Source organism: Balaenoptera musculus, chromosome 3, assembly GCF_009873245.2.
Source record: "Balaenoptera musculus isolate JJ_BM4_2016_0621 chromosome 3, mBalMus1.pri.v3, whole genome shotgun sequence".
In the NCBI taxonomy this organism is placed as follows: Eukaryota; Metazoa; Chordata; class Mammalia; order Artiodactyla; family Balaenopteridae; genus Balaenoptera; species Balaenoptera musculus.
Genome location: NC_045787.1, coordinates 150,311,844 through 150,362,477, shown reverse-complemented (window position 1 = coordinate 150,362,477; position 50,634 = coordinate 150,311,844). Strand labels below are relative to the sequence as shown.

The following is a 50,634-nucleotide window of genomic DNA, read 5'->3' as shown; positions in this document are numbered from 1 at the left end:
ATGCATGCGACTCAAACAGGGCCAGTAAGAGCTAGTCTGGGCCTTTTATTGGAACTAATGGGAAACTAACACTCTCAGAGGTTACTGAAGTATGAATATGGAAGCCTAGAGCTGCTTGAGTAAGCCTGCCTGTGAGTGAAGCCAACACAGGAAACAAGAGGGCCAAAAGATGAAGTGTACCTGGATCCAGCCATGCCTGAAGCCATTACCTCTTTGAACATTTCATTTATGTGAGCCAAATACTTTTTTTCTTAAGTTAATTTGATTTTTTAAAAAAATTTATTTACTTTTATTTATTTATTTTTGGCTGCGTTGGGTCTTCGTTACTGTACACAGGCTTTCTCTAGTTGTGGCGAGCAGGGGCTACTCTTCATTGTGGTGCGCGTGCTTCTCATTGTGGTGGCTTCTCTTGTTGCAGAGCATGGGCTCTAGGCACGTGGGCTTCAGTAGTTGTGGCACGTGGACTCACTAGTTGGGGTGCATGGGCTTTGTTGCTCCGCCGCATGCAGGATCTTCCAAGGCCAGGGATCAAACACATGTCCCCTGCATTGGCAGGTGATTCTTAACCACTGTGCCACCAGGGAAGTCCCTAATTTGACTTCTTTTTCCTCAAAACTCTTTATAAATAAGAGGCTCCTAATAAATATCCTCCCCAGTAGAAATTTCTCCTCTCTCTTTTGTGTCTCCACCATCCTCTGTTGGCTCTTAGGCCATACTACTCATCTGTTTACATGTCAGCAAATTCATGTCACTGCTCCAATTTCTTTAAAACCTTTCAATGGTTTCCCATTACTTTTAGAATAAAGACCTGTATTAGTTATCTGTGACTGCATAACAAATTACCTCCAAACTTAATGGCTTAAAATAACAAACATTTGGCTGACTATTGGCAGGAGCCCTTCACTTCTCTCCATGTGAGCCTTTCCACAGGGCTGCTTGAGTGTCCTCAGGACATGTCAGCTGGTTTTCTTCAGGGCTGATGATCCAAGAAAGACTGACTGCATGTCTTTTATGATTTACTCTCAGAGTCATACTCTTGTCATTCCTACGTTATTCTAATTGTCAGGAGTTAGTCACTAATTACAGCCCACTTGGGGTGGGGAGTGGGGTGGGGGAGAGGAAATTGAACTTGACTTCCTGAAGAGAGGACTATTTTTAAAAAAGCATGGACATATTTTAGAACCACCATAAGATCAGATCTTACTCTGGTGTTTGTCATCTGAACCCTTTTCTAAGGTTTGGGCAATACCCCCATTTTCTGTGGCAGAGTTCACCTCTTAGAACAGGAGCTGAAAATGCTAGCTATTCCCCCAGTTTCTCTCCCAGCTAAGGCCCAGGTTCTGCCAATTTGCGCCATCCACTCCAGAGAGCCAGTGATACCCACAAGTGGGGCTTGGGAGGCCCAGGAGGAATGTTCTCTGGTGGGGGCTGTGGTGACAAGACTGAGCTCCTGGGCACAGGGCAGTGAAATCTTGTCCTATGTCTGAGCTAGCTGGACTAGGGACACAGGCAGCAGTGTCCAGTGCTTAGTATTGGTGGGGACAACGCTGTCCTTTCTGTACCTGTTCTGTGACGTGATACGGGCAGGATGCTGTTTATATAGCTCGAGCCCAGTTCTTTAGTGCTCTTGGTAGTTCCTTGAACTTAAACTAGCTAGAGTTTATTTTTGCTGCTTTCTGCTGAAAATCTTGATACATCCTCAGGGACGTGGCTCCTGCTAGTCTCTCCCCTTACCTGGTGACACACTCTCCCTCCTTCAAGGTGACAAGCATCTTCTTGCCTCAGTGCCTTGGCACATGCTGTTCCCTCTGCCTGGAACATCACGTCCCCCTCCCCGGCACCTCTCCTCTGTCACCCACAGCCTAATTCCTATTCAAACCTTCCAGTCTCAGTGTGAATGTCACTTCCTCAGGGAGATCTCCCTTGCCCCACCCCCAGTCCAGACTCAGTCCCCCTATATATGCTCTGGCTGTATGGGCATTTTCCTTCCCAGCATTTTATCACAATTGTAATTAGTCACTTGAACCCATTAGGTCCTCTAGGACAGAGATTGTGTCTCATTCCAGGATCCTGGCATACAGTAGGCCCTGAGGAAAAATAAATTCCCTTTCCCATACACTCCAGAGACCTCTCTCCTACCCTAACAGCCCTCTGCCAGGAACTGCTCAGCTCCTATCCAACTTCCTGGCCCTCAGGTGCAAGTTACAGATATCCCAACTCTAATGCGTTTAAGCAAAATAGTGAATTGATTGGCTTTTGCATTTTAAAGTCCAGGGGTGGACAGTCTTCAGGAACAGCTGGATCATGACTCATTCTCTCTTCTCTTTTCTTCCTGAGGGCTCCTTTCTCCAGCAGATGCTCCCCAAGAGGTGACAAAGAAGGTTACCAACAGCTCTGGGCTCAAGACCCTCCTATTTGGCAACTCTTTCCCAAAGCTTCTAGCAGAAGCCAGGAGTGTAGAGGTCATCCCCACCCAGACCACAGAAGCTGAGGGTGAGGCTCCTCCAGGAAAATCCTATTATAGGAAGACAGATAAATAGATACGAGGAGGCCAAAACAAGGTATGGATACTTGGTGATTCTGTGATCCTTTACTGTGCAATAAACCATCCCAAAACTTAGTGATTTAAAACATTATTATTCCTCATGATTCTGTGGATTAGCTGCGCTCAGCTTGGCAGTTCTGCTGGTACCTCCTGAGATCGCCTATGCTGGTGGCTCCACTTAGACTGGACAGTCTAAGATGGTCTCCTTCATATATGTGGAACAAACTGCTGGCTTCTCTCTCCACGTGGTCTCTCACTTCCACGCAGTCTAGCCCAGACTTCTTTGCACGGTGGCAGGAGTGGAAGCTGCAAGGCCTAAGTCCTAGTCTTGAAAGTTGCACAATGTCACATTACTGCATTCTCTGAGCAAAGCAAGTCTCGAGACCAGCCTAGATTCAAGGGGTTGGGAAATGGACTCCCTATGTTGATGCCTAGAGTGACAAAGTCACATTGCAAAAGGGCACAGACCCAGGGAGGCAAAGAATCATGAGAGACCATTATTGAAACAATCTACTATAACCCATAACTTCTATGTCCTTTCACTCTCTTCCCACCCAGCAACCTGGTTCCTTTGACCCTGATAATCACTAGAGGCTCAGCTCTTTCAAGAAGTCTTTGTGTAGGGACTTGCCTGGTGTCCAGTGGCTAAGTCTCTGTGCTCCCAATGCAGGGGGCCCAGGTTCGATCCCTGGTCAGGGAACTGGATACCACATGCCGCAACCAAGACCCAGTGCAGCCAAAAAAAAAAAAAAAATCTTTGTGGAAAATTCCAGCAATGGTCCACACCAGCCCATATCCACTTTTATTCACTTATCCGTTAATTTACTCAATCACCAAGCAGTTATTAAGATAATCACAGTCCTATGCTGAGCACCAGGGACCCAGGGTAATGCATAAGACCCAGTTCCTGACCTCAGAGAGTTTCTGGTTTAAAAGAGGAGACAGGGAGGGCTTCCCTGGTGGCGCAGTGGTTGAGAATCTGCCTGCCAATGCAGGGGACACGGGTTCGAGCCCTGGTCCAGGAAGATCCCACATGCCGTGGAGCAACTGGGCCCGTGAGCCACAATTACTGAGCCTGCGCGTCTGGAGCCTATGCTCCGCAACAAGAGAGGCTGCGATAGTGAGAGGCCCGCGCACCGCGATGAGGAGTGGCCCCCGCTTGCCACAACTAGAGAAAGCCCTCGCACAGAAACGAAGACCCAACACAGCCATAAATAAATAAATCAATTAATTTAAAAAAAAAAAAAAGAGAAGACAGGGAATTAAACAGATCATAACACAGAATATTAAAAGTAATGCTAGAGGGGGCACAGGGCATCTGGGAGCACAGAAGGGCAGCCAACAGCCTTGGGGTGAGTTGAAAAATCTTCTCAGGATGAGTAGAAATCTTTAGGTTGATAAGGGGAGCTGGAGCGTGTATTAGGCAGAACTCTCGGTTGTATTGATAGAAAGTCAATTTAAACTGACTGACCCATAACTAAAAAGTCCCAAGAGTATTAGCTTCAGGCATGGTTGGATCCAGGTGCTCATTAGAAATCAGTCTCTTCTCATCTCTCAGCTCTGTTTTCCTCCGTGCTTACTTAATTATCAGGCAGACTATCCTTATGTGTTGGCAACTAACAGCTCCAGACTTATGATTCTGATTGCCCAGGTCTGGGCCACAGGTTCACCCCTGCAAACAGGAAGTAGGTTTAGTCTCTCAGAACCACAGGGTCTAAGAATGGAGCAGAGATATTACCCAAGTGAAAAGAGTAAAAGAAATGCTGATAAGCTGGCTAGACATCAGGTGTACTCCCAGGCAGGTGACTAAATTACAGTCCTCAGAGGTGTCTTCCAGAGGGACACCTGGTAAGTTATGCTAAGACTTGGGAGCATGGGGGGTCATTATCTCGCCATGCTATGTCTTAGTTGTGTAAGCTTTGCAAGACTTTGCCTCTGAGTTTCTCCTGTTAAAGTGAACCTTTTCAAGTAGTCTTGAGAGCTCAATGAAATATCAAATACAGGGGCTCAGGAAAAGTCATCCTATGCTCTTTGGCATTAATTTAAACAGTAGGTCCTGGGGCTTCCCTGGTGGTGCAGTGGTTAAGAATCCACCTGCCAATGCAGGGGACACGGTTTTGGGCCCTAGCCCGGGAAGATCCCACATGCTGAGGAGCAACTAAGCCTGTGCGCCACAACTACTGAGCCTGAGCTCTAGAGCCCGCAAGCCACAACTACTAAGCCCACATGCCACAACTACTGAAGCCTGCATGCCTAGAGCCCGTGCTCCACAACAAGAGAAGCCACGATAATGAGAAGCCCGCGCACCGCAACAAAGAGTAGCCCCCGCTCGCCGCAACTAGAGAAAGCCCGCGCGCAGCAACAAAGACCCAATGCAGCCAAAATTAAACAAACAAATAAACAGTAGGGTCCTGAGGCTGGTTTACTTTGTCCCACCAAAAAAAAGGAGCTTTCTCCACCTAGTGGCTGGTGGGGTCATTGCACTATAGAGTTGACCCATTTACAGACCCATAAGGTTTCTTCAGGGTTTTGAAGCTCCTGGATGGACGAAGTGGCATTAATGGAGAACAACGAGACTGGGAGTGTCAGAGCAGGGCTGTGTCTGCCCTCTCTGTAATATGGGCTTGGCACAGGGCAGAGTAGGTGAGGTTGTTAGATGGACAGATGGTGAGAGGGAGAAATTGTTTTTCCTATTCTTTTGACACTATTGACTGCCCATCAGAAGGCCTGGTTAGGGGTTGGAATAGCTCATCTGACAGGGGCTGCTATGAGGGAAGGTCTTTCTTCTTTACCATCTCTGGGAAGAACCCCTGCCCATCACCACCTCTTTAGGACTTTGGCTGAGAACTGTGATTTCTTCCACTTTCTAGTTCACAAGAAAATACCTAGGCCTCAGGTCACATAAAGCTGGTGACAGGGCTCAGACCAATGCCCAGGGATCCAGAATCCCAGACCAGTGTCCTCCATGACATTCCTCCTGGCAGCTATATGGGTACATACACAGTTCTGTATCTGCATTGAGGGGCAGTTGCATGCCAGCACTTGCTGTGCATCCAGCTCTGAGCTAAGAGCTTTAACTGCATGATTCCATTTCATCTTCTCCTCAGGTGTCATTGGCTGCAGCACCTGGGGTGCCTGAGATAAGTCGAAGTTCCGTATCAGTGGAAGATGACTTCTTGCTGGAGCCCAGGGAAGAACCGCCTTTGGTCAACATGTTGACCAAAAAGGCAACCGCCTTTGCCTTTTTTCCTCCCTCAATCAGACTGAATTAGGTTCTGGTATTTCATAAATCACTGAGTCTTAATACAGGGGGCTGAGCCAGATGACATCTGCCTAGAGACTTACCTCCCCAGGCCAATGATAGAAACAGTAGTCATCATTTACATAGCATCTCTCATGTGTCACTGTAATTGTTTCATATGTATCTGTTCTTTTAATTCTCTCAATAACCTTATAAGGTAGGTAAGTACTAATGTTTTACCCTGAGGCACAGATCAGCTAACCAAGATCACACAGCCCTGCAGTGGCAGAGCTGGGGTCTGATCCTTGGCTGCCCCATTCCAGAGCCTGAGTTCTTTGCCACTGCACTGGGCTGCCTCTCCAGGGCTGATGCCTTTCCCTCTGTGAGAACTCCCTTGGCCACAGAACCATGGGCAGGAGCTTCCTCTGATGTTTACCTTCTGGATTGTGTATTGTGGGTCCTGGGCCACACTGGAGAACATTCCAGCCGACAGAAATTCAAACCTGATCTCAGGGGTGCTCAGAGTAAGAGGAGTCCTGATATGAAGACAAGACCCTTGGATTCAAATTCCTGGGTGCCACCAGAATGGTCAAAATTAGAAAGATCAACAATACGGATTGCTGACAAGGATGTGGAGCACAAACTCTCCTACACTGCAGGTGGAAATGTAAGTTGGTAGAACCACTTTGGAAAAGTATTCAGCATTATCTAGTTCGGCTAAACACATACCTACCCTATGATGCAGCAATTCCACTCCTGGGTATATGCGTGCACATACACACCAAATGACGCATACAAAATTTTTTACAATAGCTTTATTTATAATAGTTCAAAACTAGAAACAATCTAATTGTCCATTAACAGTAGAGTGGATAAATTGTGGTATATTCATATAATGGCACACTATACAGCATGAAAGAAATGAACTTTTTTTTTGGCCGTGCTGGGTCTTCATTGCCATGCGCAGCCTTTCTCTAGTTGCGGCGAGCGGGGGCTACTCTTCATTGTGGTGTGCGGGCTTCTCGTTGTGGTGGCTTCTCTTGTTGCGGAGCATGGGCTCTAGGGTGCGCAGGCTTCAGTAGTTGTGGCACGTGGGCTCAGTAGTTGTGGCTCGCGGGTTCTAGAGCGCAGGCTCAGTAGTTGGTTCTGTGGCCAAGGGAGTTCTCACAGAGGGAAAGGGATCTTCCCGGACCGGGGACCGAACCCGTGTCCCTTCATTGGCAGGCAGATTCTTAACCACTGCGCCACCAGGGAAGTCCCTGAAATGAACTTTTTTTAAAAAAATGAACTTCTGATACACACAACACGGAAGAATCTCACAGACATAATATTGAGCAAAAGTGGATGTACGTATGAGTCCCTTTTTATAAATTCAAGAGCAAGCAAAACTAATCTATGGTGATAGAGGTCAAGACAGTGTTTATTTCTGTGGGATACTGACTAGGAAGGGAAACAAGGCAAACTTCTGGGGAACTGACAATGTTTTATATCTTGATCTGGAGGGCGACTGCCCAGGTGTATACACCATACTCATCAAACTGTACTCTAAAAATTGGCTCACATTACTGAATGTATGCTGTATCTCAAAAAATTAAAGAAATGGTCAAGTAAAGATAATCACTGAGTACGGCTGACAACAGTTATTTTTGCCCACCCACATCCACTCTTCTCCCTTAGTACAGAAGGAGCTCCACACTTTCTTCTTTTAGGGATGCACATCTCTCCCTCTTTCAGTCAATGTGTTTTAGGTGGAGGATACTCCTTCCCAGGCCCCAAATCAGAGCACCATTTCCCCTAGCTGCAGCGATTGGTTTAGGGATGGGAACAGATCCAAACCAGCTAATGAGTCAATTCCAGAATTTTTTGTTGGAACCAAGAGAAAGATGTTCTTTCCACTGCAGTTACCAATCTATCAGGATATAAACCTGAAGCTGCCAGTGGCCATCTCCACCTTCTGGAGAAAGTCTGCCCAGGAAAGAGGCCACACAGAGGAAAGCAGAGTGAGATTAAATTCTTCCTGATGACAGTGTCAGAACCTGAATCTAAGCCGTCCCTGTACAAGGATTTTTCATTAGGTGAATCAATAAATTTCCTTTTTTAGATAACTGCTTTAAGTTTTTTTTTTTTTTTTAAGTTAAAAAAATTTTTTGGCTGCGTTGGGTCTTCGTTGCTATGCGCGGGCTTTCTCTAGTTGCGGCCAGTGGGGGCTACTTGGTGTGGGACATTCTAATTCTGAAGGTGATTTTGTCTGTGCTTTAAGTTTTTCATCTCTTTTTCTTATTTATCATGGAGTCTCTTAAGCCTTCCCTTTCTCTGTTCTGTGTACTCACAGACTTGCAGCAGCAGTGGGAGCTCTGTTAGAATTGGTTGTTTATTTCTCTGCTCGCTGGTTATTTGAAGTTTGTGGTATGTTTTGTCTCCTAATAATGCTGAAGGCATTGGTCATAGATGGTGTTATTTCTGGTCCTTGTTGGTCTTGTGGTTTTTTCTGGGATGATACGTGGAGAGATTCAGATTTAGGTGATTACCATTATCTTCTAGACCTTTTATTTTCAGCCATTCTGGATCACTTTATTATAACACAGTCTCTTGTATATAGCTTTGAGTTGAATTTTCTTAGATTCTGTTATATTCACTATATTTCTTTTTCTATATTCTTTGATTTTTGGTGCTCTGCTTTTGGCCTATTTTTTGGTATATGTTTTTTGTTTTAGAGTTTATCTTTTTTTTCTTTGAATTTATGTATTTTATTTATTTATTTTTGGCTGTGTTGGGTCTTTGTTGCTACGCGCGGGCTTTCTCTAGTTGCAGCGAGCGGGAGCTACTCTTCATTGCAGTGCGTGGGCTTCTCATTGCAGTGGCTTCTCTTGCTGTGGAGCACGGGTTCTAGGCATGCAGGCTTCAGTAGTTGTGGTGCGTGGACTCAGTAGTTGTGGCTCCTGGGCTCTAGAGCACAGGCTCAGTAGTTGTGGCGCACGGGCTTAGCTGCTCTGTGGCATGTGGGATCTTCCCGGACCAGGGCTCGAACCAGTGTCCCCTGCATTGGCAAGCAGATTCTTAACCACTGCGCCACCAGTATAGTCCTAAGTTTCTTACAGTTATAACTAGAGTCTAATATACCAGGAATCTTGGGTAAAATTATGAGAGGTGTGTGTGGGGCTTGGAATATAGAATAACCATTGAGCCCTGTCCAGTCTGTTTTGTGGGTTCTGCTGCTGCCCCTGCCAAGTGGCTACTTGCTCTGTGAGACCATGGCCATGCTAGATGAGTGAGGCAGGCCCAGAGGTCATGTGGGAAGTACTCTGTCCTTGTCTGTAAAGGGTTCTTGACTAGGAATCTAGAGAACCAGATTCCACTCTCTATGTTGTTGCTTCTTAGCGGCAAGACCTTGGGCAAATCAGTATACCTCTTTGAGCTTTGTTCCTTTCCTATAAAATGGAATATCATCACCTAGCTCAAAAGGTTGTTATACAGATCAAATGCTAGTTTCCCAACTTCTTCAATTTTTTCATACCCTTGGCTAAGTTAGTGCCTGCATCTTACGCATTCCCACAGCACCCCGTATAACCCTCTAATTATTGCCATAATGATCTTTAACAGTGTATGAGCTCCCCAAGGGCAAGAGAGTGTTCATTTCTGCATCCCCAGGCCAACAGGGCTGGGCACACAGCTGGCAGGGACTCCTGAATCCAGACTAAGAGGTCCTGGGACTTCCCTGGCTGTCCAGTGGTTATGACTACGCCCTTCCAATGCGGGGGGCACAGGTTCGATCCCTGTCGGGGAACTAAGATCCCACATGCCATGGGCAGCATGGCCAAAAAAAAAGAAAAAAAAAATTAGACTAAGAGGTCCTGCAGGTCAAGGGCTCATAGTATGGCAGTTCACTCACCTCTCTGCCCTTCACTTCCTTGCCTGGTAGACGGGGCTGACTGTGACATCTTGGGTGGGGTAGAAGGACTCTGGGGAAATTGCTAAGGCAGTCTAGGCTTTAGAAGCTGAGAGCTGCGTAGGGTCTCTCCCAGCTGGCGAAGAGCAGGTGCCCAAGAACGGTTTGCTGAGTGAAGGATGGGAGCTGAGGCTGCCTGGGCACCCTCCTCAAATTTGGCTGTCTGGAACAAACATTGTACAAAGGGCTTCTGATTCCATCACATGCACTCCTTTCCCAGCTCATTTCTGGGTCATGGAAAAGGTTCTTCCAAGAATCACCAGGGCTATGATAAGTCCCATGGAACAAACCTACTGTTGTGTATTAGCTGAGCGGGAAAAGGCCATCTCTTCTTATGCATCCTCATTCATTCTTTCATTCAACAAACTGTGTGACACACCACTCTGTACATTAGGGGAATGGAGATGAATGAGGCTAGGTCTCTGTCCTGAAGGAGTTAGCCTGGAAAGAGCCATACTGGATATGCTGCCATTCTGGCCTCCCTGTGTGTCTGTCTCCTTTCCTGCTCCCCTGCATTCCTTCTCCACACAGCAGCCACATGAGCATCTCGAACAAAGTAGACTCCCAGCTTAAACCTTCTAAAGACCTCTATGAGGCCCTCCAGGACAGGGGGGAGGTGGATGAGCAGGTGAGCTTGTATTGAATTTAGGGCATCTGGAAGTTTTCTACAGAGCTGCCAGGCAACTGGGATGCCTGTCTCTGTCCCAAGTCTTAAAATCAGTATTTAGGGTGCTGGAAGTCTGAGCAGGGTGAGGGTGAAGGTAAAGACACACAAACTAGATCCAAATCCCAGGTCTGTTAAGTTGCAGTCTGGCTCATTGGAGAAATTGTTTATTTAGATGCTTCAGTGACCAAGAGATAGAGCATAAGCACACACACACACCACCCCCCCCCCACACGATACATAAAGGCATTTACAGGCGAAGGGGCAGGAAGTGTGGGGAGGAGATCACGAGAGCAGCTGCAGGCTTCTTTGACCCAGTGAAGAGGGACCTCAGATGGTAACTCTCCCTGGAATTCCTGTCTGAAAGCTACAAGGTAAAGTCCACTCCCAGTGAAGTCCCAGGCCATAAAACACAGCAGTGTTAGAGAAATCTAGGTGTGGGGTCAGGGAAACGTATGTTTCCTCACTGCAGAAACTTACACCAGCTCTTTTCTTCCCTTAGGGGCCCATCCTGCTCCTTGGTCCCCAGAATCTCCTGGTGGATGATGGGGGAGGACTAGCACCACAGCAACCTGGGCAGGTGGTCTGCTGCACAAGGGGAAGGAGAGGGCTAGCAGGGCTGAAGGGCAGCAATTAACCTCTGAGCTGGCTGGCACAAGGCAGTTTCCTTTTAAGGGTATAGAACCATCAAGGAATTTGCATGTGGGGACCTTCCCACATGACCCTGTGTCAGAGCACCTCTGATGGAGGAGGGGAAAGGCCTCTATTGGAGGTTTCCATGATCCCACTGGGTACTGAGGCCTCCTTCGGCTCTAGCTTGTCCCTACTTGCTGCAGATTCTTAGCACCATTCAGGAACTGTGGAGAATGGGTGGTAAGAGGAATAGCAATGCTCTGCCAGGATTGTGTCATTGCTCTAGAAGGAGACTTCACAGTCGGCAGAAATCTGTACAACTGGCCAGCATCTGATCCCAGGCTCAGGAAAGCTTGCACTCTTTTGGGGGAGAGGGAGTGTCATATTAACTTCAAGTTTCCATGCGGCAGCCACTTCCATCTGCCCTCTCCTGCCTAGGCCAAGGCCTGGCGTGAAAGCTCCAGGTTTCCCTGGAGATACCTAGAGCCCAGGGAGAGCTCAGTTCTTCAGCTGCAGGGACTGGTCCAAAACTGACCTGCAAAGGAAAGACAGGCCTGGGGCCTCATGACATATAGCCCAGAGGAGCTGGGGAAGGGGAAAGGTCATCCTCCAAACTACCATTCTGGGAGACCCCAAGTCCTGTCAAGATCTCTGCTTCCCTTATCCTGACCTACAGGGCCCATTCCAAAGGGGAGGAGCAGGGGTGGATTTGCCTGGACCAATCAGAGGCTCTCTGTGGTCCACTCCTGCCTCAGGCCTGTGTATTCTCCAGGCGTAAGAAGGGAGGAAGAAGGAGCCAAGGGCTGACCACAGTCACAGAAAGTTGGCTCATGGCTGGTTCAACCTGGGGTGCTGGACAGAAACACCTCTAGTTTTCCAAGGTGGTTGAGTCTTTATGAATGGGTTGCCTTTGCATGGGAATCTGGCCCAGAGGTGATGCCACTGTTTTTGGTGACCTGTAATTTGAGAAGGAACAAAGGCACAGGGTTAGTTTGTAGTGGCTGTGATGGTATTCCAGGTAGCTTATTCCAATGATAGTACCGCTCTTCCAGGGCATGGAGTAATAAGCAGGGCAGCTCTCCTTGACTGAGGGCCACTGCATGCTAGGCACAAGGCTGGGTGTCTTGCTTCCAGTATCCTATTTCATTCTCATGCTAATTCTGCAAGGGGAGACCAGCACCCCCATTTTACATATGAGGAAACTAAAGTTCAGAAAGTGTAAGTGACCTGCCCACAGTAAGCTTTTTTTTTTTTTTTTTAGTAAGCTTTTTTTAAGTGTGGTAGATTCAGGACTGCAGCCCATGTGTTTCCTCTATACCAAATCATTTATTCTGCCTACAGGGCCCTACATGACCTAGACGGTACAGAATGACCATTCTCCCCATCACATGGAATGAAATGTGAAGTGGCTCTTCTATCCCTATCCCACTAGCACCACCTGATATTGTCTTATATGTTTATGGACTTGTTTAGGATCTGCTTCTACCACCAGAGGGGGATCCAAAGGATCAGGCAACAGCATTGGGCTTGGTTCCTACTGTAACCCCAGTGCTCAAAACAGGAAAGCTTATCTCTAACAGCTCCCCATATCGGGACTAGAACTTCACATATATTATCTCTAACCCTTATATCATCCCATAAGGTGAGGATAATGAGCTCCATTTGGAAATGGCAGAGCAAAATGAATGGGCTTTGAAGTCAGAGGTTTGAATCCTGGGTCTGACTCCAAGTAACTATGAGATTTTGGGCAAAGTTACTTAATCTACCTGACATTCGGTTTCCTTGGGTTGTAAAGTGTGTGTGTGGGGTCCTAATTTGGAGCTGCTGGTGCAAATTAATGAGCTTGAATTAGGTGTTCAACAAATTGTACTATAATCTTACAGAAAAGGAATTGGAGACTCAAAGAGGTTTACTGACTCACCTAAAGTCACACAGCTGGGAAGTGTAGGAAGAATACAGTAAACAACACTAGCATTTTCAAGTCTGGGTAGCCCCAGGGTAGGGCTCAGACTGGTTCCACGTTGTCTGACAAAATTGCCACCAGCCAAGCTGCAAGGGAGGTATGCTGAAACAGGAGTGAGACACAGGCCAGGTTGCTAGGGCTTGTCTCAAGTCCATATCTAAGAGGACCCTCAAGAGTCTTCCCAGTTAAAGACATATCTATCAATAAAGCCGCAGTGTGGGAGAGGAGACTTCAGGCAGAGCAGAGAGGACCAAGGATATTTTGACCCCAACACTCTGTGCTTCTACCAATTTTATTCATTCGGCTCTGTAAGCAATGCAGAACCAATCACCAAAGTCAAAGCAATCATTTCGGCAGACTTGCCTGCCTGAAACTGTTTCCTCATCTGTAAAACGGGGATAATTCCTATCTCAGAAGATTATGCTGTGGCACACTGTCCACACTACACAGTTCCCTTCTGAGAGGCAGGGACAGAACCATGTGGACCCTCCCCGGCAGGACCTCGCCTGTTTACATCATATGGCGCCACAACCCCCTTGTCAGCATGATGCCCTGGAGGAGCATGCTGTGAGCGAGACAAGCCTCAGTGTGAATTATGGCTCTGCCTCATAATACCACTCTGAACGGTGGTTGCCTCTATCTGTAAAATCAGAGTAATAACCCCTTCTTCCCAGGATTGTTGTGAGGATTACCTGAGAGAATTTGCTTGGCATGTGGCCTGCAACAGACCAGGAGCTCAAACAAAGAATGTTAGTCATTTTCAAGATTATCATGAACAGATGACTCTGCTAATCTCTTCCCTTCAAAGAACTTATCACAATTTGTAATTATTGGTTGTTTACATGCTTATTGTTTGTCTCCTCCCATCAGAATGTTAGGTTACAAGAGTAGGGACTGGGTCTGTCTTGGCTACCGCTCAGAGGGTGTTCAATATTTGATGAAAGAACCTGGTCATATTTGGTAATAACCGGTAGAGGGAGCTCTTGTCACATAATTGATGGCAGTGAAGACTAAGGTCTTCAGGCCAGTGGTGAGTGGGGGTGGGGGAGCTTCCCTAGTCAGACTGCTAACAGCCAAAAAATCTAGGAGACCACCAAGGGAATTGTTTATGTTTCTCTACTAAAACCTTCAGCCCAACAGGTCTAAAGGCTGGGGAGAAGCTGATGGGAGAAGAACTTTCTGTTAACTGATTGAGCTTCTGTTGACTGGCAGAAAAGACTGCCAGGATTCCCTTTTAGCCAAGGAGTACCATGGCTTTGTTCTGCTTCCGAAGCCCTGAGCTCCTGCTGCAGGCCCTTGAATTTCAAAGTATGATTACTCACTGGTTCTTGTGTTTGAAGCCGCTGACATGAGCTTGGTACTGTTCTATGGAGTTCAGCACTATCTTACATGTCTTGCAGGCGTAGCCCTTCCCGGCTGAAACACACATAAAAGTCAAGATGCTTAGTTATCCAATAAGAAGGGACCTGGGGACTGCTGCTTTCGACAGCATGTGCAAATGCCCTTCTGAGGATGGATGGGTGGGGTGAGGTTAGGTGATTGGCCCTGATAAGAATCCCAGTGGCCTCAATGCTCAGGGGGCACATGTATGCCTGGGGCTGGGAACCTCCTCGTTCCCCTCTGTGCCCTCAGTCCCAGCACTGAGCCTGGTCCAGAGTAGCTGTCTGTTGAGTAAATAAAAGATTGCTAGAACAAAGAGGTGACATTTGATGTAACTGTCTTTTCCACCTTGACTGTGCTAAGTAGCCTCATTAAGGATGCCTTTAGCTAAGAGATCTCTGGGAAGGTGCCACTCTCTTTGGGCTTGCAGTAACAGTAATTAATGAGGCCTGTTAGCAAAATCAATCTGTCTCTCTACCATGGGGCTCACAGACACCCTGTCTCACTACCAGGGTTGCTCCAATGACAAAGTGGCCTTTCTTCACATGGTCTAGCAGAGAGAGCATGGGCCAGGAACCAAGATATGGGGCTGGACTCCTGGCTCTGCATTCACGTGACCTTGGCTAAATCCCTTCCCCTTTCTGATCCTCAGCTTTACTCAACAATAAACCAATTATACCACAACCATCATACTTACAATAAAAAGCAGCTATTGTTTACCAAGTGCCTGATATAGGCCATGCACTTCATATAATTTTGATTGGTGCTCATGATTATTCTGTGAAAACCATTATCATTATTCTCTTATAGATGAGGAAAATAAGGCATGGTTACATGTCCAAGAACACAGAGTTAGTAAATGGCAAGCAGGCTTGGCTGACTGCCAAGGCTGTACTTATTCAGCATGCCAGGTCTAGCTGCGCAAGACAGGCGACTGTACACGTGACTTCAAGAGTCCTCTGACACCTTTTTTTAAAAAAAAAAAAAGTATTTATTTTTGGCTGCATTGGGTCTTTGTTGCTGCACGTGGGCTTTCTCTAGTTGCGGCGAGCAGGGTCTAGAGCGCAGGCTCAGTAGCTGTGGCGCATGGGTTTAGTTGCTCTGCGGCATGTAGGATCCTCCCCGGCCAGGGCTTGAACCCATGTCCCCTGCATTAGCAGGCAGATTCTTAACCACTGCACCACCAGGGAAGCCCCCCTCTAACACCTTCTGAATCATCTGCCATCCTCAAGTCTCACAGCTCTGGAGTGAGATCACCTAGGTTCAAATCCCAGCTCTATCATTTCTTACTTGTAGGACCACAGGCCAGTTACTTAATCTCTCTGGGATTTGGTTTCCTCATTTGTAAAAGTGGGGCTTCTCTGAGACTTAGGTTCCTTACCTATACAATGAGGTTAATACTAGTATCAACCTCATAAGGTTATTGTAATGATTCAAATAAAAGCAACTGGCACATAGCAAGTATGCAATAAATGTGAACTTTTGGCTTATCATCACTCTTACGAGTTCCATGAGTGATGCTGGCAAAGAGGTGGAGAGTATCTTTTAACCAGCCTTCCATGGCAGCTGCAGCTACTGAGAACACCAACGATCTCCTCTAATCCAATAAGCTAGCAGACATTCCCAGCTACATCTGTTTCTCTTGTATCTTCAGGTATTTCCTGGAAGACACATCCCTTTAAAGCATTTAAGGGGAAAATTACTGCAATCAGAATTCATGTCTTTTTTAGACACTGAAGGCCAGAATTAATGGTTCAATACTAACAGGGAAAAGATGCATAACGGACTAGCAGGATCACCCTCCCCACAAGGTCCGGAGTTGAACCTGAAGTTGGTGTGGGGGTGACAACCACCAATGGTTAAGGGTCACTGATGCCCAGATTACAACAGCCCACTCTTATCATCTATTAAGCACCAAGCACCATGCCAAAATTCTGGATACTTATGCCCTTGGATTCTTACAACAGTGCTGCAAGATAGGTGATTAGCTCCATTTTTCAGAGCAGGAAACAGGCTCAGGGAGGTTAAGTGGTTGACCTGGGGTCAGAGCTGGGATTTGCCCTCTGGTCTGTGAAGCCCCCATTTTTCCCTCTGCACCACAGGTCTCCGGACTCTCCTATGCGAGGTACATCTCAGCACCCAGTTTACTGATCTGTAAGCTAGATTCAAATCATCATTTGGGGCAAGTGAATAATTCATTGTTGCTTCTAAAAAACCAGCTTTGTCCAGTACCCACACTCATCCATTTTCATTTTACATGTTTGATATTCTGGTTTACCCCTGTGATTTTATGAAGTATAAGTCACTAGAGTTGATTTTTAAACATCTGGTTTATTTGGAAAAGCACCTGTATCTCCTCCCTTTTACTGCCAAGACTTTTGAAAGCCCTGTCTACAACTGCTTCTCCATCTCCTTGTCTCTCAATTACTTTGCAACCTATCCCCCTACACACACAAACACACACACACACGCCCTCTTTCCGAGGCCAGTGGAGGCTTCCCTGTATCTAAATTTAATGGACAAAATGAATGCTTATGTGGCCTCTTCATATTTGACCTCTCAACAGCACCTGACAGAACTGGTGACTCCTTCCTTCTTCAAAGTCTCCCCGTCCTTGGCTTTCAGCATGCCGCACTCTTGATTTTTCTTCTCTGGTGGCTCCTTCTCAGTTTCTTTTGCTGTCTCATGTTTGACCTCCACCATTTAATACTGGCAGTTCCAGAGGGCTCAATCTTGGTTTTCTTTCTTTCTCTCTTTAAATTTCTTTTTATTATTTTAAATTGTGGTAAAATACAAATAACAGAAAATTTACCATCTAATCCATTTTAAGTGTACAATTCAGTAATTGTAAAGGGCAGTTCTGGGTTAGAGAAATTTGTGTTTTCATCATGTTAAGTATCTTCACATTGTCGTGTAACCAATCTCCAGAACTTTGTCATTTTGCAAAACTAAAAACCTACACCCATTATACTCCCCATTTCTCCCTCCCCCTAATCCCTGGCAACCACATTCTTTCTGTTTCTATGAGTCTGATTACTCTTGATATCTCATACAAATGAAATCATACAGGATTTGTCTTTTTGTGACTGGCTTATTTCACTGTGCGTAATGTCCTCAAGGTTCATCCATGTTTGTAGCATGTGCCAGAATTTTCAGGGGGCTCAATCTTAGATCCTTTGCTCCTTTCTCTCTAAACTCTCTAAGGGATCTCTTTTATTTCTCTGACTTCAATGACCACTTATTAGCTTAAAACATACGAAACTACCAATATTTAACAGTTTCTGACCTACCAACATGGCAATATCTCTAACCCAGACCTCTCTTTTAGGCCTAGACCTATATATCCAACTGCCTCTTGAACATCTCTACTTTGATATCTCGTGGGCATCTTAAACTCAAGCTGCCAAAACCTGGTTATCCACCTAATGGCTTCAGACTAAACCTGGGCACCATCCTTGACTGTTCCCTTTCCTTCATCTCTCACATTGGATGGCCAATTCTACTTCCTACCTACCTCTTGAATCCATCTACTCCTGTCTACCTCTACCACTGCTTAGTCCAGCCTCCCATATTCTCCAGTATGAATTATTGCAATAGTCTCACTGCTGGTCTCTCTCCACTACCCTTCCTCCCTAATTGCAAGCCATTCTCCACTTTGTATCTAGAATGATCTAATAACGCAGAAGCTGTGAATAGCTTCCCAATGCTCTTAGGATAAAGGTCCAAATCTCTAACATGACCCACAATGCCATGACTAGATACTTGCTCATCTCCCCAGCATCATGTTGCCCCACACTATCTCTCTTGTCCCTGGTCCCCCATCTTAAGTTATCTTCATAGCATCCTGTTTGTTTCCTTTTCTAAAGCTTGCCACACTTGTAGTTCATTGCTCAATGCCTGTTTTCTCTTCTAGACTCTAAGCTCCACAAGAATATGGACAATACCTGCCTTGTTTATGTAACCCAGAGGGGATGCTGAGAGCTCTGGTGGCTGGAAGGATTTGGCGACCTGAATGATATGCAGGTTTTACTTTTGACATTCTTGAGTAAATGAGAGAAATGTGAGCCTGGAGTATAAAGCAAACTCCAAGTCCTGTTTAATCTGCTTGGTAGATGCTGCATCCACCCCTGGTGGGAGAGATCTGGATACTCTAGGTCATCTCACATTTGACCCATACTTGTCATGAGACACTTGCCAGAAGCCCCATGGAAACTATTCTCTGGACCTAACACAGAACCTGACTTCGGTTTCAATGCTGGCTGCCACAGCCTAGTGTGGGACCCAGAACAAATCAATTTCATCTTTCTGATCCTAATGTCCTCATTTGTGAAATGGGGATAATCAAATGTGCACAACAGAGTTGTTGTGTGGATTAAGTCAGGTAATTAAATGTGAGAGCATCTAGCCTAAGGCCTGGACTACAGCAGCCATTGGTAAGTGCAGGATGACTGACTGTCTGAAAGAACGAATGAACAAGGGTCGACTGAAGCCAGCAGGGAAAAGCCAAGCTGCTAACAACCTAAATTCTTTGCTAGGGCAGAACCCCTGTCAGCAGAAGTCACTGCTTGCACACCCTAGGTCAACATTCCACCTCTGTGAGTAAGAAGCGGGTCAGAGAGAGCTCAGTGTCTCTGCTGACATCCTGGACTCGGGAGAGCCTACAGCCAAGTACACTCAGAGCTGAAGGCAGGGAGAAGAAGTGTAAGTTTTGGAACCAGACAGAGCTACAGACCCCTACTGATGCTGTCACTTATTAACATCAGGTCATATCAGCTGTATGACCTGAGCAAGTCACTCTGAGTCTCATCTTCTTTATTGTAAAGTGGGAAAATCACAAGTATTTTATAGGAATGCTGTGGGGATCAAATTATAATGTATATATTAATATCAAAGTGGGATGTGATACCCCTTCCCCCCACCTAGATTTTCATGAAAGAATTTAGTTGATCTGTGATGAAGTCAAATGATTTAAGCCGGAAAAAAGGATCCAGGATACAGTTCTAGGATTAAATATGGTAATTTAGCTTAGATAAATGGAGGAGGGTAAATACAAGAAGGAGGCTTTGGCTTGAGATAAAAGAAAAGAATGGACACAAGTTAAGATAAGCAGCCTGAAACACTGCAGTGCCTCAGTCCTGCCAGTGGAAAAGAGATAATGAGGGAACGACCAGGGCAGGATCGAGTAAAGCTGGGGCAGGAACTGGAGCAAAAGAGGGTTAGCTGCAAGAGAACACTGGGTTGTGCTAGCTGGATGCTATATCGTGAAGCAGGGCTCTGAAGAGCTTGGTTCTGAAGTTTCCAGATGCCTCAGCATATGGGATTGATCCTGTTAAAGGGAAAGGCACTGCCTATATGTAGGACGAGTAAATAAATATTAGTCATTCCTTTCTGATTTTGAAGAGGTTTCTAAAAGAGGGTCTTTCAAAGGCATTGGAAAGGCAATCCTTGGCACCCTGCTAAAGGAATCTCCCCCTTGCTGCATAGCCACCACTTTGCACCTTTCTCATCAGTCAGTATTGCCCAAGGGCGGCCTGTGCTGTACGGTGCTTTGGGGTTTGGGGGGTTGTTAGAGAGGCATGATCGTTCCCCTTGCCCATATGTGGTCTGGAACATCTATGGCATCTGGGTGTTCACCTCTCCAGGATTGTGGGAAGAGCACAGATGGCTCTGAGCAAGAGCTTCCTTGCACCTGGATGCCATGGTGCTGTCTGTCTGGTGCTGCATCTTCATGGCCTGGGGAAGAAGCCCTGGGGACCCACACCAATGCTTAAGTAGGCTCCACAAGGCAGAGACTGTATCAGATTTGGTCACTACTATACCCCAATGAGAGAATGCAGCAGGTTTTCAATAAATATTTGCTGACTGAAAGAGAAAATAATAACCTCCCCCTCCCCACCCTTACTATAGGCTGTGAGTAGCTACTGTGATGGGAAGGGCTCCTAACTTTTTGTGAATGCTCACTCCTGTGATGCTGACTGGTATCTGGAGGTCAGGGCAGTAGCTAATGTTCTGAGTCAGAGTGGTCTCCTTCACCACGCTATCCCAGGGACACAGGTGGGCCTTAGCTGCTGGGAGATGAGGGATTCTGAGGACATTATAAAATCTGGCAGAGGCTGCTGAGGCCTTCACACAGGAAATGTGGATGACAGGGAGTTTAAATCAGAGGTTGCAAATTGGTGGCCCTTGCCCCAAATCTGGCTTGCAGGCAGGTTTGACTCACATAGGGTTTAAACTTTTAAAAATTTAGTTGCACATTTAAAAATCAGGAGAATTCTTATTCAAATCTGGCTTCTAGATTCTTTTGAAAAACTGAAAGATATGGTAACAACTGGCTGGAGCTGTCTAGGAGAGGCACATACCCTCAGCTGATCATATCCCCTCCTCGCTCTTTCACATATTGAAATTTCCTGTCCAGCCTCTGCAGGCATTTGAGTTTGCAATGCCTGCTTCAGAAGACCTAAGGAGGAAAAGCATAGCCTTGGTGGTCCAGGGAACCCCAGCAGTCAAGCCCCGATCCAGCTCTGGGTGTGAGCTGGGCCCCTTACCTGATGAGTCAGTGACAGCAGGGTCGGCCAGCCGCCCGTAGTGTGCCATAAGTTTGAGCTTTGTCTCCTGTTTCCTGTGTTTCTTGCCCATATAATGTTGCTGAGCCATGACAGGGTCATTGAAAGTCGCGTGGCAGAGGCTGCAGAACTTGTCTGGGTCTATCATCTCTCTATTCTGGTGCAAGGCTAAGGTGGAGGCCACAAGGAAAGGGTTTGTAAGGCGTTTCGACAGAGCTGCGGTGAGAGAGTTCAAACAGAAACAATGAAAAAACCCAGAAGGTGCCAGGCTTTCGCGTATGCTGAATGCAAAGAAAGGCTGGGTCACTAGCTAATCACACCTGCAAGTGTGGCACTGCCTGTGTGAATCACACAGTGAAAATCTTCTCTAATTGAGAAGATATGGGGAGCCCAAAGACCACCTACTTTGTTCGGCAGCTTTAACTACTTCAGGCACATGAATCCTGATTTTCTTATATTCCGAGGGCTCTGCACTTCTGCTATCAAGTTGCCAAATTACAACAGATTAGAGATGTACATGCTTGCAATCTTCTCATCCCTCAGAATTCCCCAGAACTTCACAGCAAATGGGACAAGAAGTTTGGGTGTTTTATTCCCATCCTCAAAGTAGCCCAGTTATAGATCTGGAAGTCAATGCACAGATGTAGAAACTGAGGGCCTGAGGGCCTGGAGGGTCATTTAGAAAAGGCACTATACTAGGGGGGCCTTTTAGGCTACACTGCCTTCTAGGCTGAGTGGGGGAGCAGAGGATGACATTGACATTAAGTTATGAGATTTGTATATATATTTTCTCTTTTGGTCCTCAGAACTATACCATGAGGTAGGTGTCATTTTGCCACAATACAGAGAAAAACCGAGGCTCAGATGGGTGAAATGACTTACCCAAGATCACCCAGCTAATGAGTGAATACAGGTCTGTGTGACCCTAAAGACCATGTCCTCTCCTCCATGCCAGGCTGCCAGAGTGTGGCAGGGAGACCTGAAGGCTACAGTCCATGTGTTCACCTTCAGAAAACATCCCTGGCTGTGGTCCATGAATTCAGTTAATCAGAGCCTGGTATGGGCATATATGTAAGCCTCCCGTGGGCCAACAAATGTCCTGATGCTGACTGCAGGCTGCACTGCTGCTTTATAAAGTGGATGTCATGACTCACTAATGAGTCCACGTGGCTGGAATGGTGTCAATCTAGTAACCACTGCTTTAAAAATGTGGTCTAGAACCCCCACCAAAGGTGGAGGAGAGGTGGAGCTCAGCAGCACTCACAGACAGATGTTCTTTCATCTCTGTACCACTTCAATGGGAGAAGTTTTGAGGATTTTCAGCAAGCCAGAAGAAACTTGCTGGCTTTTCCCACAATGGTTTTCCAGTATAGGAAATCTCAATTTCCCTGGCTATTGATTTTCCTTAGTCATTGTTTCAGCAAGTCACTGGAAAAGTAAGGTACATGTTGTAGAATATTCAATAATATGAGAAAATATTCAGTATGTGGTGTTGAGTTTAAAAAAAAAAAAAAAAAGCAGGCTATACAGCAAACTGGTTCTTATGTCCTTGGTTCTGTAAAACAACAAAAACCATACTGGTGATGTGTGGAAAAAAGACCAAAAGCATTGAGTAAAAGTGTGCTTTTCAGTCTTTTCCAACTTTTCTACAATGAATGTAGATTCTTGATATCAGAAAAGAAATAATCATGATCACTGAAACATAAGGGTCTTTCTTTAAAAGATACTGAAGAGAAGCATCAGAGGTGAATGGTTAAGTAAAGTTGGAGGAACCACTTAATGGACATCCAGTAAAAATGAGAGCTACAGGAGTCTTCTCTCAGGAAACAACTTGAAATATGGAAAGAGAATTCTACAGGAATGTTTGCTGTAGTGTTATTTACAAACATTAATAAAGGAGAGGGGGAAAACGTAAATGTTCACCATTAGCGGACTGGTTAAATAAATGTGCTGTGATGGGATATTGTCATTAAAAATGTTTATGAAAAAGTTTTTAATAACATGGGGAAATACAAATGTTATATTAAGTGAAAAGAGCATAAAAGAAAATTATACACGATACGATCATGTCATTATTAAAAGACGTAACGTGCAATCTATATGTGTATACTGGTATTTTGAAATGTTACCAACATATTAACAGTGTTTCTCTCTTGATGGCAGGATTTGGGTGGTATTTTACTTTCCTCTTTGTACCTTTCTGCATTGTTTGAACTAGAAATAACAATAATGAGTATGCGTTGTTTTTATAAAAACAATAAGGTTAAACTATTTTATGTTTATACACATAATCTAGACATACATAAAACACATATACGCACAGATATACACACATACACATAACAAAAGATTATAGGAGAAACAGTACTCCAAAATGTTAACAGTGGTTACCTTTGAATGGTAAAATTATGAGTATATTTCTTTCCATTTATCTATATTTTCCATATTTTCTACAACATGCTTGTATTACTTTTACATTAGAAAAATGTTTAATTTCAGAAATATAGTTATAAACTCATGTAATAACATGGAAATGTGCTTAAACTACAAAATTAAAAGTTAAAGCAGGATACAAATGGTACATGCACTATGATTATAACTATATAAAAACATACCTGTTATGTGGCAAGGGCCAAAAGTAAATATAAAACATAAACCCTTGAATATGGAATCTTTGGACCGGGCATATTCCAGGGAATTTTCCCATTTATAGAAAGTTAAGCTCATATAAACCTAAAGATAAGTGACCATATAAAGTTCTGTTCTTAAGCTAATTTCCCTTGGTCTAATGTTTAATCTTTTTGGTACCATAAATGGTACCAACACTGACTTTAAACAAAAGCAATTAGTACTAGTATAACTTAATGATGAACAAACCATAAGCAAGGCCAGTGACATGCTCCAGATGGTGGATGCCTGATCAACTACTGCATTTTATGTGGGGATTCCATTCACTGGCTATCTTGATGATGGTGATAATACTAACAATAAGAACTGTCGGAAATTCCCTGGCGGTCCAGTGATTAGGACTTGGCATTTTCACTACCGGGCCGGGTTCAATCCCTGGTCGGGGAACTAAGATCCTGCAGGCCACTTGGCCAAAAAAAAAGAGAACTGTCATTTACTGAGCGTTTATTACATCCTAGGTTCCTTGTATACCTTATTTCATCCTCAAAACCTATGAAGTAGTATTATCAACATTTTATAGGTGAGAAAACTCAGGCATGAAGAAGTTCAGTCGTACAGATGGTAAATAGCAGTGCCAGGATTTAAACTTGGGCATCCATGACTTAATCTCTTGTTTCATAGCAGGAATACTAGATTTGGGTGTGATAAGAGAGTATAATTATGAGTGATTTTTTTTCCCCTATCTTCAAAGTCTTCCAAAACATCACTGTCTTGTTTTTATAATACAGCAATTCAAAAAAGGACAAGTGTTATAGATAGTATAGTCTACTTCTTGGTCCAAAATAAAGACAGAAGCAAAAATTACCAAGAAAAAAATAAAGATCAAAGAACTTTCAGTTTTGACTAACTGCAGTTAGCAGAGGTTTAAAATCCCAGAAAGTCAGGAGTTAATGAGATGAAAGTGAAGGCTGAGCCCCAGTGGTGACAAGATAAAGGGGGCTATTTTAGAAGTCACTGCACTGGGAATGAATTCATGGCAGTTGCAAATACAGTTTGCTGGGCAGTAGTGGCAGCACTGAAGTATTCAGCTTCGAAAGGCAAGTCCCTGTCTTGGGGAGAACAGGCAGCTTTGAGGATTAAAGTGAGCAGGGCATAACCTGAGCACACGAAAAAGACAAGGATTTAGCTTTTAACTTGGAATGCATGGCAATAGGGCAGGTGGATGCTAGGAGGGAAAAATCTAAGTGAGAGAGGCAGGAGATAGAATGCTCTCCTGGTGTGCATAGCCTGGAGGACTTTGGCACTCCTGACTTATAATTATTTGTAAGGACAAAAGCTCAGGGCTAAGAAGCTTCTATAGAGAAAAACTGATGTAACCAAAGAAAGGGAGGTTAGGTGAGTACAACTCCGAGGATGCATTTCAATGAAGCTGGGTCTACTTTGATATTTTTAAGGGCTCTCAAAAGCAGTTCAACCTCTTCAAGTCTGTGGCCCCAGTGAGCATTTCTGGGAGCACCTGGCATTGGTGCCTTGAGGACGGGAGGGGTCCCGATACATAGCACCACTCAGGAAAACCAGTACCTTCCACCTTAGTGGATTGCTGCTTCAGCTTTAAGTTCTTTGCGTGGGTCTTCCCCAGGTAGTGCGACTGGGCCACGACAGGGGAGGAAAAGGTCATGTTACAGATGGGGCAGCACTGGTTCTTGTCTTTGCTTCTGCTGCTCTTCTGGTTAGGAGAAAGAACACAGGTCTGATCACGCCACTGCCCGGCCAGAAAATCTTCACTGGTTCCCCACTGCCCATAGGAGAATGGGCATTCAAGGCCCCCTTCACACACTAACCCCAACCTACCTTTCTGGATTCTTTTCCAGCTACTTCATCCCATGCTCTACTCACCATTCCCCATTTTGTTCTCTGCTACTTCCTTGTTTTACTTGGGCCATTCCTGCTGCCTAGAATGATCTTCCTTTCTTTACTGCCTGGCATATGTCTGCTTAGCCTTCAAGGCCCAGATTAAATATTACCTCTTCTGAGAGACTTTTACTCAAGAAAATTACTCAGTAAACAATTATCAAGCCACTTTGTGTGATTATTCCAGGAAGAACTAATCTTGTTCTTCCTCTGTACTCCTGGAGTGCATTAAATAGACCTCTATCATACCACTTGCTTGTCACCCCAAACTGACAGTGTCACAGCTTAGGAGACTTTTCTGTGAACTAAAGTGCAACATTTGGGCAAAGACTGTTGGATTCATCTTTGTTTCCTATCCTTAGCACTCTGCTGGAGTCTGGCACACAGCAGATGTTCAGGGTTTGATGAACAAGCAGATCATTGGGTTTTATTTCATGATTATGATTAGGCTAGAAAACAATGTACTTCAAGTCTATATTAAGAGTTCCCAGCCTCTCTCTGAATACAGTATTCATTCTAATATAGCATTTTTCAACCTTGGTACTATTGACATTTTGGGCTGGATAATTCTTTGTTGGACGGGGAGGGGCCCTTGATCTCATTAGAACTACTGGGCCACTCCAAGAGTAGAAGGATCAGAGATATAAAGAGGTGAAGTGACTTGCCCAGGGTCACAGAGTTGATCTTGTCTTTCTGGATCCTAAATCACAAGAAGGGCAACCAGGGGATGAGCCAGTGAATTTGGAGAAGGGATGAGCAAGGCCCTTCCAAACCTGTGGTCCCTATGACAGGGAGGCACAGTTTGTAGTGTAAGCTCTTACTGAGCATCCACTAGGAATTGGAATTTTACCTCACAATACCCTTAAGAGGTAGGAACTATTATCTCCATTTTATGGGTGAAGTACAGAGAGGTTAAGTGACTTGTCCAAAGTCACCCAACCAGTTAAGTTGTAGAGCTAGTATTGGGCCCTAGTCTGCTGACTTCATCTCATGACATTTGCACAGCCTGCTATGGAACAAAAATAATGGTACACCTGAGGGACTGGGGTTGTTTCAGCATAATTCTCACAGTATTTCTAAGGCAAAAAGCAAACATGCTGGAAAAGTGTTTATTCCACTTGTTTATTCCAAATATTCAAGTATTGAACTCAGCTCTTTTCCCCAGATCTCAAGAAAGCAAGCAACCTGGCTTTCTTCCACTTTCTCTTCTTGAGTAGGGAATGGACAGCTGTCCTACTCTAACAAACCACTGACAATGGCTCCATTTACTGAGCCCCTACTATGTGCCAGGCTCTGTGTTGGGTGCTTTAATAAACCTTCCTTCATTTTAGTTTGGAAAAATCCTGAAAGGTAGTTGACATTAGCATCCTTATTATTATAGAGGAAGAAATCAAGGCTCAGAGAATTAATAAGACTTGCCCAAGTCACACGACAGGACCAGGATTTGAAGCCAAGTCAGTCTGACTCAAAGCCCATGTTCCTTCCACCACACCAACCTGCCTGCTGGCTTCATCAGGAAGTGAGCAGTCTCAACATGGTAGCTGTATTACCTGATCTGAGTCTAGCTTCTTCGTGTCCCCCTTTAATGTCTCCATTCCATGGATTGCTAGGTATCTCTTCACTTTGTTGGCATGTTTTTTGCTCTGCAAGAACCCAGGAAAAAGATCAAAGATAGCTAAGTGCCATTTCATGTCTAAGGCACTCAAAAACACTTACTAGATTTTCATCTGATTCATCCTCACAGACACTTTTGAGGAGGAGAGGGTGGGGGAAGAAACCTAGTTTATTGAGTTCCTACTCTGTAAAAGTACTTAAATGCTGTCAAATCTAATCTTCACAATAATTTATGAGAAAATTATCATCATCTCAATCTTATAGATGAGGAAACTGAGGCTGAAGATAGTGATGTTTCTTGCCCAAGATGAGTAACAGAGATGTGATTCAAACACAGGTCTATTTAAAGCCAAAGCATGTACTTTCTACTGTACCAAGCTGCATGGGAACATATAAGTGTAATGATCCTGATTTGGATGGAAGAAATGAGACTCAGAAAAATTAAGTCAATCTTCAAGTCACAGCCAACATGCATGGAGGCAACACCTGGGTGGCTAAAAAGGAATTCACTGCACAAGCCAGGGAGAAGTGGGGGTTTGACACTGGGTCTGGAAAAATAAAGCAGTACTAAAGGTACAAGGGCATACCTGGTAGTGTGCCAGCTTCTGGGACTCAGAAATTAGCAAGGCGCAGCAAACCTTACACTGGGTGTTGGTGAAGAGACACTGGTTCTTCTGGATCATGTGTTCCACTACAGAGAGGAAAATAAAAAATCTTTGAGTTAAAAATCTGCCTCAACAGTACTGTCTTTGAACCCTGCCTCAAACGCAGGCACTGAGTAATGGAATGCCATACTATTAAATCGGCAAACCTCAGCCACCCCTCCCCTACTGCTTTCATGACTCATGCTATATTCTCGTGCCACCTCACCTGTAACTTACATTATACTTTTATGTACGCCAACTTTCTTTCTTTCTTCTTTTTAAATGATTATTATTATTTATTTATTTATTTTTGGCTGTGCCACATGGCATGTGGGATCTTAGTTCCCCGACCAGGGATGGAACCCATGCCCCCTGCAGTGGAAGCGTGGAGTCTTAGCCACTGGACTGCCAGGGAAGTCCCTATGCCAACTTTCTTTACTAAGTAAATTCTTTTAAAAAGGAATCTTTAAATTATAAACAAGTAAATACCAATAAAAATAAATACAATAAAAATGAAACAATTCTAGCCAGATACTGGTGTGAGAGGCTTGCAGTTCTCTCTAAAAAGAACATTAAGAGAATGGCAAATGCAGTCTCTGCTGCTGTCACTGCCCCAGTCTCTTCCCCCGGCCTCTTGCTGCCACTGAATTGCCAAGATGTCACTTTCTAACAAGCTGACTCTGGACAAGCTGGATGTGAAGGGGAAGCGGGTCATCATGAGAGTGGACGTCAATGTTCCTAGGAAGAACAACAAGATAACAAACAACCAGAGGATCAAGGCTGCCGTTCCAAGCACCAAATTCTGCTTGGACATTGGAGCCAAGTCAGTTGTTCTTATGAGCCATCTGGGCCGGCCTGATGGTGTCCCCATGCCTGACAAGTACTCCTTGCAGCCAGTTGCTGTAGAACTCAAATCTCTGCTGGGCAAGGATGTTTTGTTCTTGAAGGACTAGAAAGCTTGTGCTGACTTAGCTGCTGGGTCTGTCATCCTGCTGGAGAACCTTTGCTTTCACGTGGAGGAAGATGGGAAGGGAAAAGATGCTTCTGGGAACAAGGTTAAAGCTGAGCCAGCCAAAACAGAAGCCTTCCGAGCTTCGCTTTCCAAGCTAGGGGATGTGTATGTCAATGATGCTTTTGGCACTGCTCACCGAGCCCACAGCTCCATGGTGGGAGTAAATCTGCCAAAGAAGGCTAGAGGTTTTCTGATGAAGAAGGAGCTGAACTACTTGGCAAGGCCTTGGAGAGCCCAGAGCGACCCTTCCTGGCCATCATGGGCGGAGCTAAAGTTACGGACAAGATCCAGCTGATCAATAATATGCTGGACAAAGACAGTGAGATGATTATTGGTGGTGGAATGGCCTTTACCTTCCTTAAGGTGCTCAACAACATGGAGACTGGCACTTCTCTGTTTGGGATCCAAGATTTTCAAAGAACCTGATGTCCAAAGCTGAGAAGAATGGCGTGAAGATTACCTTGCCTGTTGATTTTGTCACTGCTGATAAGTTTGATGAGAATGCCAAGACTGGCCAAGCCACTGTGGCCTCTGGCATACCAGCTGGCTGGATGTGCTTGGACTGTGGTCCTGAGAGCAGCAAGGAGTGTGCTGAGGCTGATGCTCGGGCTAAGCAGGTTGTGTGGAATGGACCTGTGGCCATATTTGAATGGGAAGCTTTTGCCCGAGGAACCCAAGCCCTCATGGATGAGGTGGTAAAAGCCACTTCCAGGGGCTGCATCACCATCATAGGTGGTGGAGACACTGCTACTTGCTGTGCCAAATGGAACACGGAGGATAAAGTCAGACATGTGAGCACTGGGGGTGGTGCCAGTTTAGAGCTCCTGGAAGGTAAAGTGTTTCCTGGGGTGGATGCTCTCAGAAATGTTTAGTACTTTCCTGCCTTTTGGTTCCTGTGCATAGCCTCTAAGTCAACTTAGCACTTTCTGCATCTCCACTTGGCATTAGCTAATATCTTCCCCCGTCAAGATTCGGCTAGTGGCCAAGAGATGTAGCGCCAGGAACCCTTAAACAGTTGTACGGCATCTCAGCTCACATCTACTGCACCCTGGATTTGCCTACATTCTTTAAGATCCTATTTGAATTTCTTAGAGACTAAACCATTGTGCATTCTAGAGTGCATATATTTATATTATGCCTGTTAAAAGAAAATGAAAAAAAAAAAAAAAAAAAGAAAATGAGCTGTGTTAGCTTAGTTCTCTTTATGAAGTAGCTTATGCTGATTAGCTTTGTCATTGTTTCACCACTCAGCATGGAAACAAAATGAAATTCCAATTGTTGGTAGGGAGCAAGAAGAAGTTGGTGATCTATTTTTTTTTTTTTTTTTTTTTTTTGGTGATCTATTAAATAAATAATAAAAAATATCCATTGAAACTAGAAAAAAAAAAAAAGAGAGAGAGAGAGAGTGGCAACTGTGAGGAGAGGTGTTAAGATATCGTAGCACCCAACTGAGATGACTTCCCAGACAGAATCGGAAGAATTGAAAGACTTGAAAAGAGAATAATTTTCTCACTGTTCGTTTTTTTAAAAATTAATTAATTAATTAATTTTTGGCTGTGTTGGGTCTTCGTTGTGTGTGGGCTTTCTCTAGTTGCAGAGGCAGGGGCTACTCTTCGTTGCAGTGCACAGGCTTTTCATTGCGGTGGCTTCTCTTGTGGGGCATGGGCTCTAGGTGCACAGGTTTCAGTAGTTGTGGCGTGCAGGCTCAGAAGTTGTGGCTCATGGGCTCTAGAGCGCAGGCTCAGTAGTTGGGGTGCATGGGCTTAGTTGCTCCGCGGCATGTGGGATCTTCCCGGACCAGGGCTCGAACCCCTGTCCCCTGCATTGGCAGGCGGATTCTTAACCACTGCGCCACCAGGGAAGTCCCTTCTCACTGTTCTTGATCTGATTTTGAAACATCTAAAATTACCTAACGGACTTCCCTGGTGGTGCAGTGGTTAAGAATCCGCCTGCCAATGCAGGGGACAGGGGTTCGAGCCCTGGTCCGGGAAGATCCCACATGCCACGGAGCAACTAAGCCCATGCACCCCAACTACTGAGCCCACGAGCCACAACTACTGAAGCCCGCACGCTTAGAGCCTGTGTTGCGCAACAAGAGAAGTCACCGCAATGAGAAGCCCGTGCACTGCAATGAAGAGTAGCCACCACTCGCCGCAACTAGAGAAAGCCTGCTCACAGCAACGAAGACCCAATGCAGCCAAAAAAACAAATTACCTAACGTGTCACACAAGTTCCACACCATAGGAAACTACAGTATTAACCTGTGCTTAATTGTTGGGCCTGGAAAACAAAGCTTTACTTTTTGAGGAGGGAGTAAAATCTCACTCAAGGCATGAGTTCTATCATGACATCGATAATCTGAGGCAGGGGTAGAATCTAGAAAACCGTGAGGGGATGGCAAATTCATGTGTTTTGTCTTCTACTCTGGACCAAAAAGTGGGCAAGATTCCCTGGAGGGAGGTTTTTGGTGGGGAACTTTTAAGGTGCCTCTCCCTACTCCACAAGATATAAAGCTTATTTATGCCAGCCCTTTTGGGAAGAAGGGCTGTTGTCTGGCTACATTTCTGACCCTGAGGGTCTTTTGTTTATTTCCCTATTTTTCTCCTACAGTGTTTGGTAAATTTTTGTGAAAGGCTGTGGCTGCCTCAGCCGTGCTCAAAGAAACCAACAGAAGTGGGTCTGTGAACACATCTGGGCCAGAGCTTTTTAAAGGGAGGGTGAGAGGCTCCTCAGAATGCAAAGCCCATAAAGGGAAAATGCTACCCAGGAGTCAGGATAGAGCCATTCTCTCCTCGCCTGGAGATGATGGATTTTGTTTTATTAAAGGAGACGGGGTTCCCTTTCAAGGATATTCAGAATCTGACTCCCAAAGACTAAACATGGCAAGGACCATGTCACTTATGATTTTGTATACCCAGTATCTAATAAAATGCCTGACCCAGAAGGCCATCATTAAAAACTCTACAAATAACAAATGCTGGAGATGGTATGGAGAAAAGGGAATCCTCTTACGCTGTTGGTGGGAATGTAAATTGGTGCAGCCACTGTGGAAAACAGTATGGAGGTTCCTCAAAAAACTAAAAATAGAGTTGCCATATGATCCAGCAATCCCACTCCTGGGCATATATCCAGCCAAAATTATAATTCAAAAAGATACATGCACCCCTATGTTCATAGCAGCACTATTCACAATAGCCACGACATGGAAACAACCTAAATGTTCATTGATAGATGAATGGATAAAGAAGATGTGGTACATACATACAATGGAATACTACTCAGCCATAAAAAAAGAATGAAATAATGTAATTTGCAGCAACAAGGATGGACCTAGAGATTATCATACTAAGTGAAGTCAGAAAGAGAAAGACAGGGACTTCCCTGGTGGCGCAGTGGTTGGGACTCCGCACTCCCAATGCAGGGGGCCCAGGTTTGATCCCTGGTCAGGGAACTAGATCCCACATGCATGCCCCAACTAAGAGTTCGCATGCCACAACTAAGGAGCCCACCTGCTGCAACTAAAACCCGGTGCAACCAAATAAATAAATAAAATAAATATTTAAAAAAAAAAAAGAGAAAGACAAATACCATGTATCACTTATATGTGGAATCTAACATATGACACAAATGAACTTATCTACAAAACAGAAACAGACTCACAGACATAGAGAACAGACTCATGGTTGCCAAGGGGGAGGTGGGAGAGGGATGGATTGGGAGTTTGGGATTAGTAGATGCAAACTATCATATATAGAATGGATGAAACAACAAGGTCCTACTGTATAGCACAGGGAAGTATATTGAATATCCTGTGATAAACCATAATGGAAAAGAATATGAAAAAGAATATATGTGTATATGTATGTATATATGTGAAACTGAATCACTTTGCTATACAGCAGAAATTAACACATTGTAAATCAACTATACTTCAATAAAATAAATTAAAAATAAAATCCCTAACCCACAGGAGGGGCTTGGTGAATACCTGCTGAATAAATGAAATACATCTCTTTGGCCTCAGAGAATACACTCACACAGTTCACAATTATGTATTCAGAATGCCTTCTACGTGCCAGCAATGGGTTTAGTGCTGGGGCCATGTCAACAAATAAGAGAGAGTACAAAGTAAATGAATAAGCAAGATGGTGACAGAGAGTGAGAAATATTATGAAAACAAGCAAACAAAGTAAGTGGTAGAGAACGATGGGGCAGTATAGTCAGTGAAGACCATGCTAGGGAGGTGTTAGCCACAAGAACGTCTGGGGGAAACTTTTCCAGCCTGAGACAGTGTCAAGTCTCTGAGGCAGGGATGAGACTGGCATATGCAAGGAATGAAGAGAAGGACAGTGTGGATAGAGTATGGTGAATGAGAGAATAGTGGTAGGAAATAAAGTTGGAGAGAGCCTGAGGCCTACCAGATCATGTGGAATGAGTATAAGGCCTCATAAACCATTGTATGAACTACAGATTTTATTCTTAGTGCAATGAGAGGTGACAAGATATGGCTTATGTTTTGAAAAGATTAGTCTGTTCGTTGTGTCAGCAGATTGTATGGGAATAGGAATGGAAACAGGAAGAACAGGGAAGAGGCTGTTGCAGTCTTCTAGGCAATAGATGATAGAAATTTGGACTAGGCAGGTTGTCAGTGGAGATGAGAAAAGTGGATGGATTTGGAATTATGTTCTGGAAGTAGATCTGACATCCAATTTCTTTGATTGGATGTAGGGGGTGAAGTAGGACAGCATTCAAGGATAACTCCTAGGTTTTGAATTTGAGTAACTAACAGATGAGAACTGGAGGAAGACAGCCTTGGAGGAGAAATTAAAGACTTTTCCTTTGGCTATATTAAACATGAGTGGTCTATCACATACATGGGTAGAGATATCAAGTAGTCAGCTAGAGATTCAGGCCTAGAACTTCAGGGAAAGGTCAGAGCTGGAGATACAAATTGAGACTCCTAGGACTGAGTCTTGGACCCTCCAAATTTAGAAGTCAGGCAGAGGAAGTGAAGTTGAATATAAAATGAGTAGGAGGTGGGACTTCGGCTATAGCAGAGTGAGGAGATCCTCTTCACCCAAGGCAACTAAAACACTGGACAAAACTGACAAAAACAATCCCTTCAGTACCCTGGAAATTGACCAAAGGCACTTAACAATCTGGGAAGCACTTATGCTTGTACATCTGCTGAACTACGGGTGAGAAGAGCGGGAATCTGGGACTGCTCTCATCCTCTCCCACACTCAGTCAGTGCAGAGGTTCTACCAGGAAGAGGTAGGATGTGAGAACCAATAGCTTCCCTGTGGAAGAGGAAACCACTTGATTTGGAGTGGTGGGCAACGCCCCTATCTAGTGATAATGTTGGTGGAAGTGATGGTCTCAGAGGTAGGTGAGGAGGAAAGGCCAAAGGCTCTACTATAGCCTTTGCTGTGTCATGTTTGTGGCTGAGACTGTGTGGCAGTGGGGACCTAAGACGGCCCAAGTTAGCCACATACTCCTGGCCAACTCTGAGGCTGTACACATGCACAGAAGAGATGCAAAAGGCCCTGACAGAAAGTAAAAGCCAGGGCTGACTTTAAAATGGCTTGAACTTTGAATGTACTTTCCTACCTACCTACAGATCCAACCGAGGCCTTTACTGGCTCCAGGTGTTTACTGAATCACTGGCTGACTACTAAGCAACATATAGACACATGGAAGACAGAAATTATAAAAAAGAACCAAATTGGGAATATTTGCTCTTAAAGTCTTCAGCTACCATGTAAGCGATTTTATTCCAAGCTGTGAGGAAGCCTAAACTATTCCATGCATGAAATCACACGGAGAGACCCTGAAACTATGTGAAAAAAGAGATGCCCGGCCAGCCTCCAGAAGTTCCATCCCACTTTTGTTTCAGCTCTAGCCACTATCTGACTGCAACTGCATAAGAGACCTTGAGTCAGAACTGTCCAGCCAACCCTTTCCTGAATTCCTGACTCACAAAATCTGTGAGAGGTTCATGAGGTTGGAGGAAGCTAAGGTCCACAGAGGGAAAAAGAACTTGTATGAATTATCAGAATTCTGAGATGGTGGCCTGAATGTGAATCCCTGTTTCCCAGATATCCACATACAACTTTAATCCAATTACCAATTACCAGAGGGGACAGGTTTGATACAGGAAATTAGGTGCTTAGAAAATCATTGGAAAGGCTGAAGGTACTAGGTTGAGCCTTCCAGAAATGTCTCTAGGAACAATGCATAACTGTTTCAACAGGTGAGCTACAATCTCTGAGGCCTCCACTGCAGCCTTGCTGGAAGTAAGAAGCTTCCATTGTCATTGAACATGCCTCTTAACATATGAAGCTGGAGAATGGATGCTGGAACACTGATGTAAGAAGATCTTATAGTTCCACGACCTTTCTTGACAGTAACAATAGCTGTAGAAATATGATCTTCACTGCATTTCTGCCTTCCAAATCTTATGAGAAGGCATCTGATTGGCAGGATTTATTTTGTATCCATATTGTAGACAATCAGAAGAGGTATCGGGCAGAGGCTGAGAGATCTAGAATGTGACATAGAGGGCTGATTTTCATAGGGTCATGAAGTAGGGACAGTAAGTCTAGCCATATCAACAACTAAATTAAATGTCAATAGTTTAAACAGCCCACTCAAAAGGCAGAGATTATTAGAGAATAAAAAAAAGCAAGATTTATACAATGGAATTCTATTTAGCAATAAAAAGGAATGATGTATTAATACACACTACAATTTGGCTGAACCTCAAAAACATGCTGAGTGAGAGAAGCCAAATGAAAAAGACTATATATTATAGGATTCCATTTACATGAAAGGTCCAGAAAAGGCAAATTTATAGAGACAGAAAACAGATTAGTGGTTGCCAAGGGCAGGAGGTAAGAGAGGGGATTTAATGTAAAGGAGCACAAATTGGAGTGATGGAAATATTCTAAACTGGACTAGGGCTATACAACTCTATACTTTTACTACAATTAATTGAATTTTACAGTTACAATGGGTGAATTTTATGGTATGTAAATTATAACTCAATGAGAAAACAAAAATTATAACTAAGAGAAAATAAAAAACCAAGGTGAGTAGGACTTGGTGTTATAGGTATCTACCTAGACCTCAAATAAATTATTGGACAAAGTGAGGAGAGCAGGGAAATGAACTGGGTTCTAAATGACTGTGTGCATTCATACACACATAAACAGTTCACTTCCCAGAGCACAGCTGCTGTGTTCTCTGCTTCAATGTCCAGGGCATGCCTTCCCTATCCCCTGAGGACAAAGGTCGCTTCCTCTTTGTGTACCCTCAACTCTTAGACTTCCCACTTCACTGCACCCACTACATTACACTGCAACTGTCTTGGTGTCTGCTTCCTGGATTAGACTACAAGCCCCTCCAGGGCAAGGACAGTATTATTCTCAACTCTGTAGCTCTGATGCCCAGCCAATCCTGGGAACAGAGCAGGCGTTAGTGAATGTTGGTCAAATTAATGAAAGGAAAATTGCGGGCGGTGGAGGGCGGAGGAGAGGCAACTTTGTGCCAAACAAGTTTCAAAGTATGAGGGTGAGGGGGATAGGAGCCTCTTATTAATTTAGGAGTCAGACTAGACTAGTTTTTAAATCGGAGAAGTATACATCAGGGTACAGGTCTGTATACCACCCCAAATTTAAACATATCTTCCTTGGATGTGGTCAAAAATTCCATTTTATCCCAGGACAATCAGTTGACAAGCAACATATTAACTTTCCAGGATTAGTCTGCTTAGCAAGCAAACAAACCTTTACAGAAATCTGATTTCCCTGCAGATTACCTGACAGCATTAGCACAAAAGCCCAGTTTGTGTACTTCTGGGTTAGAGTTAAGCAGCTAGCTCTGCTAAGGACTGTGAAGGGGGTCACAAAACGGGGTCAGAGCAGCTCTTTCCATCCTCCTCTTTCTATCTCCATCTTACCCAGAGCTAGGTCAAGTGCAGAACAAGCTGGGAAGCTTCGGCCCACAAGTGCCCCCCCTAGACGCACTTGTCTATCCTGTTCTCCACAACCTTGGGTCAAGCGTGGGATACAACAAACTGGAGCCATAGTATACCCCGGCCAGGCTCTCGGGCTCCTGGCCCCCATATTAGAAAAGGGATTCAAGTGGTGGAGACAGGTGACATCAAGAAACAGGGGTAAGCCAGGGCTCAGTCTCCAAGTTCAGGAGGAACACTGAGGTATGGAGAAGGCCTTCTAGAGCCCTCGGAAGTGTGGGGCATGAGAGAAGAGAGGCAAGAGACACTAGGGGTGGGGCAACCTGGAGACTGGGATGGTGAAGGGGTTATGAGGCTTGCGGGGAAGGTTCTGAGGGTCTCCGAAACGGCCTGGACGGCACGCCCGGAGGATTCCAGTCCTCAAGTTGAGGAAGAGGTAAGCTCTCGCGGGTGAGGAAGGCGGGGTAAAGAACCACGCGGCCAGAGCGTGAGAAGGCCCTTGACCATTTGCGCGCGCTTCCTGTGGCGCACGGCCTGGATTTTCAGGGGAGCTGGCACAAGGCGCCGGAGTCTTGGTGAGGTGCACGAGTCAGGGAGTCCCGGGGCGCATCACGCAAGGGGGCGGGCCGGGCGCCAGAGGGTGTGACCGTAGACCCGGGGGCTGGTCCGCGTCCCCGCCCCGCGCTTTCGCCACTCTCCGCGAAAGGAGCAGGCGGGCGAGTGTCTTCCTGCCTCTGAAGCACCCGGACTCACCTTCCTCCCTCCCCACTGGTTGGGCCCCGGACACTGCTTCCCAGAGGCGGCGCGCCCTCTCGCGGTCGAAGCGCAGCCCGTCGGGTTCCCGGCCCTCCCGCTCCTCCGAGTTGTTGTACGGCCGGGCCGCGCCGCTGTCCGCGGCCTCCGCGGTGCCCAAAGCGGAATACTCCATCTTCCCCACAAGCCCTAACCGGCCGATAGCCGCTCATGAGCCTTGGTCTCGCGAGATGTGGGTGGGAGGATGGCTTTGCCCGGCCAACAAATCTCGCGAGGTTTGAGTATCATAGGCTGCGTTGCGGTTCTGACCCTGGCCGTTCTTTTTCCTCGACGCTGCTGGGACCTCGGAGCTTGTGCGGTGGATTCGGAAGTCGGTCGCCGGTTCCACGGCATACCCCTCCCTCCGGGACAGGCTCGTGCGGTCCTTGGCTCAGGGTTCTCATGTTGCTCCGGTCAGCATTTGACACCTCATTTCTTTCGCATGAAGGCTCACTTCATGTGGGAATATCTTCATTTCACTAGGAGGGCAACATTTGTTGCCATTTGAGTTCCAGCCGCTGACCCCCAGCCTAGACCTCCCCCTAAACTCCACTCCAAAGTAACTGTCAAAAGCCAAAATTTAATCTTCCAACCCCGCACCTGCTACTTCCCCAGTCTTCCGGAGCCACTGTGTCTTGGCTGTGGTTATTGTAGCATCCTTACTGGTCCCTTCGCTTACCCTTCAGGTATTCCCAAAACAGCAGCCCCAGCGATCCTCTTATAACAGGCCATATCATGACACCCCGGTGCTCAGATTCTCCAAAACGTTCCCATCTTACTTTAAAAAAAAAAAAATTTATTAATTGTTGGGTCTGTTGCTGCACGTGGGCTTTCTCTAGTTGTGGTGAGCGGGGGGCTACTCTTCGTTGCGGTGCGTGGGCTTCTCATTGAGGTGGCCTCTCGTTGCGGAGTACGGGCTCTAGGCACGTGGGCTTCAGTGGTTGTGGCTCGTGGGCTGTAGAGCGTAGGCTCCGTAGTTGTGGCGCACAGGCTTAGTTTCTCCGCGGCATGTGGGATCTTCCGGGACCAGGGCGCGGACCCGTGTCCCCTGCATTGGCAGGTGGATTCTTAACCACTGCGCCACCAGGGAAGCCCTCGGTGGCTTCTCTTGTTGTGGAGAATGGGCTCTAGGCGTGTGGGCTTCAGTAGTTGTGGCTCGCCAGCTCTAGAGCACCGGCTCAGTAGTTGTGAAACAAGGGCTTAGTTGCTCTGCGGCATGTGGGATCTCCCCGGACCAGGGATCGAACCCATGTACCCTGCATTGGCAGGCGGATTCTTAACCACTGTGCCACCAGGAAGGACCCCTATCTTACTCTTTGTAAAAGACACCAGGAAGGACCCCTATCTTACTCTTTGTAAAAGACAAAGTCCTTGGGTTAGACAACAGGGCCCTATACAATCTGACTTCTCTTAACCTCCCTGACGTCATCCTCTATTTTGTTAGCCTCCAACCCCTTCATTCCTGTCGCAGTTACCCTGGCCTTCTGGAATGTATTTCTCCCATATAGCCTCATGGCTCAGTCTCGCATTTCTGTGTGCCCCTCCAAACACACTTCATATCCTCCTTTACTGCTTTATTTATTTTTTTCTCCTTAACACTTATTATCAGATATAGTTTGTACTTCGCTTTTTATCTTGTTTATTGTTTGTTTCCCCACTGGAAGGCAAGCCCCAAAAAGCAGGAATTTTTGTCTGTTTTGTTCTCAGCTGAATCCCCAGCACATTGAAATAGAGCCTGAATCCTCATAGGTACATACAAAACATTTGTTGAATGAATGAAACTTTTGATATTAAGTTATTCCAACCTCATTTATTCAAACTTTTGTTGAGAGTTTTCTATGAGCTAGATGTTGTCTTAGGCATTGGAATACAGGTAAACAAGACAGACAGGGAATCTCTAGTAGAGTGTTTTTTATTCTAGTGAAGGAGAGTGTAATAAACAAGTCAACAGGAGGAGAAAATAAAACGAATATATATTGGGTGAATGATAGGGGAAGAACATTAGGGTGGTAAGAGAAAGCCTCTAAAGAAATGACATTTGGCCTGAGACCTGACTGATGAGAAGGGGATGGCCATGCAAAGAGCTGGGGAAGAGTGTTCCAGGCAGAGGAAACAGCAGAGGCCCTGAGGCAGGACTGAGCTTGCTGTATAGGAGGAACAGGAAAAAGGACAGTATGGCTGTAGTCCAGTGAACAAGGGGGACAGTGGTATCAGAGGAAGAGGAGGAGGAGAGAGATTTTTCTTGCCTGAGATCACACAGCTCATCAGTGGTATTTACTCATTTAGATTACAAATACTGAGCACCAGCTCTGTGTCAGGCCTCATGCCAGGCTCTGGAGCTTCCAATGCAATAGATGACTGATGTTTGTGAGTGCTTTATAGTTTATGAAGCACCTTTAACATACATTATAAAGTTTAATCCTCAGTGTGGTTCTCTTATGATAGATTCTTATTTGACAATAAAGACTGAGAGAGGTGAAGGTTTTTATCAGGGTCACACAGCTAGTTAGTGACAGAGCCCAGTCACTGGTGTGCTTGAACACACCAGTCTTCAGACTGCAAATCCATGTCTTTTTGCCAATACCAGATGACCAGCCTAAAAACCAATGACTATATGTTACTTATTTATCTTAAAGAAGATTTCTAGTTACTCATATTTGCATAGCATGAGTTGTTCAGGTAGAAATACCAAGGGATAGAGGGCATTTTTGTCAAAGTCCCAGAACTCAAGCATATGTATTTTTTTAAGCACAGTGGAGCAAATCTTGAAAATGAGATACTTAAGATGCTATACATTATTGGAAATAATAATAAATAATCCCCAGTTCCCCACTCCCAATCCAATTAGATGCTCAAAATAATTTCCATTTATTCTTCAATGAATGCTGTCACGATTTGTCTCCTGTGTCACTGAGGCAGAGTCCTGAGCTACAGCACCGAGTGTCTGAACAGCCCGTGTCACCATTTTTCTGCTTTGTGTAAATGCTTCTAATATTGGTCCAGGCCTGGACTCCTTATTGGGACCCAGCAGTGCAGGTGATGCCTTGTATTTGTGGGGCTGGCTTTTTTATTTCTTCCCTGTGGAAAATGAGAACCACTTCTCAACATGTTCTACTGTGTATTGTTGCTATGGGAGAAGAACAATCCCAGGGAAATGGCTTTGTGAAGGGACAGGAATTGGCCACAGTTCAGCAAACATTTCAGTTGAATAAACACTGATTGTGTGTGTTCTTGGGCATGCAAACCCACACTACAGAGCTTTTTATTTGTTATTTATTTTTAAATTTTTTTTTTTTTTTTTTTTTTTTATTTTCTTTTTTTTTTTTTTTTGGCTGTGTTGGGTCTTCGTTGCTGTGCGCAGGCTTTTCTCTAGTTGCGATGAGCGGGGGCTACTCTTCGTTGCGGTGCACGGGCTTCTCATTGTGGTGGCTTCTCTTGTTGTTCTAGGCACGCAGGCTTCAGTAGTTGCAGCACGTGGGCTCAGTAGTTGCAGCACGTGGGCTCAGTAGTTGTGGCTTGTGGGCTCTAGAGCACAGGATCAGTAGTTGTGGCACATGGGTGTAGTTGCTCCTCGGCATGTGGGATCTTCGCGGACCAGGACTCGAACCCGTGTCCCCTGCATTGGCAGGTGGATTCTTAACCATTGTGCCACCAGGCAAGTCCTACAGAGCTTTTTAGTAAAATATGGTTCCTACTCTAAGAGAGATGAAATTCTGGAGATGAAAGTATCTACTTATACATAATATCAGAGAGTATACGTTAACTGCTGTAATGGAAGTGACGAGTGTTTTGATTGTGCCCAGGACTTAATTTATAGAGGTGACTGAGTGATGACACAGGAGTTCAATGCCATTGAAAGTTTTATTATGTGCAGTTCCCAAGAGGCCCATGCGGGGCCATATGGGGAAGCACTAAGGTTGGTCAGGAGGCAGAAGGTGTGAGGGGATAGCATTGCCCAGAGCCTTTATTGTGGTTTCCACAGGAAGGAATGGGTGAGGCAAGGTAAGAGGTTGGGTTGACTAGTTTGAATAATTTCAACAGGGCTCTGGGCCATAGGAGTGGTCCCTAGTTTCTGGTACCTGGCCCTAGGGTGATTTAGGGTAGTGAGAATATTGGTTTGGTGTATGAGAGTCCATAAAGGAGGTGGTTAGGGATACTGGTTTGGATTGGTTGGTTTGCATATGAAAGGTGTGCTTGAAGGCAGGTGGCTTTCTATCTCTAGGAATTAGCAAACCCTGAGAGGGGCAGTTCCATCCTGGTCTGCAAGGTCCCAAGATGTCAAAGCATCATAAAATAAAACAGAAAATTAAAACAAAACAAAACAAAACATGAGTAATACAACAACCAAGGCTAGTGTGCATAGGGTGGGACAAAGAAGCCACAGTTGTGGGGATCATGATGGTTTCTGGGTTACCCATATGATGCTTTCTACTTCTCAGCTCTGCAAACACATCTCCAGCTGTTACAAGTGGCCATAGATAGGTTTTACTAACAGGATATGAACAAGTGTTATTCGATTCGAACCTGAGATTAATCCAAAACAGCATGGGTGCTCCTGAGGGAAATTGTGGAAAATAGTTGCCTGTAGAAAACGACTTGCCTTCACTCTGCGGGGGTACATCTTTGCTACAATCCTAGTCTATTTCTCAGGCTGGGTCATTTTTATTACAGTGTTTTCAGGGCTGCATACAGGGAAGCAGTGTCTTCAGGGGATGCCAAGTTTTAATAAAGTGACTTTCCAAGGACAGATTGAGGGTATAGTGGAGTTTGCTGATCATAGATTGGGATTTCCAGAGGATTTTGAGAGGAGGATTAGACTGGATTCAAGTAGAGCTTCCCAACTTTTTCCATGTCATAGCCCACTTAAAAAATGAGCATATCTGTATGGCAAGTTAGAGTAAACAGATAAGACTGTTTCTTCTCATCACTCTAGTGGCAGTCTAGGGATTTCTACCATTTTAGGCCCTGCCAAGTTGCCTTGGGGAAGGAGGGGTGGATATTCAGAGCCATATGAGGTGCAACGGATGGCTATGATGTTCTGGACCCGGATGATGTCTGAGGCAAGCAGGATGGGGATTAACCCCAATAATCTCTGAGAAAAAAAACAAGCAGTCAGTTAAAGCTGTGAGGTACTCAGCTTGACATCAACTGCTCCATTCTGCACCCATGACCTATGTGACCGTAGGTAAATTATTTCACATTTGTGAGTCTGCTTCTTCATCTGTAAATGAGAAAATGATACCCATCTTAAATGGTGGTTGTGAAGATTAACCAAAACAATCTCCATGAACTACTTAGCACGTTGCCTGGCACATAATAAATGGTAGTTGTTACCAGTTTATTCGGAAAGCTACATTTTCCTGGTAATTTAACAAATTGATACTACGTTTTAGTCTCCATCTTGGTGAAGACCCTATCACCTAAATCCTGCTTCTTTAAAAAAAAATTATTTATTTTATTTATTTATTTTTGGCTGTGTTGGGTCTTCATTGCTGCATGCGGGCTTTCTCTAGTTGCGGCGAGTGGGGGCTACCCCTTGTTGCAGTGTGTGGGCTTCTCATTTTGGTGGCCTCTCTTTGTCACGGAGCACGGGCTTGCGGCTCGGAGACTCTAGAGTGCAGGCTCAGTAGTTGTGGTGCATGGGCTTAGTTGCTCTGCGGCATGTGGGATCTTCCCAGACCAGGGCTCGAACCCGTGTCCCCTGCATTGGCAGGCGGATTCTTAACCACTGCACCACCAGGGAAGCCCCCTAAATCCTGCTTTTTTAGAACCAGTTTTAGATCCCACAATTCCTAGAACCAGTTTCAGTTAATAGTCTGTGCATCTGATTATGGATCAGAGTGATGTAGTCTAGTTTAATGTATCTAAGGAAATCTAGAGTGGCCTAAAATGATCGATGAAGTTCCACCATCTCTACTGAAGGATTGCCAAGAAATCTGTATAGATATTGAACTGGCATAGTAGTTTAAGTCACATGAAATCAACAGGATTTACTTAGGACCTACTACATTATGTGCCAGTGTCTTAGTCCATTTGGGCTGCTATAACAAAATACAATAGATTGAGTAGATTAAATAACAAACATTTATTTCTCATAGTTCTGGAGGCTGGAACGTCCAAGATTGAAGTGCTGGCAGCTCTGGTGTCTGGTGGGGACCTTCTTCCTGGTTCATAGATAGCCATCTCCCTCCGTCCTCACACAGCAGAGAGGGTGAGGGAGCTCTCTTAGGGTCTCTTTTATAAGGGCACTAATCCCATTAATGAAGGTACCACCCTCATCACCTATTCGCCTCCCAAAGGGCCCACCTCTTAATACCATCACAGTGGGGTTTAGGATTTCAGCATCTTAATTTTGGGAGGACACAAGCAGTCTGTTTCAGCCAGGCATTGTACTATACTCTCTCACCTACGGTACTTTAATGACTCCCCATCGCTTGCAGGACAAAGTTAAAATGTCCCACTGTGGTGTAAGAGGCCCATTATAGTCTGACTCTTTCCCTCTCCACTTCCTTCTTCTAATATTTTCCCAAGTGCCTTGTGCTCCACCCATATTGAAAGGACTTCAGCGCTGTGGTTTGTTCCCCGACTGGGGCATCTTTTCACACCTCTTTACCTTTACCTTTAATGCCCTTCCACCATATTACCTTGTCCATTTGACATACTTCTTGAAGTTTCACCTCAAATATCAGCCACAGTATTACTTAACTATGCAGAAAAAAGTTGATAAAGCAGGACTGAGAGTGCTATCCTTTGAAAGTCCTGCTTTCAAGGTTGGCCTTTGGCTAGCATCTGGGAATTTGGATTTCAGGAGGGTTCCTAACTACCCTAACATGTAGGAGTGGATCACTGAGCCTAAACTGTGCTAGCAATATGGTTTATGCTAAACACCTGCTTCCCTTCTGGGAGTCTGAAATTTTGGTACGTGGTAGGCAGAGAGTGCCTACACGACTAACCCCTGATAAAAACCCTGGATTCCTAGGCTCTGGCAAGTTTCCCTGGTAGACAACACTTCACAAGTGGTATTATAGTCATGCTGGAGGAATTATTTATATCCTATGTGACTCCACTGGGAAGGGACTCTTGGATGTTTGTGCCTGGTTTCCTTTGGACTTTGCCCCATGCCCCCTTTCCCTTCGCTGATTTTTATTTGTATCTTTTGGCTATAATATATCATAGCTGTGAGTGCAATTATACTCTGAGTCCTGTGAGGCCTTCTAGTGAATCACTGAACCTGGGGACCCCTGACACACCTACTAGATGAAATTCTCCTTAACTTCTCCTCTCTTCTAGGAAGAAGTAAACAACTCATTTCTCCATTCTCCTATCACCCTTTCTACTGCTTTTTCCTTATTTAAAAAATATTTTAAGTTCATATTTAATACATATAAAACATTACGTATAAATTATAAAGAATGAAAATATAATGAACACTCATGAAGTCATCATCCAATCTGAGTTAGAACATTATCTATCACCTCATCTCTTCCTAACCATTATTTTGAATTTTGTATTTATAATTTCCTTGCTTTAAAAAAATTATAGGGACTTCCCTGGTGGTCCAGTGGGTAAGACTCCGTGCTCCCAATACAGGGGGCCTGGGTTTGATCCCTGGTTGGGGAACTAGATCCCGCCTGCATGCCGCAACGAAGAGTCTGCGTGCTGCAAAGAAGATCCCGCCTGGGGGCTTCCCTGGTGGCACAGTGGCTGAGAGTCTGCCTGCTAATGCAGGGGACACGGGTTCGGGCCCTGGTCTGGCAGGATCCCACATACCTTGGAGCAGCTGGGCCCGTGAGCCACAATTACTGAGCCTGCGCATCTGGAGCCTGTGCTCCCAACAAGAGAGGCCGCGATAGTGAGAGGCCCGCGCACTGCGATGAAGAGTGGCCCCCGCTCGCCACAACTAGAGAAAGCCCTCGCACAGAAACGAAGACCCAAACACAGCCATAAATAAATAAACCCAAAAGGTTAAAAAAAAAAAAAAAGAGAGAAAAAAAAAAGAAGATCCCGCCTGCTGCAACTAAGACCCGACGCAGCCAAAAATAAATAAATAAATAAATAAATAATTTTAAAAATTACGTATATGCCTAAACAACATATTGTTTAATTTTGTGTTTGAGCTTCATAAGCATGGTATCATACTGTTTGTATTTTTTTCTGTGATTTTCCTTTTTCATTCAACACTAAGTTTCTAAGATCTATGTTGTTGCAAGCAACTATGATTCATTCATTTTCACTGTGGGTTAATATCTTACTGTGTGGTTATACCACAATTGCCTTATCTTTTCTACTATTGATGGACATTTGAGATGTTTCCAGCTTTTGCTATAGTGAGCAGAGCTACTATTAACATTCTTATAATTATCTCCTGGGGCACTTGGGCAGGAACTTCTTAGGGTTCACACCTAGGAGTTGAATTGTCAGGTGGTAGGGTATGTGAATGTTATACTTTATAAGCTAATGCCAAATTGTTTTCTGAAGTGGTTGTATCAATTTATATTCTCATCAGCAAACTGTAAGAGTTTCCATTGATTTTCATTCTCTCCAGCACTTGGTACTGTCCGACTTCTTTAGCTTTTGCCAACCTAGTTGGTGTAAATGGTATTAGAAGTATGTTACACCTTCTCATTCTATCCTTCATTTTGCCCTACTTTTTTAATTCATTAAACATTTATTAAGCATCCTCCATGAAGTAGATATTTCTTAGGTACTAGGGAATTTAGTGTCTTTTTTTCTTTATATGCTTTTTTTTGGTCCACATCACGCGGCTTGTGGGATCTTAGTTCTCTGACCAGGGATCGAACCCAGGCCCCATGCATTGGAAGCTCGGAGTGTTCCCACTGGACCACCAGGGAAGTCTCCTCTCTTGATTTCTTGTTAATTTCTTATTTAATTTATTGTGATCAGAGAACATACTGTATAAGACTTAAGTCTTTTGAAGACTGTTGAGATTTGTTTTACGGCCCAGCATATGATCGATTTGGTGAACATTTCATTTGTATTTGAAAAGAATGCATATTTTGCGGTTGATGGGTATAGTGTTGTATAATATTCAATTATGTCAATGTAATTGATAGTGTATTCAGATCTTCTATATCCTTACTAAGTTTTGACTAGTTCTATCAATTACTGAGGGGCGTGCGTGTGTGTTCAAGTCTCTAACAATGATTGTGGATTTCTCTACTTTTCTTTTTTTATATAAATTTATTTATTTTATTTATTTATATTTGGCTGTGCTGGGTCTTCGCAGCTGCGTGGTCTTTCTCTAGTTGCGGCGTGCGGGGGCCACTCCTTGCTGCGGTGCACGGTCTTCTTATTGCAGTGGCCTCTCCCGTTGCAGAGCATGTGCTCTAGGCACATGAGCTTCAGTAGTTGTGGCACATGGGCTCAGTAGTTGTGGCTCACGGGCTCCAGAGCGCAGGCTCAGTAGTTGTGGTGCACGGGCTTAGCCGCTCCGCAGCATGTGGGATCCTCCCGGACCAGGGCTCGAACCCTTGTCTCCTGCATTGGCAAACGGACTCCCAACCACTGTGCCACCAGGGAAGCCCTACTTTTCTTTTTGGTTCTGTTATTTTTTGCTTCTTATATATTTTTTTAAAATTAATTATTTCTTATTTTTGGCTGCGTTGGGTCTTAGTTGTGGCGGGTGGGCTCCAGGGTGTGTGGGCTCTGTAGTTGTGGCATGCGGGCTCCAGAGTGCATGGGTTCTGTGGTTTATGGCACATGGGCTCTCTAGTTGAGGTGTGTGGGCTTAGTTGCCCCGTGGCATGTGGGATCTTAGTTCCCTGACCAGGGATTGAACCCACGTCCCCTGCATTGGAAGGTGGATTCTTTACCAGTGGACCACCAGGGAAGTCCCTTGCTTCTTATATTTAATTTCTAAATATACTAATAGGAAAGTCATATTTTTCAGCTAGACAAACACTTTTATCAGTGTGTAATGCCTCTCCTTATCTCTAGTAATACGTCTTATGTTAAAATCTGTTTTGTCTGATATTAATTTAGCTAAGCCAGCTCTCTTTTGTTTGTATTTGTACGGCACCTATTTTTTCATCCTGTTCTTTTGTGTTCTTTTAACCTTGATGACCTTATATTTATTTATTTATTATTATTTTTTTCTTTTTTTTTTAACATCTTTATTGGAGTATAATTGCTTTACAATGGTGTGTTAGTTTCTGCTTTATAACAAAGTGAATCAGTTGTTCATATACATATGTTCCCATATCTCTTCCCTCTTGCATCTCCCTCCCTCCCGCCCTCCCTATCCCACACCTCTAGGTGGTCACAAAGCACAGAGCTGATCTCCCTGTGATGACCTTATATTTAAAGTGTGTCACTTGTAAATAGCATATAGTTGGATTTTTAAAATCCTGTCTGACAATCTTTGTTTTTTATTTAGTGTTTTAGTTCATTTTGATTTAATTTAATTACTGATACAGTGTGTTTATTTCTACCATTTTGCTATTTATTTTGTTTGTGCTTTCTGTTCTTTGTTCCTTCATTCCATTTTTTTGCCTTCTTTTGTATTGAACAATGATTTTTTATCATTCTACTTTTTATTCCTTTTTATTATTATTTAACTATTTAGATATTTGATTATTATTTGGTAACTCTTTTAGTGATTACTCTAGGGATTATAATATGCATTCTTAACTCATTACAATCTACCCTAAATTAATATTTTTCACACTTCCTGAACAATGCTAGAAACTTAAAATAGTTTAACTCTAACACTTTGTGCTTTCTGTGCTATTGTTGCTATATGTTTTATTTCAGTGTATATTTTAAATTCCTCAAGACATTATTTTCTTTGTTGTTTTAAACTGTCAATATTCATTTCCAATATTCATTTGTATTTACCTACGTAGTCACCCTTTCAGGTGTTCTTCATTCTATTTTGCAGTTCCATGTCTCCATCTGGCTTATTTTCCTTCAGACTAAAGAATTTCATTTAGTATTTCTTATAGTGCCGGTCTGCTCATGATGAATTCTTTCAGCTTTTTAACATTTTTAAACAATTTAACTTGAAGTATAGGTGATTTACAATATTATATTAGTTTTAGGTGAACAGCATGGTGATTCAGTATTTTTATAGATTATACTCCACTTAAAGTTATTACAACATAATGGCTATAATTCCCTGTGCTGTATCCTTGTTGCTTATCTATTTTATACACAATAGTTTGTATTTCTTAATCCCATATCCCTACCTTGCCCCGCCTCACTTCCCTCTGTCCACTGGTATCCACTAATTTGTTTTCTATATCTGTGAGTCTGTTTCTGTTTTGCTATATACATTTATTTGTTTTATTTTTTAGATTCCACATATAAGTGATGACATACAGTGTTTGTCTTTCTCTGTCTGACTTATTTCCCTAAACATAATACTCTCTAGGTGTATCCATGTTGTTGCAAATGGGAATTCTCTCAACTTTTATTGTCAGAAAATGTCCTCTTTTGCCTTTTTAAATTATTTTTCATTCTGGTAAAGTAGACAGACCATAAAGTTTACTATTTTAATCATTTTTAAGTGTACGGCTCAGTGGCATCAAACACATTCATGTTGTGTACAACCATCACCACTATCCATCTCCAGAACTTTTTCATTATCCCAAACTGAAACTCTGCACCCATTTACCTCTCCATTATCCCCTACTCTCAGCCCTTGGTAATCACTATTCTACTTTCTGTCTTTATGAATTTGAGTATTCTAGGTATTTCATATAGGTAGAATCATACAATATCTGTTCTTCTGTGTTTGGCTTATTGCACTTAGCATAATTTTTTTTTGTTCTGTTTTTTTATTTTGGCTGCGTCAGGTCCTAGTTGTAGCACGCGGGATCTTCGTTGCGGTATGAGGGTTCTTTCCTTGCTGCGCGCGGGCTTCTCTCTTGTTGTGGCGTGAGGGCTTCAGAGCACGCGGGCTCAGCAGTTGTGGTGCACAGGCTTAGTTGCCCCACAGCATGTGGGATCTTAGTTCCTGCCAGGGATCGAACCCATGTCCCCTGCATTTGAAGGCAGATTCTTAACCACTGGACCACCAGGGAAGTCCCGGCATGATGTTTTTAAGGTTCATTTATGTTGCGTCATGTATCACAATTTCCTTCCTTCTTAAGGCTGAATAATATTCCATTGTATGTATGTACCACATTTTGTTTATCCATCCATTCATTCATCAATGGACACTGGGTTGCTTCTACCTTTTGGCTATTGTGAATAATGCTGCTGTGAACATTGGTGTTCAAATATCTGTTTGGATCCATGCTTTCAATTCTCTTAAGTATATACCTAGAAGTGGAATTGCTGGATCATATAGAAATTCTATGTTTATCTTTTTGAAGAATGGCCATACTGTTTTCTACGGCAGGTATACCATTTTTTATTCCCACAAGCAATACAAAGATGTGGAGACATTGGAACCCGTGTCCCCTGCATTGGCAGGAGGATTCTTAACCACTGTGCCACCAGGGAAGTCCCTTTTCCATCAATTTAAAGTGCTGTTTTTCATTCTGAAGCATTCCACTTCTGTTTTCCATTGTTTCTGTTGAAATGTTAGTCATGAATCTTATTCTTGTTCCTTTGATCATAATATATCTTTTATATATGGCTGCTTTTAAGATTTTCTGTTTATCATTGCTTTTAGCAGTTTGGTATGATATGTCCTTGTATTTTATTATATTTATTTATTTTGTTGTATTTATCCTGATTGGGGTTCAGAGAACTCCTTGAATCTATGGTTTGATATCTTTTGTAGTATAGGAAAATTTTTGAAAAATATGTGAATTCTTAAAGAAAATATTTAAATAAATCCAGTATTTCTTTAAATTTTATTTTTGTTCTATTGTCTCCTCTCCTCCTAGGACTCCTATTACTCATATATATTTGAACTTTTCACCATGTCCTGTAAGTCCCTTACATGCTAAGTATATTCCATAGTATTTTTCTCCTGTGCTTCTGTCTGGATATTTTCTACTGTCATTTCTTCTAGTTCAATAATCCTCTGTCCTACTATGTTTAATCTACATTAAGTCCACCTGTGGTATTTTTAGTTTTGGATATAGCAATTTTTAGTTTTAGAATTTCCATTTTCTATTTTTAGACTCCTGATATCTGATGAAATTTCTCA

The 50,634-nt window shown here is 44.2% G+C and overlaps 1 protein-coding gene and 1 pseudogene across 3 annotated transcripts; one reads left to right on the top strand and one right to left on the bottom strand.

The window, feature by feature from the left end:
• Positions 1–10,530: 10,530 nt before the first annotated feature.
• Positions 10,531–37,680, bottom strand: ZNF346 (zinc finger protein 346). Of its 3 annotated transcripts, none has more exons than XM_036848645.1 (7): positions 37,473–37,680; positions 27,676–27,779; positions 27,025–27,117; positions 25,145–25,289; positions 20,918–21,103; positions 14,315–14,408; positions 10,531–11,985 (listed from the first exon to the last, which is right to left on the bottom strand). In XM_036848645.1, the coding sequence occupies exons 1-7, from the start codon at positions 37,645–37,647 to the stop codon at positions 11,898–11,900; spliced, it is 885 nt and encodes a 294-aa protein (XP_036704540.1). In that variant the 5' UTR covers positions 37,648–37,680; the 3' UTR covers positions 10,531–11,897. The 3 variants fall into 3 exon arrangements, 2 of the variants coding, with proteins under 2 accessions (XP_036704540.1, XP_036704538.1); XM_036848643.1 differs by having other exon boundaries at positions 20,918–21,151; positions 37,473–37,671; XR_005019444.1 differs by lacking the exon at positions 10,531–11,985 and adding an exon at positions 16,942–17,135 and having other exon boundaries at positions 14,329–14,408; positions 20,918–21,151; positions 37,473–37,671.
• Positions 28,382–29,785, top strand: LOC118893278 (annotated as a pseudogene).
• Positions 37,681–50,634: the final 12,954 nt, after the last annotated feature.

Coding starts and splice junctions, on each gene's coding strand:
- ZNF346 (XM_036848643.1), bottom strand. CDS start 37,647: ATGGAGTATTCCGCTTTGGGCACCGCGGAGGCCGCGGACAGCGGCGCG. Junction 27,780..37,472: donor ACCAGTGGGGAGGGAGGAAG/GTGAGTCCGGGT, acceptor TCCTCTCTGTAG/TGGAACACATGATCCAGAAG. Junction 11,986..14,314: donor GGCTTCAAACACAAGAACCA/GTGAGTAATCAT, acceptor CTCAAATTACAG/GTCACCAAAAACAGTGGCAT.